The 66,000-nt window shown below is 38.1% G+C and overlaps 2 protein-coding genes and 1 long non-coding RNA gene across 5 annotated transcripts; 2 read left to right on the forward strand and 1 right to left on the reverse strand.

Annotated features, from left to right (window-relative positions):
• The first annotated feature begins 28,608 nt into the window (after nt 1-28,608).
• On the forward strand, nt 28,609-31,842 carry lbx2 (ladybird homeobox 2). The gene is made up of 2 exons (XM_067457002.1): nt 28,609-29,404; nt 30,677-31,842. Exons 1-2 carry the CDS (start codon nt 29,077-29,079, stop codon nt 31,120-31,122), a joined length of 774 nt encoding a protein of 257 aa, XP_067313103.1. The 5' UTR covers nt 28,609-29,076; the 3' UTR covers nt 31,123-31,842.
• Nucleotides 31,843-34,749: 2,907 nt separating this feature from the next.
• pcgf1 (polycomb group ring finger 1) lies at nt 34,750-41,659 on the reverse strand. Of its 3 annotated transcripts, none has more exons than XM_067457001.1 (9): nt 41,313-41,443; nt 39,660-39,765; nt 39,408-39,560; nt 39,253-39,324; nt 39,064-39,169; nt 37,648-37,690; nt 37,456-37,542; nt 35,386-35,466; nt 34,750-34,922 (listed from the first exon to the last, which is right to left on the reverse strand). In XM_067457001.1, exons 1-9 carry the CDS (start codon nt 41,346-41,348, stop codon nt 34,872-34,874), a joined length of 735 nt encoding a protein of 244 aa, XP_067313102.1. In that variant the 5' UTR covers nt 41,349-41,443; the 3' UTR covers nt 34,750-34,871. The 3 variants fall into 3 exon arrangements, with proteins under 3 accessions (XP_067313102.1, XP_067313101.1, XP_067313100.1); XM_067457000.1 differs by lacking the exon at nt 41,313-41,443 and adding an exon at nt 41,461-41,659 and having other exon boundaries at nt 34,753-34,922; nt 37,456-37,539; XM_067456999.1 differs by lacking the exon at nt 41,313-41,443 and adding an exon at nt 41,461-41,656 and having other exon boundaries at nt 34,755-34,922.
• On the forward strand, nt 41,464-47,394 carry LOC137092655 (uncharacterized). Its single transcript, XR_010908320.1, has 5 exons — nt 41,464-41,587; nt 43,441-43,635; nt 46,803-46,857; nt 46,949-47,017; nt 47,100-47,394. It is a non-coding gene; the product is annotated as an uncharacterized lncRNA (long non-coding RNA).
• The last annotated feature ends 18,606 nt before the right edge of the window (nt 47,395-66,000 follow it).

Genomic DNA, 66,000 nt, shown 5'->3' on the forward strand with positions numbered 1-66,000 from the left:
GGAGTACATCTGGGAACGCATCGCTGCGAGTGTGTGGGTGCGTGTGGAGATAAAGGGCTTCGTGGGGAAAGTCCTGTGTGTTGAGAGATGGAGGACTGGTCTCTTAGTAAGCGTGTGTAGGGGAATCATTGAGGACCGGGGGGGCAGAGGTTAAGAGTTTGGAGGTCATGAGATCACTGCATTTTACTCTCCCTTTGCCTCATCTCGCTCTAAAAGCTCTCAGCGGCTCCCTTATGAGAGTCATTTGTTACTGCAGGCCTCCCGGTTTATCTCTACTCTCCCTGTTCTTAAATGAATACACACACACACACATGCACACCAGTGTTGAGGAAGCTGCTTTAAAACTGTGTCAAGTTTCAAGCTACGTATCTAACTAGAGTCAAGCTTAAATATTTTAATATATAAAGTCCCAATGAAATCCAATTTTTTTGGCTTTTATTTAAAATGTGCTAGCCTTATTTTATCCAAAACAACAACAAAATTGGCATGTAGAAGATCTAAGCATTCAAAACTTACAGTCTCTCTCACTTCCACCAATATGGATCAATGATTTTGATGACATCTCTGCACTTCAGCTTCTCATCAGATTTTCTGTCCAATCAAATGCTCTCTGGAATCTAAAGCGCCCGCTGCCTACATTAAGCTGCGGCTGAAATTGGTCATTTGTTCACAAATTTCCTATTATCTAAATGGTGAATGGCACATATGCACTATATAGGCAGTTAGTGTCACACGAACTGCCACAGCGCAGACCAGAAAACATATTGGACCTATTTGAGTTCTGCACAGAATGCAATATTTTAAAGCAGTATGGAGGAAAAACAATTTGAGATTAGGACGAAATTTTGGCTTTACCGAGCTCTTTACACTATTGGCTATTCTTTACGCTATTTTTAAAAAGGGGAGGGGCTATTTATGTTCCACCCAGTCTTCCTGTTTCAGTGAAAATTATGTCAACACACTGAATAATGCTGTGCGTTTCAAGCATAGAATGTAAAAAAATATGGACGTAGTGTCCGTGACGTCACCCATAGGATTCCGATAAGCCGTTCTGAAGCATAAAGTAGGGGCGAGCTGGCCGTTGCCATCTTGCGAGCAAGTCATCGCACGTCACTCCCGGATAACAGAAAATGGGCAAAAAGGCGGGATATGGACGGAGCTTAGGTGACACAATGACTATAGACGGCAGATAAATGGCTATCCACCTGTCACTCAAAGTGGCCACAACCTTAATTATGCAGAACTTTAAAGGGTTACTTCACCGCTTTTTCATATTAAACTATGTTATTCCCTTAACTAAAACGAGTTGATACATACCTCTCTCGTCTCAGTGCGTGCACTTAATCTCTCTGACGGGCAGTGACGATCTGATAGCATTTAGCTTAGCCCACTAAGCCCACTAAGCCACAAAATAAAACGTGGCGCGTTTCTAATCTGATTAAAAAGGAGAACTATAATGTATGGCGGAATAGCACTTCTGAGAGTACTTCGGCTCGGCGCAGTAAAAAGTCCCGTCCGAAACATCTTTCCTCACACCTCCCCCTCACTCTCTCATTTCTGTCAATAGGGAGATGTGAGGGAAGATGTTTCGGCCGGGACTTTTTACTGCGCCGAGCCGAAGTACTCTCAGAAGTGCTATTCCGCCATACATTATAGTTCTCCTTTTTAATCCGATTAGAAACGCGCCACGTTTTATTTTGTCACCATACTTGATCGTTCAACTACTCGTGTAACTGTATTTAAATAGAGGAAACGTGGAGGTGTTTGGTACTTCTAACTTGATCTCTGTTTGGTTCCATAGTGAATGAACTGGGCTTAGTGGGCTAAGCTAAATGCTATCAGATCATCACTGCCCATCAGAGAGATTAAGTGCACGCACTGAGACGAGAGAGGTATGTATCAACTCGTTTAAGTTAAGGGAATAACATAGTTTAATATGAAAAAGCGGTGAAGTAACCCTTTAAGGCTTTATTTAACGTAAACAAATGACGTGTCATGTTGGTCAAATTTAACCGTATAGACCAAAACCACAATTTGTACCAGGCTGTAAATATGTTTTTTTTTTTTTTTCTGCTGTAAAGTTGGGAATTTTAACATGGGGCTCAATGAGATTCTGCTGCCTTCTGGAGCCTGTCCCCAGTGGCCAGTCAAGGAATTGCAGTTTACATTACTTCCGTATTGGCTTCAAGAGAGATCGCAGGAGGTTGCCGCTTGGTTTCAAGGCATTTAGTGGGGATTTAACTACAGTAAATGTTACAAACAAAACATCTTCATGTCATTCTAAACCTCTATGACTGTTTTTAATCTTCAAGCTGCTCTTTTCAAACAGCAATAGCCGTGGTCATCAAGCTCCAAGAATGAACGAACAGCATCCAGTAGTTCATTTGCCTTGTATGCTATATTTTTATATGCACTTAGCTGTAAAAGCCTTACCATTCGCTGCAGCTCTCAAATCTGAATCATATTCCGACGTTTGATTGATTTTTAACGCAAGTTTACTGCAACAGTGGAGCCTCGAACTTCCAATTTAGTTGATCCTCGTAAGTTCTTCTTCATTGAAGAGATTTGGCGTCACGACATTTGTTTCCAGGCAGACTGTTAAAGAACACAACACACTCATCTCGCGGACATCCTGTAGAATTCAACCAATCTGATGACTTGAAACTCCTGAAGTATTTCCAGATAAGTGTGTCATATGCATCAGTTGTTCAGCCGACGGCCTTTAGGCTGAGACTACATTACACCAGTCTTCAGTGTCACGTGATCCTGCAGAAATCACTCTAATGTGATGATTTGCTGCTCAAGAATCATTTCTGATTATTATCAACGTTGAAAGCTTTGAAAAATTTGGGCTGCTTAATATTTTGGTGGAAAAAACGGATTCTCTGATGGTTAGAAAGTGTAAAAGAACAGCATTTATTTTAAACAGAAATATTTTGTAACATTATACATTTCTTTACTTTAACATTTGATCAATGTAATTCATCCTTGCTGAATAAAAGTATTTTTTCCCACAAAAAAAAAAAAAAATAGTTAAAAAAAATTACATCTTAATGACCCCAAACTTATGAATGGAAGCGTATTTTATTTTTTACGATCAGAGCACATAAACGAATGAGGATCTCAGTTAGGTTTACACATAAATTTACTGTACAAATTTACATAAATACAATAATAAAAATAGAAACACCTAAATATATTGTTACATACATTGCATTATACATTATGAAAAATCCCATGCAACTGAAAAAGTTAGCTAAAGTTAATTTATTGTTCTACTCAGTAAGGACCTTTGTGACAGTTCCTTTGCTTTTTTATGATTGCTTAAGGGGGGGGGGGGGGTTAAACACTCAGTTTCAGTCAATCTCATGTCAATCTTGAGTACCTATAGAGTAGTATTGCATCCTTCATATCTCTGAAAAGTCTTTAGCTTTATTATATTTAAAAAAGAAATATAGGCTGTACAGAGTCTTTCCGGAAAAAATAGAGCGCCTGGAGGCGTATCGTGTGGGCGGAGCTAAAGAATGACGAGTGCGAACAAAGCGGTGACGTCCTCAAGCGTGGAGAACCCCATCTATCTCAGCTAATACAGATAATGATCCAGAATCAAATCTGAGGCAGAAATAAATTGAACAGGAGAAACAGCAACAGCAGGACGTCCATCTCTGTGGTATGTACTGAATTTAGTGGCCTTTGTGTGTCTTTACTCGCAGTTTATGAGGACATGATTCGGTTTATGGACTATTGTATGTGATTAAACCTTAGCAGTAGCAAGCAAAATGGTTTTGCACATCAGACTAGTGTAACGTTATACATAGAACAGCAATGGAGTAACCGTTACCGCATTTAAATGACGAAGCACTTGATCGTGTCGTTTACTGATGTTTACTCACGCGACGATAGCCGACAGCATAGACATTTGAAGCAGTTTTACTCACCGGCTGCTTCCAAAGCAGGACCGAACCTTTATCGCTGGGACCGCTCCATCAAAAACACACTTCTTTGGTATGATTTGGTGAAGTCCTGTGACAGCAGTGGAGTGGAAATCCACTTTGAGACGCAACTGAAGCGATGTTGTGAAGCTTCCCGTCATTTCTGCGTTCAAATCGGTTCAAATGCAGCGCTGCCTTCCTGGAAAGTCGCTCGACGTCACCCATAGGAATAAAGTGGAGCGCGGCGCGGACTATAACCGACATAATTGTTCACGGACGACTGGATCTGCACCTGAGCGAGTGTTTACGGGCGTGCATTTCCTCTCTCGCTCTAGTCACGCGCGCGCACCTTACCGGGAGAAGAGCCCGTACGGCCCATACAAGGACCTTCCGCTCTATCAACGTCAAGTCGACCCATACTCAAAAAAAACTCTCCGAAACTTGTGAGAAACCGGCAGGAGTATTTTTGACACAGAAATACTCCATCAAACGTGCAACATTAATTTTTGAAACTTTGTCTATGTTTAGGATGGGAATCCAAGTCTTTAACAGTGTAAAAAGCTCAGTATGCATGAAACAGCATTTCACCCCCCCTTTAAGTGCCAACTCATATGATTTTATGGTCTTTTAATAATCCTGCATGCATCCTTTAAATTTACAATCCCTCATTAGACGACAAGAAATTGCTCAAGATACGCTGAAGAAGACAACAGGTCTCTCCTGAGCGTCTTAAGGCTGTTGATTTGCAAGTAATGTTGAAGAATGTCAGATATGCATTGCGTTACCTGCTCATGCGTTTGCTCTTTTAACAGCAGTGCACGCTGGGTGAAGAGGAGGAGCGATAATTATTATCACATGTCTCCACACCTCAACACAGGCAGCTGGGCAGAGGCCAACGTCAGCGATGCTCTAATGTGAGGCCGCATGACAGCGTGAATTACATCGGACCCTCGGTATGTGTAAAAGACATCTGAAGTTCAAATGCAGACCAGCGCTGTCACTCCTACGGGTGCTGAAATGCGATTGGCAGAGGAGGATCCGGGGGGAGGGTGCAGAGGTAAACCAGATGTGTCTGCATAAGAGAGAAAAATAAAAGTAGCTCCTCCGGTTGTCATTCAGTTGTAAGATATGTCGTTTCACAGATGGGTAAAGTGCTTCTCATTTTTGAAAGGGCTGCAATGAGATAGAAGAGCGCATGATGGACAGAATGCAGCCTGCATATATTAAAGCGGTTCACCCAAAAATGACATTTATGTCATTAATAACTCACCCTAATGTTGTTCCACACCCGTAAGACCTTCGTTCATCTTCAGAATACTGTCCATGTCCAGAAAGGGAATAAAAACATCATCAGAGTGGTCCATATGTGACATCAGTGGGTTAATTAGAATCTCTCGAAGCATCGAAAATACATTTTGGTCCAAAACTAACAAAAACTACGACTTCAATCAGCAGTCAAATAAAGATTCAAACTGCCGTGAATCAGCGTATCGATTCATGATTCGGCTCGCGTGTCAAACTGCTGAAATCACGTGACATTGGTGATCCGAATCATGAATCAATAAGCTGATTCATGACCGTTTGAATCTTTATTTGAGGTTTGAAAACAAACACGGAAAAGAAGACGATGCTAAATAAAGTCATAGTTTTTGTTATTTTTGGACCAAAATGTATTTTTGATGCTTCAAGAGATTCTATTTAACTGATGTCACATATGGACTGCTTTGATGATGTTTTTATTCCCTTTCTGGACGTTGACAGTATAGTGTGCATACACTTGGATACGCTGTCGGACTAAATATAAAATATGTTAAACTGTGTCTGAAGATGACCAGAGGTCTTACGGGTGTGGAACGACCCATCATTAATGACATCAATTTCATTTTTGGGTGAACTAACCCTTTAAGATGCAAATGCAAGTGTCTGTTTGATGCACTATTGTTTATGAACCTCATGCATCAAAAATGGCTATCGGTTATGCTTGTTATCTGTCAGTCAGATTGAACTTTACTACAGACATCATAGAGCAGAAATGGCTGACCAGCGCTAAATAAAGCACCGGCTTGCCTGTTTTATTTAATTAATTTTTATTTATTTGGCCAGTGTATGCACAGTAATGGTCAAAATGATTGGCACTCTTGGTGAATATGAACAAAGAAGCTTGTAAAAATTAATTTGCATTGTTAATCCTTTTTGATCTTTAATTCAAATAATTCACAAAAATCTAACCTTTCATTGAGGTTAAAGAATTAAAAATGTGAGGTAAATTTCTTTATGAAATAAATGTTTTTTTTTTTTTTTTTTTTTTTTCAGTACATGTTGGCCACAATTATGGCACCCTTTTATTAAATACTTTTTGCATCCTCCTTTTGACAAGATACCAGCTCTGAGTCTTCTTCTGTAATGCCTGATGAGTTTGAAGATCAGAGATCATTCCTTTATACAGAATCTCTCCAGCTCCTTCAGATTCACAGCACCATGTTGGTGCTTCTTCTCTTCAGTTCACTCATCTTCTATAGGATTCAGGTCAGGAGTGGTTCGGCCATGGCAGAAGTTCCTTTTTGTGCGATTGACACATTTGTGTGCTGATTTTGTTTTGGATCATTGTCCTAATGGAAGATCCAACCATGGACCATTATAAGATTTCTAGCAGAAGCCGTCAGGTTTTGATTTTCTATCTGATGGTATTTGATAGCATGATATCTTGTATCTGAACAAAAAGTCCAGGACCTACGGCATAAAATAGTGAATACAATTTACAGATCCAACTATACATTTAACCGTTTGCACCAAACCCATATGGTGGGTTTGCTGCCAAAAAGCTCTTTTTGTAGTTTCATCTGGCCACAGAACCAGGTCCCGTTTGAAGTTCTAGTCGTGTCTGACAACTGAATATGCTGGAGTTTGTTTTGGATGAGCAAGGGGGATTTTTCTTAAAATCCTCCCAAAACAACATGCAGAGATGTAGGTGCTGTTTGATACATTTTTTAGGCTTTCTGACCCCAAGACTCAACTAATCTCTGCGATTCTCCAACTGTGATTATTGGAGAGTCTCTGTCCACTCAAACTCTCCTCCTCATCGTGCATTAGGACGATATAGACACACGTCCTCTTCCAGGCAGATTTGTAACATCTTTAGTTGATTGGAACTTCTTGATTATTGACCTGATGGTGGAAATGCGGATTTTCAATGATTTAGCTATTTTCTTACTTTCTATTTTGTGAAGTTCAACAGTCTTTTGCTGCACATCAGAACTATATTCTTTGGTTTAACTCATTGTAATGATTGATGTGATGGGAAAAGGCAGAAGAACGAGCTCAGCAAAAGGCGGATTTGAACCTGGGTCGATCGCGTCAAAACCTAGTTTTATGAGTCGTGCGCTCCACTGACTATGCCACTGAAGAAGTTAAAACACGTACGTCTTTTTTAATTTTTTTAATTTTAAGCTTGCCAACAAGGTGTGCTATTTGTACTTAAAGGGTTACTTCAGCGATTAGCATATGGCTTTGTATCAGTAGAAACCCTGGAGTATATTCAAATGATTGTGCTTTCCCCCCTCATATCCCCCTGAGACAAAAGATTTATGCATTTTATTTCTGGAAAAATTCCTCTTTTGATGCAAATTGACGATATTTGCATCATAGGAGGAATGTTGGCCAAAGGCTAAAGACTACAGCCAGCAGAGGGAGCCATTTCCGCATGTTTTGAACTCACGCATGGGGGATGGAGATCACACTCAGAGCTCAGCTCGCAGCTACAGGCCCTCATTTAAACGGAGCTATGGTGAGCAATGTAAGTCTTTTAACTTTTCAAATTAATTTCTATCAAAGTTAAGCTTGCAAAGGCATAAACTGAAACACGCCAGACTGAACTCGCGTTGTGAATGTATGCCGCGAGTGTAGTCGCGATTACCTCAGCTCTCATCACGAGCTCATCAGCTCATTTATCTGACTCCTGCAGTTAGTGCTCAGTGCTGTGATACTCGCGCGGTGACTCACTCATTATATTGAACACACACGTTCAGTTTTTAATTGTAGTGTCTTCTCCAACTCAGTCACAGTTATCAAGTTGGTGGCTTTGGTAATGGCCTTACAGGGCAGCTAAGCATTCTGGGAATTGCAGTCTTTCATCCCCATGAGACAAAAATACATGTTCTGTCTTTTCTCAGTCTAGAAGTAACCAAATTCAAAAATTATTTCACATTTCTACTACATTGATGACTACATTGATAATAGTATCTTAATTATTTTTATATATATATATATATTATATATATATATATATATATATATATATATATATATATATATATATATATATATATATATATATATATATATTATTTTAAATAATAAAATCATGAAATGTCTTTGATGTCTCAACTCCCAACAGCATTGTCATGGTTATTTTTCTGCATGCTCAAAAATACATTTAATTCATAGCTTAGATAATTGGTTCAAAAACTTCTAACCCGTTTTTCTCACTATTATAGACATCTTTGGGGCTATAGTGAGAAGAAGCAAACTATTTTTATTATATTTTTTAGTTTCTGTTGAAATTAAACAGATTTTTTTGCTGAGCAAGAAAGTTAAACTAACATTATAGCTTAGCTACCTGTTAATCTGTCAACGTCCTACTACTACTGTAGCTACCTGAATAATAGCATAACTGACTTTTGAAGGAAATTCTATCACCCCCTCGAGTACTGAGGTTTGTTACCGTCACAGTAATGCAATGATATACGTTAATATGTACAGCAGGACTGTGTGCTGGCAGAGAATTGGAAAAGCATTGATTTCTGTGTTTGTGTACTTTATGTAAGAACCCATTTAGTCTTTTACCAAACTCATGAAACTTTCCAAATTGTACCAAAGAGCAGTTCATAACCCACACACTGTCATTGGAATCGTTCTTCTGTTTTGTCAAGTAACAAGTATGTCGTTTATCTCTTGCTAAAAAGCTTGTTTTTGTTGTCAGTGAATGACAAATGATCTGACGGCGATTTTATCTCTAGCTGTCATGAAGTTAAAAGCTTATTTTTGTTGGACTTCAATTCTGCGTTCAGTTTGCCTCCAGGGTGCTTAGCTCATTCATTCACGCTTTTACCTTTAGCTGTGAGTGTGAATAAGAGACTGCTTCAGATGTCTTTAACACTGGAGTTACAACCAGATGTGTGAAAATATCAATGAAACATCTGCGACTTAATCAGAATGAGCTGATGAAAAAAACATTGTTAAAATAGCCACAGTAACAAACAGTAACAATGACGTTGTTGTTGTTTTTTTCGTATCAATTCCAGCTTGAGTCTTCATCCTTTGGCTGTGCAGCAAAGGTTGATTTGCTATTACAATGCTGAAAACAGCATCTTCTCGACATGTAGACAGCATGAACCAGATTCTTTCAGGCAGAGCAGGTTGGAGCAGGTCAAAGTTGTTCACAGGCAGCCAATGAAGTCCATAGGCTGACATTATGCAAATGTGTTACATTGTTCTCTTTCATCATCTCGTGTTCAGAGCCACCTATGGGAAGGGATCTCTGCACTCGATGTTTAAGAGAACTGGGGTTATGAACACTAACCTGAACTATACTGATAACAGTTCTGAGATGTCTGCCTTTACATGCACATGAACTTAAATTACATCCCATCCTAATCTGTAAGGTTTAATATGGAGTTGTCCCACTCTTTGCAGCTAAAACAGCTTCAACTCTTCTAGGAAGGCTTTCCACAAGGTTTAGGAGTGTGTCTGTCTAAGGGAATTGTTGACCATTCTTCTAGAAGTGCATTTGTGAGTTCAGGCACTGATGTTGAACGAGAAGGCCTGGCTCACAGTCTCCACTCTAATTCATCCCAAAGGTGTTCTATCAGGTTTAGGTCAGGACTCTGTGCAGACCAGTCAAGTTCCTCCACACTAAACTCACTTGTCCACCTTGCTTTGTGCACCGGTGTGCAGTCATGTTGGAACAGGAAGGAGCCATCCCCAAACTGTTCCCACAAAGTAAGGAGCATAAAATTGTCCAAAATGTCTTGGTATGCTGAAGCACTTTTTCCTTTCACTGGAACTAATGGGCCAAGCGAGCCTAACCCCTAAAAAACAACTCCACACTGTAATCCCCCCTCCACCTAACTTTACTCTTGCCACAATGCAGTCAGGCAAGTACTGTTCTCCTGGTAACCGCCAAACCCAGACTCGTCCATTGGAACTTGCTAGAGTCTCTAGAGTCCAGTGACGGCGTGCTTTACACCACTGCATCAGACGCTTTGCATTGCACTTGGTAAGGCTTGGATGCAGCTGCTCAGCCATGGAAACCCATTCCATGAAGGTCACTAAGCAATGCTCTTGAGCTAATCTGAAGGCCGCCAAAGTTTGGAGGTCTGGGGCTATTGACTCTGCAGAAAGTTGGCGACTTCTACACACTGTGCGCCTCAGCATGCACTGACCCTGCTCTGTGATTTTACATGGTCTACCACTTTGTGGCTGAGTTGCTGTTGTTATCACTTGCTTCCACTTTGTTATAATACCACTAACAGTTATGCAATATTTAGTAGCGAGGAGATTTCATGAATGGATTTATTGCACAGGTGGTAACCTATCATTGTACCTCGGTTGAATTCTATGAGCTCCTGAGAGTGACCCATTCTTTCACAGATGTTTGTAGAAGCGTCTGCATGCCTAGTGCTTGATTTAATACACCTGTGGCCATGGAAGGGATTGGAACACCTGAATTCAGTGATTTGGAGGGGTGTCCCAATACTTCTGGCTATATAGTCTAGTGTTATTTAGGTATCTAACATGAAGTCTAACATGACAACTTTCAGCAATTCAGAATTACTTTTATTAAAGAGCTAATTTTATTTGTTGTGCACTTTGATCTTTAAAACTTTGCAAACCTCACAAACAGCTATATTGCACACTACATGAATATGTATTTTTTGAAAAGCATAATAGGAGCCCTTTACAAATGCAGGCCAACATACTAATATTTACTACTATGTACAAATAATTGATATGAAGGATTTTGTTTTCTTAACATGTGTTTTACCTGTATTTTGAATCACCCATTGCATTGATTGGTTTGGGGTTGAATGAAATGTCTTTCTGGTTCTTCTGCCAGGACATTCTCTGTTTGTTTTATTATTGTTTTTTTCTTTTTTCTTACAGTGTTTATCATGGAAATTAATAATAATGTATTAATTTAAAATGCTTCTTTTGGGGACTTACTGCTCTAAAAAAACAAACATCTTTTCATGATGTGATTTATAAACAGTTTTGGGGAAAGTTACTTTGGGGAAGATATATTACAAGTAACTAATTGCATTATTGGCACTTTTTGAACCACTGAACAAAAAAAGGTATTTTTTTATTTGTACTTATTAGAATAGTTGAATTGGACCATCAAAGGTCAGCAGCAAAGACACTGGTTAATAAAGTGAGATTAAAAAGTATATTTTTGTCACTGCAAATACTTGAGTTTACATTTCACTGTTTTTAAAGTATTCATTTTGAGGTAATAGGTTTTTTGTGCAGGTGAGATAAGTAAATGCATTGCATGCTCAAATAGTCTAAAACTACAATAACCATCATGTTTACACACAACGCCTCTGCACTTACAATTTTTCTCAACATGGGGAAAAGAAAGGTGTGTGTCAATAAATGGGAAAACATAACTTGATTTTATTTATTTAAATAAGTATCTTGGATATTTTGTTATAAAATCAATAGGAATGGGCATTTCTTTTACCAGTTACTTAATACAAGTATTCTGATTACATAACTTGTGTTACTTGTAATGCGTTACCCTGTTTATAAAGATTGTTTGAATTGCATTGGGTTGGTTTAGAGGTTGAAAGAAACATCCGGAAACTTAACGTGTGTGTGTGTGTGTGTGTGTGTGTGTGTGTGTGTGTGTGTGTGTGTGCGTGCGTGCGTGCGTGCGTGCGCGCGCGTGCGTGCGTGTGTGTGTGTGTGTGTGTCCACAAATATAATGAAACAGACATGTGTGCATGTCAGGCAGAAGTCATGCTCATCTCTCTCTCTCTCTCTCTCTCTCTCTCTCTCTCTCTCTCTCTCTCTCTCTCTCTCTCTCTCTCTCTCTCTCTCTCTCTCTCTCTCTCTCTCTCTCTCTCTCTCTCTCTCTCTCTCTCTCTCTCTCTCTCTCTCTCTCTCTCTCTCTCTCTCTCTCTCTCTCTTTCTCCACAGGTCTAGGGACTGACAGTGAGACAGTAAGCGGAGATGAGGTGGTGAGAGTGAGCCTTGTGGGGAATTGAGTCGCATTGATCTGTCCCCTCCTCTGTCCCCGAGCCCATAAAAATCATTAACCTTTCTGCCACAGACACGCTGAAGCTACAGCCCAGTATCTAACGGAGGTTAATTAAAACTAAATGTAGGGAAGGGGGTTCGAGAGGTAGCCGATCTCAGGGGAGAGTCACCCAGACTTCTAAATGAGCTCAGCAGGCTGTGCTGCTCACGGTCCGCTTTGACACACAATGTCGTCATTGTCCCCCTGTTATGGGACACGGACTCTAATATTCCTTGGGGTCTTTTCCCAAAGATTAATATAGTCCTTGGCTGTTGCCTGGTAAATTATGACCCCCGTATCTCAGCGAAGGACTTGTTATTGAGTTATTAATAGCTTACTGGTGGGGATTCTAGTCGAGCACATAGATTGTGTTGTTTCAGAGTCATGGCAAGTTTATTTATATAGCACATTTCATACACTGTGCTTTAAATAAAGAGGATTTAAAAATCATTATAAAATAATCATAACAGATGCATAAGATTTCAAATTAACAATAAAAGTATATATATATATATATATATATATATATATATATATATATATATATATATATATATATATATATATATATATATATATATTATATATATATATAAAATAAAAAAATTAAACTGATTAGAAGCAAAGAGAACTATAACATGATTTAGTAGGGTTTTCAGTGGTTATTTTCATTTTTAGATTATAATAAAGCACATTGTGTTGAGGATTGTTGAATGTGCCTGACATCAGGGAATTTCAGTAAAAATACTGATCATCATTTTTTTACCTTTAGCCTTTTTTCAGTTAAATACATTTACAATTGAATATTTAAGTCAAATCAAACCAATTACTGTTAAGGAGTAAATTATTAAAAACTTTGAAGGAAAAGCATTCGTGCAGTTAATTCTGGTAACTGATTAGATGATCATTGTAACTCAATTGAAGAGGCACATTTATGAATTCTGTCAACGCTAGAAAAGCGTAAAACAAAGACAATTTAATCTACAGTAGCCAATTCATTCAGTGCATGACTCAAATCTCTGATTATTATAAATATTTAATGAATGTCTTATTGAAAAACTAAAATTATGCCTCAAATAATGACATTTTGAAATTCTAAGCCTTAATATAAAGCTCTGTAGAAACGCATTTCGCAATGTAGCTCTGAATTTGATTACAGTAACACTCTGTAATGACGTGCAATATAAGTTCCTCTCCTTTTTGTGCTGATAAACAGATAATGTTGCCACAGCGCAGGGGAAGAGGACACACTTCAAGTTTATTGCCGTCTATTGAACATGTTATTGCTTTTCTCCCTGTAGAGTGTCTGTCCCAGGTGAGAGTGGTGTGTGTGTGTGTGTGTGTGTGTGTGTCTTAGTCCCACCCCGAGCCGATCTGTAATTAAACCACCGTCGCTGACTCAGCCACTCAGAGAGAAGCACAAGACGCCAGCAACTGGAGATGAGAATTTAAGGTGGAAAGTTCACTTAACAGAGCATGATGTTAAGATAGCATTAGTTAAAACTACAGGTCATATTTCACACACACACACACACATGCTGATACTCCTATCTTTGAGGTTTTTATACTGAGCTAATGATATTTTCTAGTCCCTAAACCTACCTATCAAAGAAAACTTTCAGCATTTTACATTTTTAATAAAAAAATTTTTTAGTATGCTTAATTTGCATTTTTAGGTAGAAGAACATCGGCATGTCTTCAAAATGTAGAGGGCGTGGCCTGAAACATGAATACACGTTATAATATAAGGGGCCCTATCATAGCTGGTGCAATGCAACGTGTTTTTTTGCTAGTTTCAGTCCGACGCAATTATCATTTTCAATAGCGCAGTTTTTCGTCAATAGCGCAGTTTTTCTTTGGTGTTATTTAAAGTGCGCATTACTAATATGTGTCTACAGCCGGGTGCACAACACACCCTGTAATTCTTCCTCTGGATGGTGGTTTGTGGCCCCTAGGTGGAGAACTAAACAATATAGGAATACTTTTGTACCTGCAGCTATAGAATTATTAAATGAAAAAGCAGGAGATGACATGCATGGTTATTTTATATCCTGCAGGAAAAAAGGGTGTCAAAATTGTACCTTTAGGGGTACAACAGCTTTTCGCTGGGGCAGTACCATTTTTACCACAAAAAGGTTCATAGTAGTACCTTAAAGTACACATTTGTACTCAAAGATACTAATATGCACCTTTTAGGAGTAAAAAAGGGTACAAAGATGTCATTTTAAGGGTACTGCCCCAGCAACTAGCTGTTGTACCCCTAAAGGTACAATTTTGACACCGTTTATTTCTGTGTTGGTGGATGTCGATGGTGTGTGTAATAATTATAATAGTGGAATATTATAAAATAATATGAGTAATTGAACAGTTCATGCAGGTTTGAAACAATTTGAGGTTGAATAAAAGATGATAGAATTTAAATTTTTGGACTATCCTTTTAATTTACTAAAACATGAATACATTTTTTGTTTAAATCTGCTCTTTTCAAACCTGATTAGATCATTTGCAGATTATTATTGATATTGGTGAAATGATTTATCTTAGAATCTAGAACAAAAACCTGGACTGAATTCAGATCATTGTATTAAAATTATACAATTCTCATTCAAATGACTCGTTTTAAGTAAAACTTATGCATTTATATTGATTGATTTGGTGTTTAAAAAATTGATCTAAATAGCATGAGATTTATGTTTGTTGGCTTTGAATCTTATTGAAATGTTCTTAAAGAACTGGAGTAGAACCCCTAATTTTAGCCTTTAAGTAAATGTGGTGCTAAACAACCAAATTAAATCTTCCTTTTTTTTATAGGAATGCAAAGAGATACTGAGAGAGGGAGAGCGGAAGAAAAGAATAGGCAGAGAGAGGATAAAAAAAGTGAGAGGCTGAAAGATGTGAATGTTGGTCTGCCGGCCTGCTGCTGATGTCCTGCTTGTCAGAGAGCAGCACTACGGATGTATGCGGTATTGTGTTACTGATAGAACCCGCTTTGTTTGTGATGAATGACTGTGCCAGCAGTCCTGACGGCTCTGCTGTTCGATACATATAGATACAATGCCGGCTGCCTCCGTGACATGCTGATGGGCTTTTGTCCCCGTTCGTTTCCATACCGTTTAATCTCGGCCACCGTATTGTGTGTGTCGCTGAAGATCAGACCTGGCTTCTCGCTGGGTGAGCAAAGAGTTTATTAACACACAACCAACCTGATGTTTAGGTGGAGTTAAAAGACTTTTCCCTCTTGGTGTGTGTGTACTCAATGTGTATAATGACATGGGTATGACATTACAAGGAGAGGGTGAAATATGAGGACATTACCCATGTCCCCACTTTTCAAAATGCTTATAAATCATACAGGATGAGTTTTTTGAGAAAGTAAAAATGCAGAATGTTTCCTGTGATGGGTAGGTTTAGGGGCAGGGGCAGTGTAGGGGGACAGAAAATACGGCTTGTAAGGTATAAAAACATCATTTTTTTGGAGGAGAAAAACAAAAGAGCCATCAGGCCCATTTGAATACAATGACTTAAAAAGCTGAGCTGATCTGGCCTGTTTCTTCTCTTGTAGTTTCTACAGCTGCGATTCAATACGTACCCTTGTTATTTAAGACTTTGCTAAAACCAGATGCTATTTTATAGGATTCACCCTGTTAATTTTTTTCTCATTGTAACAGCTGTTGCTAATGTGTTTCAGTATGAGGTACAAAAAACAGCAGTTTTGAATAAAGGTTTGATACTACTGGCAATTATTTATATATATTTGCTGACCGTGCATTGTGCTGAAATGTAATATATTACATTTTATATATATATATATATATATATATATATATATATATATATATATATATATATATATATATATATATATATATATATATATATATATAAAATGTAATATATTACATTGTAATATATTACAATATATATATTATATATATATGAAATGTAGATATATAATCTATACACTACCAGTTGAAAGGTTGGGGGGGTGGGGACGGAATTTTTTTTTTAATGCTCACTAAGGTTGCGTTTATTTGATCAAAAATACAATAAAAACAGTAATATTGAGAAATATTATTTAATATATTTTAAAATGTAATTTATAAATCAAAGCTGAATTTTCAGCATTATTACTCCAGTCTTAAGTCACATGATCCTTCAGAACTCATTAATATGCTAATTTGCAGGTCAATGTTTTTTATTTATTTATTATTATTATTATCATTGTTGAAAGCGGTTGTGCTACTTAGTATTCTTGTCAAAACCATGTTTTATCGATTTGTTTTTCAGGACTACTTGATGAATAGAAAATTCAAAAGAATAGCATTTATTTGGAACAGAAATCTTTTGCAAATTTATGAATCACAGCTTCACAATGATTATTGCTCTTTTCTTTGTTCCTGAAACCTTAGAAACCTTGAGAGTTGTGCTCGTATTTTCACATTTGGGCTGATACAAACATGCACAACAACAAAAATAGGGGGGGAAATAACCCTTAGCAGCCATCTAGAAATGCACTAAAATACACTCACAGGAAACACTCAATTTAATGTCAAAATTGGTTGCACTTTATTTTACAGTACGTGTACTTACAGTGTACTAACCTAAGAAAGTGCTGGGTAATATAAGGTAACTACAGGAGTTACGGTTAGGTTTAGGGTCAGGGTTAATATTATTATCCAAGTATTGCGACTGCTGTAATAAGTATGGACATGGGAAACAGGGCTATAAAATAATGTGCTACCTAAAAATGTAGTTTGATTAATGTAATGGCATGTGAATTGCTTTGTTTACATTTGGACTGACTGCTCTGATTTTAAATAGATCAGCGGTTCTCCTCTGCTTATCCACCGGAGGAGCACGTAGCCTTGAGTTGAAAACCTTGTTTTCTGACACATTTACTGTAGAGGTTTAGTTCCTCCTTAAGCACTGTCATCTTCAATTATTTATCTTTCTCTCCACCAAAAAAAAATCCAGAAAGCTTAAAGGGATGAAGCGAGTGCACCAAAACACACATGCTTCAAAACGTGCAGCAATAAATACAGTAGTAAGTTAGCAGCTGCCGTCAGCAGAACGATTGGGTGAATTTGTGTTTCTCATTGTACGTTACCTCCCTTTCCATTACCTGAGAGCGGACAGTATACAGCTAAAGGCTGTGCGTGTGTGTGTGTGTGACACTAATGTGTATTATGACATGGGTATGACATTACAAGGAGAGGGTGAAATATGAGGACCTTGGCCATGTCCCCACTTTTCAAAATGCTTCTAAATCATACAGGATGAGGTTTTTTAGAAAGTAAAAATGCAGAATGTTTCCTGTGATGGGTAGGTTTAGGGGTAGTGTAAGAGGATAGAAAATACGGTTTGTACAGTATAAAAAAACATTACGCCTATGGAATGTCCCCGCATGTCACAAAAACAAACGTGTGTGTGTGTGTGTGAGTGCTCGTGCGTGTGTGTGTGTGTGTGGCGACCCCGGGCCCCTGGGATACACACACACAGGGACTGCTGCTTGTGAATGAGTTTGAGTGTGAGCCTGTTTCTGATATTTATGGGCGACGGGGACACTGTAAGTTATAGCAGGACTGAGGGCCTAGACCTTTCCCAGTTTTTTCACTCTACATTTTTTCCGAATACACATCTCTGTCTCAGCTTCCCTGGTTTGTTATTCTTTTTTGGGGGAGTGGGGAAGGGGATTTTGACCTTGGCTAAATTAAATAAGTAACAATATAAAATGTGTTAAATAAATGTTTATTATTGTCATGTGATGAGAATTGTGTTGGATGGACGGATGGATGGATGGATGGATGGATGGATGGATGGATGGATGGATGGATGGATGGATGGATGGATGGATGGATGGATGGATGGATGGATGGATGGATGGATGGATGGATGGATAGACAGTCAGACAGAGAGACAGATAGATGTGGGTGGATGGATGGATGGATGGATGGATGGATGGATGGATGGATGGATGGATGGATGGATGGATGGATGGATGGATGGATGGATGGATGGATGGATGGATGGATGGATGGATGGACAGTCAGACAGAGAGACAGATAGATGTGGGTGGATAGCTGGATGGATGGATAGAAAGACAGACAGATAGATGTAGATGGATGGATGGATGGATGGACAGTCAGACATAGATGGATGGATAGATAGATAGATAGATAGATAGATAGATAGATAGATAGATAGATAGATAGATAGATAGATAGATAGATAGATAGATAGATAGATAGATAGATAGATGGATGGATGGATGGATGGATGGATGGATGGATGGATGGATGGATGGATGGATGGATGGATGGATGGATGGACAGTCAGACATGGATGGATGGATGGATGGATGGATGGATGGATGGATGGATGGATGGATGGATGGATGGATGGACAGGTTTTTTTTCTAATCTGAGATCTGCTTTTCTGACGCACTTTTTCTTTCTTTCTTTACTCTTTATTTTTCAGCAATCCCTCCTGTGTTCCGTGAGGAATGTTCCACGGGGGACAAGCTCTTTTTCCTCCGTAAGATGACTTACTTCCAGGGAGTGAAAAGTTTCTGTTTCGTCCAAAACCAGAGGGGTAATGAAGGTTTGGTTGGGTCTGTTTCTCTGGGATGTTTTGAAAAATTATCTTTTTGTCCTCTCTGACAGCGCCGTTTATCTGCCATTTCCAATTGGACTCTATTTATGGGCTCCATCTGGGACATCCGCAGCCCTAGTCTTCCCGATTCCTGGTGCGTAATCAGGTCTGGACTGGTTGTGTGCTGTTTTCTTATTTAGCGAGTCTACCTTCATCTCTGTTTAAGAGAGGCAAGACCCTTTTAATATCTTAAAAACAAGGATCTTAAGAATAAGCCGCAGGTTTTAAGTTTGAGGATTGTCCACATTTTTTGAGGAAATGGCTCTGATTGACCATAAACAAATAGCAGTCACATTTATGTTTGTCAAATCTTTAATATTATCTGCCTACTGGTTTGTGACAAAGACAGAGAAACATAAGATATCCATTTCAAAAGAGAGCTATTATTATGCCCTTACATCAGGGTCTCTGGGAACAGTACGGTCATATTCAACAGAACACGAGGGTTAAATGAACCCCAGCTTATTCATCTGGATGCATTAATAGGTGTGCATTACTTTTAAGGCAAAATTGGCAATGCATGCTGACAAAGAATAATGTACCCACTGTCCTTTGACAACTGTTCCTCTCTCCCTTTCTCCACGTGAGCGTGTGTGTAGGTGTCATTTAAGTGTGTGAGCCTTGGGAAAGTTCAGCTCTATATACTGGATATATACTTATCCTAAATATTGTTTGACCTTCCCAGCGCGAGGCCATTACTCTCCACGGAGTCGCGCGCAGATGGATTTTTCATTGCATTAATCCTCCAGATCAGGTGGGTTTTGTCAAAGTGTTAAACTTTAATACTTTGGGTCATTTATCTTTACAGAAAAACCGAGGCTCTGTCAGCGACCAGACGAGCTATTTCCTCATTGCGCTCTCGGAGCTGGAGAGGGCAGGAGCCGATCACAGCTTAATCAAAGCCTTATGCGCTCCGGCTACGAGAAACTACACCTCTCCGGAGAGGTGCTTCACCGCACACATTACATCAGTGTTTATTTGTGAACGCAGACACTCTCCTCGTAAAACGCAACACGGATGCACATTCACTGCTCTCCCACCTCCACACACACTTCAGGAAACACAGATCTTCAGTGCATGTTTCTGCTCTCCTTTACATGTAGCTCATGTCATTTATTATTTTAGGTAACTTTTTGTATTATATTATCTAAGTTTTGGATAAAGGTTAATGACAAATAAGGATGGCCTAGGACTAGGTGATACATTCAAAAAATATTGGTTTCATAGATTTACAAATTTACCAAACATTTTTTTTTTTTTTTTACAAAGGGTTAATTCATATTTTCTATACACTTTGAGTACACATGATTGTGCACACCTTTATTATTTATTTATTTTTAAATGTTGAAAAAAATAAACAATTTATTCTCATTATTATTATTATTATTATTATTATTATTATTATTATTATTATTATTATTATTATTATTATTATTTAATATCTCCCAAAACACTTTTGGATTTCTTGTCACATGACAACAAATGGCTTTGTTTTGGTGGACAAACATGTTTTTATATTAATAATATTTTAAAACATTGCAGCTTAATTGCTTATTTATTTAAGAAATAATAATAATAAATGTAAAATAATAACTAACAATTAAAACCAAACATTAAATGAGATTTCCCTGGCTTTCATACACTTTTGCTAAACATTTTCTTTCTTTCTTTCTTTCTTTCTTTCTTTCTTTCTTTCTTTCTTTCTTTCTTTCTTTCTTTCTTTCTTTCTTTCTTTCTCATATATATATATATTTATATATACACACACACAATGTTTGGTTTCATATACTGTGTGTGTGTGTGTGTGTGTGTGTGTGTGTGTGTGTGTGTGTGTGTGTGTGTGTGTGTGTGTGTGTGTGTGTGTGTGTGTGTGTGTGTGTGTGTGTGTGTATTTATAGGATATATATATTGAATAATTATGTACTTCCAGGCAAAAAAAGAGACAGTATCTTGAAACGTAATATTTATCTGCAAATAGATAATGGTTATTACTGTCATGATTGTCATTGTCAAAAATAAACAGTTCCATAAATCTGAATGAAATGTTCTCGTGAATATACAGTAGGTGTTACCATATGAAGCAGTTTTTGGGTTAACTTTCACTCCATAACTTCCATTAGAGAATATAGAACTTATTTTTGTTGATGCATGTGCAGCTTCAGGATGACACAATTCATTGTCAACACGCTGTGCTGCATGCTGTGGATGTTGTGCATCTGACAAATCCAACTTTAAACCTTGACCTTTGGTCCTCGTGGGATTTCTGATGAGATGGTTCAGTCCACCGCCCCTCCATCTTCTCCATTAGGCGCCCAAGTGGTCGCGGCCAGAATTGCGGTGATTGATTCAGCTGTAGTTCCCACGGAACAATGTGCTCTTGTGATAGCATTTATCTTCATAAGCGCTGATATGCACCCGGAGTGCACTCCAAATTAAATCCCTCGTTTTAAAGCGCATGGTGCTTCTCAGGGAACTACATAAATCGTGTCTGATGTTTCTCCTCCGGTTACATGCGCCATAATCAGCTGATGATCAGTTATTTCCATTCCACAGAGCATTCAGCACGACACAGTGTCATGAACACAGCTCTTCATCTCAATTGCAAATTCATTTGTATATTTATCAATTAAGTAATTTAGAAGTACATTAAAATGCGTGGAAAGGAAACCTTTATATAAGATTTCTGAAATAAAAGTCATTTTCATAATTCTTTATAAAAAGTCGAATTGGTGGATTATTACATTTATTAAATATTACAATACAGTATACTAAACAAAATAAAATATTACATTTAGATTATTGTTTTCTCTCTTTTCACCAAATCAAACAAGGATTATTAAGGTAATTGTGTTTATTACAACATTACGATTTCACATTTTGTTAAAGAGGGAGTTTTGTTCAATCTATTTTTTTAATTATTAATAAATAATTATAAAGTTGTTCACACCGACGTGTATTCAAGTACACAGAATATTTTTATAATATAATACAAAGAAATTGTTATAATATAATTTTGCAGGAAGTGGTATAAAACAAATTTAATTATGAAACCAACTTTAATACAAATATTAAATTTCTTTAAAACTTTGCATACTTGGGAAGTTAATTTATTTTGTGAAGATGTTTCCTTTTTTATTCAGATCCTAATTTGTCATTGACCCACATTCAAACATGTATTAATTTACATAACCTGTCTACTATTTACTAATACTCGAATCATATATATATATATATATATATATATATATATATATATATATATATATATATATATATATATATATATATATATATATATATATATATATATATATATAGGCCTAATATATTTTTTGCTTTTTGTATGCATAGAGGCCTTATTAAAAAGGACAACGCATTTTTACCAAATCAACGCCTTTTTTATATGTGTGTGTGATTGTGTCATCATCAGTGTCTGAACGTCAGCTCGCTTCTTTTTCATTATTTGCTCCGTCGTTTTGCTTCAGTTCACATGACGCCACGCTCAAAGGCCAGAATCCATCACATCCACGAGACAGGTGCGTGCGTGCGTGCGTGCGTGCGTGCGTGCGTGCGTGCAGGTAAACCCTATGAGGACAATATGTCCCCCACAAAAAAATGTCAATATCCGAAATATTTGTCCATGTGGGGACATATAGGTCCCATGAGGAAAACCGCTTACTATTAGACTAAATTATGTTTTTTGTTTGTTGTTTTTGTAATGTAAAAATGCAGAAAGTTTTCTGTGGTGAGTAGGTTTATGGGTAGGGGATATAATATTTGTGCAGTATAAAAATCATTACGTCTGGAAAGTCATAAAACACGAAAACAACATCTTTATGATTTGTCTTTAACAATGTTTTCCCTTTTAAAAGTGGGAGTATTTACTGTCTATATTTGAATAATCTATTATCATCTAGATATTATCCATATAGTAGCCTATTATTATTATTAGGCCTATATTACAGTCTTTTTTTAGATTTGCATTTGAATAACTGAATGCACGTCATTATTTCTCTTTTATTTTGGTAATAAAATTAGCAAAATGCTTGTAAATAAATGTCACTAATTACTAAACCACAAACTTTCTCTCTACAACTTGACTAATAATAACGAACAACGAATGCATTATATAATCGTGTTGTAGAACAGCTTGCAATTACACCCTGTTAATGGTATTGTGATTAAAGAAATTGATGTGGGCCTCCAGAACGTACAATCTTCACACGTTTTATCCATTCCATGAATAAAAACAGATCTGAAATCGAAATTTTACGAGCTAAAAAAAAACGTCTCTCCACACACGGGCGGCTCTGGCAGCAGTGGCGCAGTGGCAGTGCCATGGACTGGAACACAGAGCAGCTCTGTTTTGGCTTCCGCTCATTGGACGCTCAGACGCAGATGTGCGTAATTGCGCGTGTCCATCAGTGAAGTGTGTTGGGGTGTCAACCGTTCATTCAAATGAGGGGGGGGGGGGGTTCAGTGGAGAGGGAATGAGAATATCCCTATGTTGAAATTAATGTGACAAACTGAAGAGTAAGAGCGGGTTCTCTGTCTCGATGTATTCGATACAATTCTTTTGGCTGTCTACTGATTGTAGCATTCATAATTTCAGGTGTTTGTTTTGTCCAAATGTATGTGTGCTAACACAGACCTTCGTGCGTTTGTTTTAACGAAGCTACTGATTTATTGCACCTTTGTTGTGTGAAGAGCAGTGACCTACATCGAATTCCCACGCCTTGCTGATCTATCCAAATAACTGCGTTTATCAGTTCGGCCGTATCCATTTCCTCCTGTTCACACCTTTGCTGCTCTTTTTCGGAACTCGTGGCGAAAAGCCTCATAATCCTCTCCAGGAGTCGTGCCCCTCACGGCCCTTTTTATGATTTCGACCCGACTCCAGTGGAGCGCTGGCGGGGTGCAACACTGCTCTGCTGGGGTCAGAGCCTTTGATCGGCGCGTCCGTTTGTCCGGTGTTTGGGACTGTTGGGGGTGGGGGGGGGGGGGGTGAGCGCGCATAAGGGGGCCGGGGCATTTGTCATCCACAGAAAGAGAAAACATCAACAGGTACTAAATACTGCTGAACATGACACCATCAAAAGCAACATGGGATGTAAAACAGCAGGCGACTCTGACGCTTTGATTATATTGTTTTAGAGAGAGGTGTCTCAATAATAATGAGGGCTGTGTAGACACCTTCGCCGCGCCGCCAGTTATTAACCTGTGACCATCAAATGTGCATGCGCCTCACCATAATGGATTTTCGATTTTACTGCTCCTTAATTGACTCGAGCTTGTCAAATCGCAAGAAACACTCATCGATATGGCATTATTAAACGCAATTAACACTCATGACTACATCGATTAGCTCATTACATCCACCAATAGCCATGCGCTTCTGCAACAAATTTAACATCGGTTTAAATTAAATAATTCAAGATGAATGATAAATTAAATAATCCAACAGAAATATATTCCTTGAGTTACTGATTTCCAATGAAGGATGCGTTTAATTTATGCAGCACGGTTGTCATATTTCCCGAATTGTTTAATTAAATTAAACTGTTTTATATTTATAATATTACTTTGGAAAACACATATTATTAAGAATTAATTTGAGTGTATTAATGCTACATAAATTCCGCTCGAAGGCCTAATAATGCAGGCGTTTTTGAGAGCAAACGTCGACATGATTGGTCTACAGCTCAATGACTGAACGTGTCGATCTCACTGAGTGGATTTATAGCTTTATAGACACGAGGCCATTCGACTCATTCTTGCTTCTTAATTTAAAACCACCTGAACATAATTTCAGGATTTAGGCTATTTCACATCATTCCGAATTTTAGTGAATAAATCCCATTTAATAGCTTAATAAAAGTATCCCTTCGTGTTTATGTACGTGGTCAAACTGTGCCAAGAGGATATTTTGGAAATAAACAGCACAGAACTAGAGTAACACCTCACTACACAGCACACCCGATAGGTTCCTCACAGTCAAATGGCACCGCTCGGCTCCACGTTAATGCGTATGTCCCCGTATCATGTTGATATAGTAGTTAGTACAGCTGTTTGGGTGAGAGAGAGAGAGAGAGAGAGAGAGAGAGAGAGAGAGAGAGAGAGAGAGAGAGAGAGAGAGAGAGAGAGAGAGAGAGAGAGAGAGGGGGGGGGGGATGTTAGCAGAAACGAGTCGGTCTTAAAGTGCATTTTTTTAAAGAGTCTGATATTGAGAGAGGCTATTGTACGAGAGATGCGCATAATTAACATCTCAGTAAACAGTTCAGCATTTTTTATTTTTTTTATTTTGCCTTTAAAATTAAATCTAAATGTTTAGGATTCAGACACTTCAGTGTCTCGTTTTAGATCCGAGGCAGCTTGAAAAAGTGGAGAACAACAAAAAAGAAACTATTCTACACGTTTAAAAAATATTATTTTAATATTAGATGTTATATCTTTAATATTGTATACAATAAGCAATCTTTTACATATCCCAGTTATATATATATATATATATATATATATATATATATATATATATATATATATATATATATATATATATATATATATATTTGCACGGATTAAGAAAAAGTCGCCAAATAATCTAAAAAAAAAAAAAAAAAAAAAAGTTTTATACTATTATGGAATGATGTTTGTATTCGGAAACGCTTTATTTAACAGTGCCCTTGTTACATATGTTACACGTATTTACCATATTGATAACAGTAAATTATGCGTAATTACATATGCCAAACCCTAATCCTACCCAACCCTAAAGTATAGCCTAAGTAGGCTGTTGTTAATTATTATCAATCAGTATTTAAATGTATAGTTACACTGTAACAATGACACCTTAAAATGAAGTTTAACCTATAATTTAATTATGTTAATTATTATTTATTCTGTCGTTGCATAATATTAATTGTATTGGAAAAAATGTGCACGGTAGCATTATCCCCATTAAATGTTTCCAGCAGCCAGAGCGCGGGAGGGAAGTGACGCAGGGACGGGCCGGGCCGGGCAAAAATAAACCCCTGCTCCCCTAAAGCCTTGATGATTGATGATGTCAGGTGTTCTGTTTCTAATTAACGTTTAAATTAGGCCAAAGAAAACCTTTCGAATTAGCGCTGCTCCGCGTGAGACCGTCCGGATCCTCTCCGAGCCGTTTGGAGAAGAGAGATGGCGGGATTATCTTTAGAACTAATAATGCTCGCGCATTTGAGAGAAATGTAACACCATGTTCAGCTTCGGTTTCTCTACCCGCCCTCTGTGGGGTAATGCGAATGTGCTATTGTTGGCGCTGAAGGGCATCAGTCTCCCTATCAGAAATCCTATCCATCCACATTACATTAATACCCATGTATCATTTAATAGGTTTAGCAGCTTTCCTCTGACCTGACATTCTGAGGTGACCAATTCGTTAAGGGCATCTGAACACGACTGGACTAATAAAAATAATTATTAGCTATTATTATTAATGCAATCGCGTGCACATTTTGACTTTGCTTATTATAAAAGTGACAGTAATGTCATATGGTTGGTTTCTTAAATAGCCTACCTTCTTTATAGATTTTTCTCTTCCATTAAATTCCACAAAAACATAAAATGTTAGGCTACTTAAATTGAATTGATAAAATAAATGAAACAAAACAATGTATTGTGCTGAAACTGTGAGGGTACACAATATTCATTATCATGTTTTGTGTAGTCTGGTAAAGATGCATTTGTTCAGTGCATTGTTGCTCATTTGCCATAAACTGTTGTACTGAGTTTGGCTCCGGGTCGCCCACGTCGACCGGTCTGGACCCGCACTAATAGAATGTCGTGCTGTTTTACTGCTCGTGAGTAGTTTGGCTCGTTCCAGTCCCTGTACGGATGTCACCATATGGCGCTCTTGGCACGGACAATGCGATATTCCTGCGAACTGGCCATACATCGCCAATGACTCGTGTAAGAGAGGCATCTATCACCCTAATCGATTATTGAAACCCTGTTAAATATTAGCAGATGTCAACATCGCCACTTGTTTTATTGCCCAATGTTTTACATTTATGGGGAGACCACCAAAATATCCACCAGTAGGCCTCAGCAACGTCTAGGAGGAAAATACCTAGTATTATAATGATATGCGCTGTAAAAAATGATGATCAATACGTTGACATGACATGTTTTTACATTGCTTTAACGCATCAAAATAAGTTAAGCCATTTTTATAGGATTCAGCCCATTATTTAAAGTCAGTTTAATGCGATTTAAGTAGATTGTACTTAAAAAATTTACTTTTCTTACAGTTAGTGTGTGTGTGTGTGTGTGTGTGTGTGTGTGTGTGTGTGTGTGTGTATATATATATATATATATATATATATATATATATATATATATATATATATATATATATATATATATATATATATATATATATATGACAACACTATCACGCGGTTAATTTTAATCAAACAATAAAATACCAAAAGCAACTTTGAGGAATTCAGTGTATGATATTTAAAAAATATTTGTGAGGAGATTATAAAATAAAAATCGTAGGCTTTAAATAAAACTTTCACGTGTGTATAAGATAATATGATATATGTGTATAATGAAATATCTTATAAAAAGCAAGCTGAAACAAGGTTAAAAAATATCACGCGTAATAAATACAAAAGCACAAAGAAAACACGAAGCGCGGTGGAAGAATATGTGGGGAAATATATATATATATTTTATTTTGTTGATTCGTTTTTTCAGTTCAAGTAGGCTGTCATTACATCAGTCGTTGCTCGTTTTTATTTAGTGGTGTCTTAAATCTTAAAGCAAGAACGCGATTTCTTCTTACCTGTATGTTGATGGCAGGCGAGCTCCGTGTCTCCAGTGTCCCGCGAGCATCATCTGAAATCTGTCTGACGCTGAGCGTGTCAGAGCAGCTCTGCTGCATCGAGTGCTGCTTTCTCCCCTTTACACGTGCATTTTCACAAATTCATAGAATGTGACTGCCGTGCTGAGTGAAATATTATTGAGATATTTTTTGTATATAGGAAATCCTATTGAAAAAAAAATAATAATAATTCACCCGTTACAACCACTTACGCGTTATGCCTTTGCTATATTTCTGCTACAATTAAAATATATACAGTCTGCATGTAGCCTAATTAAAAGGCTTAAAAAAAACTGCTTTAAAAAAATGTCGGTGCTTTGGCAATATCATCGCTGTTAAAATTGGCATAACATAATACACTGTATACATACAGGTTTAATATAGTCTAAATGTTGTCCACATCTCATGCGGTTTGTTTCACGATCATTTTTATTGGACTGAAACGATCACATGCCTTGCATTCTGATCTCGTGTGTTCTGATGACAGCTACACACGAGGTGTGAGGAAATTACGCTGTCATAATAGCCTCCAAAACTGCAATAATCACATCCTACAATATTTCAGTAATTAGCAAGTTGTTGCCACAACTCTTGAGTATCTTAAACAGGCCTTTTCATTTTTAATGTGCATTATGCCTTGTTGAATGTTTATTTTCTGTTTTATTTGTTTTGCACTATACGGTTATTATTATTATTATTATTATTATTATTATTATTATTATTATTATTATTATTATTATTATTATTATTAAACTGAGTATAAATGTGAATGCACAGAATGCTAGTGTTGGCGTTAATGAGCACACACACTCTCCCTTTTCAGGGAGGTATACGCGTGGAGCACGTGGTTTGTCCTAAGTGGGAGTGGGGTGCATCAACAGATGCATAAACATCCCGAGCCATCTCCCCTCTCTTTAAACTTCAGAGGGAAACTCCTCCTATTCTTGGTCCAATTCATTATTATGGTCTGGCCCTTTAAGACGGAGCAGCGGGTCAGAAAGTAGTGTAGTGTTTCTCTAATTGAACTTCACAAAAGCAATCAACAAGAACTCGTTAGCGGTTGCTTGCTGTTTTGAGCCTCCTTCAGACACGGCTACACACGGTGAAGATCTTCATGGAGCAGCTCGGAGAACACTGGAGCCGCACATGAGGACTAAAGTTCGGGTGCCCGTGACTCCTGAAGCATGGTGCTTTTGGAGAGCCACTTCAGAGTGAGGAAGAACAACGATTCTGATTAAAGAGAGGAATAGACAAGGCTTTTGTATGCATAAACAAGTTTGAGCGAACTAGCTGACTTCTATTCGAACTAGTTTCCTGGGACTGAGATGACCTCCAGCTCTAAAGACATGAAGGCAGGCTCCGTTTTGCAGTCCAGCGGCGAGGAGAGGCGGCGGGGTCCATTGGACCAACTCCCACCTCCGGCCAACTCCAACAAGCCTCTCACCCCTTTCAGCATTGAGGATATCTTAAATAAACCGTGCGTCAAGAAGTCCGTCGGTAGTCTGTGCCCTCCGCGGGTGCTGGAGAAAGTGGCCGGCTCGAGTGCGTCTCGGAACGGAATCAGCGCTCCGTCCTCGCCGTTATGCGCTCTGGAGGAGTTGGCGAGCAAAACATTTAAGGGTCTGGAAGTCAGCGTAATACAAGCAGCAGAAGGTAAAAAAAATGTTTAGTCTTTTTTTCTTTTCTTTTTAGAGACAGAGAGAGAGAGAGAATTGTACGGTTGCCTTAGGATAGTGTTTGCGAATTTATACACGCGTTTCAAATACGCAAATGGAGGCACTTCTGGAAGTGTTATTGTAGCACGAAGCTATTATATGCGTATTTTACATTTGAAATGAATACATATGAAATACTTTATATATATATATATATATATATATATATATATATATATATATATATATATATATATATATATATACTTTTTAATCGAAATTTAAAAAAAAATAAGTTCAGTGATTACCAACTCGTTTCCTCCCCTCATATTGTTGTTTACACATTTTCAGATATTACATTTATCTTTAAATGTCAAAAGTGTAATTTAAAATGTTATTCGATAGTCAAGTAAAAAAAAAAAAAAAACTCCTTATCAAGAAAAATTTTCATCAGAGTTGCTGTATGATTCTTTGTGGATTAAATAGGTTTATCTGATCAGTGTACTGGTTTCATGGTTCTTTGATACAAATGGCAGTAAATTATGGTTTTATGCAGAGCTAGGCTCTTTAGATCTAAAAAAAACCCCCCTGCATTTAGAAGAATGTTAAATAGATGGGAGTCATTCATGTTCAGTCGAAATGACATCCGTGTAGACATTGCAGGACGGGTCACACTAATGGTTAAGGTCATCTGTGATCAGATTGAGGCCAGTTCTGTGGCGTGATAGGCTGCTTGATTAACACATCAAATATTTCGAATTTACTTGGCAATCAATAGTTCAGATGTTTTGGAAAGTTCTCCTCTTTTTCAAGAACAGCTGTTCTGCAGCTGGAATGAACAACTGCGGCCTATCACATAACACAACAGTGTGTACACTCTTAAAAATAAAGGTTCTAATTCGAACCAAACAGGATTTTGCAGCTTAATTCCACACACAAGTTTTACAAGAAAGAAAAAATCAAGGACAGTCTCTTCTTTTGCTTTAAATATCCTAGAAACCAAAACACTAAACCTCTAATGTAGCATTGAATACTGTTTTTAATCTCCAAAGAACCAAACAGCAAGTCAAGAACAGTATACAGCCAAAAATAGGCCCATTGAAGTAAATCAAATGGAAAATGAAACTTCATGTGAATTTACATGCATTACTGAAAAAGCATTACAGCTTTATAATGTTTGTGTATGATTTACGTTTCTGTGACCCAGCAGTGGTCACACACTTAACTGATTTATTCCTGGAAATCACCTCTGCTTTCTTTCCTTTTAAAGGTCGTGAACATATCAACTCCTTCGGCCAAAGACAGGCCTCCAAAAAACGACGGAAGTCCCGCACAGCCTTCACAAACCACCAGATCTACGAGCTGGAAAAGCGCTTTTTGTACCAGAAATACCTGTCACCGGCCGACAGAGACCAGATCGCACAGCAGCTGGGCCTGACCAACGCACAGGTCATCACCTGGTTCCAGAACCGACGGGCCAAGCTCAAGAGAGACCTGGAGGAGATGAAGGCGGACGTGGAGTCTCTCAAGAAAATCCCGCCGCAGGCATTGCAGAAACTGGTGTCCATGGAGGACATCGAAGACCCTCACGGCGGCTCGGGGCCCATTTCTCCCAGTCTCTCCCCGAGAGCCTTCCCACAGTCCCCGTCCTCGTCCAGAGGCCAAACCACGGACGAGTTCTCGGAGGAGGACGAGGAGATCGAGGTGGACGATTAAAAGCAGGCCCTTGTTTTCAGAGAAGGGCATTTTTCACAACTTTTGCACGGACTCTACGGAAGAACTTAAAATGCAAGCAAAGGTTTCTGTCTCCCTTATTTTTAATTTATTGAAAGGACCGTAACGTTCTGACGTGCAGAAGACGCGGCTGAAGGAATACACTTTCATAAGATCTGAGAATTGCTTAGAGATAAATGGTACAGTAACAAAACTGCAACATGTGTATGTACATTTTAAGCTTTATTTCTCAGCTCGATTTTCGAAGGAAACGTGTGCAATTGTTTACACCGTTCAACACACATTTATGACCGCTGTAGAACCTCTATGCCAAAAGTGATTTTCAATTAAATTCTCAGCTGAATAGAATTATATATTTATAAATAATTTCAGAACATAAAAAAGTCATCAAAAAGCGAATTTATTCAATCTTGATTCTACATTGTAATTGTCAAGACTCATTTCCCAAAGTTTTACATTATATATCCCAGTCCTTGGCACAATTCCTACAGGCATTATTTAACACAAAAAAAAAATACAAAAAAAAAATGAATGTCCAAAACAATGCAAGGGCAAGGTTGTGTATATATATCAAGTTATGATGCATCTAACTCATTAAATTTATTGTAACATTCTATTTAATCCTCATTTATGTAAATAAAGGGTATATGTAATTTCACTGTTTCCTTACCTTGAGTCAGAATCTAATCATGCATTGTATGCTGAGCTGAATTATAAAATAATAATTCTCCCATACATTTGTGGCTATAGAAAATATACTTCTTTTTTTTTCCATGCATTTCACTCATCACAAATAAGTCCCTTTTTCTGTAATTAAAATCCAAGTGGTTGCACCATCTAAACATTTAAGATATAAATGACATTTAAGAGTAATATGTTAGTGGCATATATATATATATATATATATATATATATATATATATATATATATATATATATATATATATATATATATATATATATATATATATATATTACAGTGTTATGACGCAAACGTGGCGTGCATAAAATAGGCCTGCTTTATTTTATGGCACACTCTCTTGAGTCAAACAGCTGAGAGAGGCAGAGCACTTTTACACATCGGTGCATTGTGTGTGTTAAGAGTGTTTGTGTGTGTTAAGTGCCTGGAGCTTAATTAGGACAATTGAGCAAGGTTCCCCCCTCTCACATTGTCACGAGGACAACATAAAGCTTGCTTTCCTCCTCGCGCCATATGGTTTATGAATCTTCTCTAACACAAACTAGTCAACGTGATTGATTAGGTTAACCCGCCTTTGAGCGCGCTTTAACACTTTCAGTCGGTCGAGCCCAAATAATACCCCACATCTGTGCCCGTGTGTTAAAAACGCCCATGAATAGCGGATGATTTGCATGCGGTTCCTAATGAATAAATCTCAATGGGAAGCCGGTGGAAATGGGGTGGATTGTTGCATCCGAATTTCTTTCGGTCCATTTGTGTCAGTTTGTGAGCAGATCAAGGCAGCGGTTTTGGGGCAGCGAGAAGATGGAAGTACAATTGGCCTAATCGCTTGGAATAGTTGGGGTTGAAAAGTCAAGCAGATTTTTATGAGCGCATTGTGGAGAGACTCGCCAGAGAGCCGGAGTTCTCAGAGCTGTCGAGGCGCGGCAGAACTGCGCCGATTGAGCTCTGTCTGCACAATAGCCACTCGAAATGCTTTGGGTTCCTACTGACAATCGCCATGACTGGAATTCGAAGGTATATGAATATAAATGCCTCTGGAGTATTGCGATTGAAAGCCACGATTTCTCAGTGTGAAAAATATTCGGGAAGGCAAGCGCTTAAAGCAGCAGTGTGAAAGCTCCCTCGGATTGTTCTCTAAAGTGAAACATGCTGCTCTATTTTAAAAAGGGGCTACTTTCTGCACATATACTAGGCCTACAGAGTGAAACCCTTCATTCGTTTAAAAGGCGGTGGAAGTGCCTATAGGCCTAATTGTTGCTGCAACGCATTTTGCGTATATATAGCACGAATTGTATTTATCGTACAATTTATACGCAAAAAATAGTTTTTACGTGTGTATGATAGGCTACTTATGGAAACGCATGTTTTGTAGGCTAATATATAGCCTACAGTAGGCTATGTTCTATTTTCACTTAAAGTCTGAATCATGGCAAAAGACAATATGAAAAATAAATAACAGAAATAAACCAATAGAATAACTTACAGAGTAGCCTATAGGCTATTTGCTTACAAAATAGGAGTATTGGCCTATTGGATGTTATTTAACATATTTAGGCTATTATTATTAGGCTATAACTATTATTTATTATTAGCCTACTATTATTATACTATATAGATTCTGTAAAAATAGAATCTATAGTCTATAAGATTAGTTATTACAGAAAACAAACTGAATAACATTTTTATGCTTTTAGCGAATCGCGAATTACATTAGAGGCCGGTGACGTCGCCTATGCTATCCTACGTAGTCCATTAATATAACTGATTTTGTTTTTTAATAGTTTTATCTGTGTACATATGTGCAGCCTAAATAGCCTATAATGAAAAAAGTAAATAGGCCTATGCCTAATTGCGAAAAAAAAGAACACGATAGGCTAGCCTACATTTTCGTTTTATTTATTGAATATTCACGAAAGAATTGTGTGTTTTAAAGCCTAACATGACTCTAGATGATTTAATACTTTACATTCATCTCCAAAAATAATAAATCACACATCAACTCAGTGAAAGATTAAAATTGCCTGATCAGTAAAATTCAGTAAACTCAGTCAAATTGCCTGATCTGATTGTAACGTTTCCTACTAAAATATGTTACCACTAAACAAAAGCACAGAGAAACATTAGGCTACTGTTCATATTTGACCCTCTAAATGATAAAGTTTGTATTTTTAATTAGTTTAACTGTAAACTTGTGTTATTTCTATTGGTAAAATGCAGGGATATTTTGTCTTAAGAAAAAATGAATGGAAGAAAACATAAAATGTATTTTAAAAAAAGCCTCCATATATATATATATATATATATATATATATATATATATATATATATATATATATATATATATATATATATAAGCATATTGACATTGTAGACAAGACTAGCGGACACATAGACGAGATGAAATTGGTAAACAAAAATCTAATTTTGATGTGTGTGTGTGTGTGTGTGTGTGTGTGTGTGTGTGTGTGTGTGTGTGTGTGTGTGTGTGTGTATATATATATATATATATATATATATACACTATTTCCGTGTTTCACGACTCGTTTCTTATCACAACTGCTAGATCAGCATTAGGCTACTTTTCCTGTCTGAGGTTTTCATTGCATCTTAAGAGCACTCCATAATATAATGCACTCTTGAGCTGAAATTGGCTTGAGATGATCCTAATAGAGTCATTGTGAGGTGACTGAAGGGGACTGGTGTTAGTGGAGCTCTCCTGAAGACCAACACTGCACCCTAGCGGTTGACTTCGAGAAGCACTGGCGATACAAATACAAACAGTCTTCCTTTCGACTTCAACAAGGCCAGACAGCACAACTGACTGTGACAAATGATTGCACTGAATTTAATCCAAATAAAATAAAAGGACACTCAAACATACGATACAAAATGCACTCAATATTTTTTACCACTTAAAATTTATTTTCAAAAATACAAAACAAAAAATAAGTATATATGTACAGAAAGCTATTAAAATAGAATATGTGGAATACAAAATATTTACACCAATTGATATATTCACACAGTCCTATCTCGTCCGTTTGTCTTTTATAGCATAATGAAGTACCAGCGGTTGTGCCTAAGACGAGAGAAAAAAGAGGAAAGCATTAGAACATGAATTCAAGGTTTGAAATGAAAAGAGCTAAGTATCATCTTGTTGACAGGGCAACAACTTTGAGACTAAACAGAGACTTCGGGCAGAGCGTCATCCGTCGCAGTTTATAGCATACGAGGCATGGAACAGCTAAATTCTCACAACACTTTGACGCCCCACAAACCGCAGCAAGACACCGTATGAAGCAATATGGAGTATAGCACTTCTATTGCATTTTTCAGACCACAAGGCGACATCAGGCATATGGCTTTTCCTAGTGCTAATAAATCTCTGCCCGTGCTGCGATTCCTCTCCAAAAGATGTAAACACAGTAAATCGCTATAGAGCTATAGAGAAATGAAGATCCCTTCTAAAGGGAAGGCAAACGCGCTGATAGTGCGAAAGAATGCGGTATGAAATTAGCTGGAGACGCTTGAGTCTACGATACCTTTCCAAACCAGTGAGACAGCCAGAGACGCTTCATGGTCATGTGATCTGGGAGAGATTCGTTATTGAATAACATCTGGACCTGTAGCGAAACAAAGAGCACACGATGAAGAGAGAAGAATACGGGAAAGAAAAAAAAAAAAAGAGGTTTAGTTCAAAATCTCTCGCTCTCTAACTAGCTGTTCATCCAGTTTTATCATTGATTTTTTTTATTATGGGAATACATTCTCCTAACTGTACAAATCATACGTGCCATTTATATAATGAATCAAATGTGGTTTGTTTGTCTAACAGAGTGTCTGGAAGCATGGAAGCTGCATCTCACGTTCACTAACAACCAATCAGCTGTAAGCTCAAGGCTAGACTTCATCAACAGAACATGGGTGAATTCTTTGTTTTCTATTCATTGTCAACACACTGTAAAAAAATTGTTTTGGTTTTTGTTGGTTTAACTTCAAAAAAGTAAGTAACCTGGTTGCCTTAAAATTGAGTTTATTGAAATTAAAAAATTTGAGTTGATACAATGAAGGAAATTTGTTTAATAAATAGAAACTCAAAATATTATTGTATCTGAACCACACAAAAAAATTGATAAATCATGAAAATAGCACTATTTGATTTCACTGCATCATCAGAAATAAAACACACACAATTACCCAATATGCTTACAAAATCTTTTAATAATATTTTAATAAAGGTTGTCGAATCTCAAAAAATGTTCGTTGTATTAACTCAAAATTTTAATTTCAATGAACTCAATGAAATTTTAAGGCAACCAGGTAACTTTTTTTCTAAATAATTTTTTACAATGCAGAAAAACACATTTATATGCATAATTTTAGACTGAAACTATTTTATACCATTGTACGCCAGATCCAACAAAAACAAAGAGTTGGCTTTGAAATTACAGTCTTTGTTTTCTTTAAAACTAATAAACTATGAATTCATAGCATATTAATTCATAATTTAGAAAAAATATATTACAGTTAAGGGTGTCTCTTATGCTCACTAAGGATAAAATACGTGGATCAAATATACCATAAAAACGTAATTATTGTGAAATATTACTACAATTTAAAATGGCTGTTTACTTTTGTAATTTTTTTTAATATAAATTATTCCTGTGATCAAAGCTGAATTCTCTGCATCATTACTCCAGTCTTCGGTGTCACATGATCCTTCAGAAATCATTCTAATATGCTGATTTGATAATCAAGAAATTTTTTCCTGATTATCAATGTTGAAAACAGTTGTGCTGCTTCATTTGTTATGGAAACCATGGTACGTTTCTTTCAGCAGTCTTTGATGAATACAAAATTCAAAAGAACAGCATCTGTTTGAATGACTTTTATAACATTTTAAATGTTTAACTGTCAATTTAAAATCAATAAAAAAAATTAGTCATAAATTCTTTAAAAGTTTAATTAATACATAATAAATAAAATAGCATTCATGATTTAGAAAAATATGACAACTTATGGTGATGCAAAATATTCCACAAAATATGGCCTAAATATAAAAGCAACAGCTCTTTAAAGGGATAGTTCCTCCAAAATGGAAAATTCTGTCATTACTTTTACTCACCCTCAGAAGATATATTGAAGAATGTTGGTAATTAAACAGTTGACGGGACACATTGGCTAAATCTGAAATCGCCCTATACCCTCAAACAGGGCATTATTTGAGAAGACAGTCATTTGTAGTGGTGTCCCAAACCATAGAGGACGATATTAAGTGCACTCATTTAATCCCACATTGCACCGCTATAATAAGCGTACAACTGATGTACACACAACGGCTGTGCGAATTCACTCACTCCTTCAATTGAACTGTATTAGTGGACTAACGTTGGGAATAGTGAAGGAGGGTTTAGGGAGGCAATTTCAGATTCAGCCATTGACTTCCATAGTAAGACAAAAAAATACTATATAGAAGTCAGTGGCTTCCGTCAACTATTTAATTACCAACATTATTCAAAATATCTTCTGAGGGTGAGTAAAAGTAATGACAGAATTTTCATTTTTTGGGTGACCTATACCTTTAAAGCACGAGAAGAGAAAGAGAGTCAGACCTGATGCTTCTCCACGTTAAGTCGATGACATAACACTTTCCTCAGATGCCGTACTTCAGCCCTGACTGAACAACGTACAAATTTCTGCTGCAGGAACACAAATATATAAATAAAAAATATAATACATTTGTCATCACTTCTAATAGAAACTAACTTTTCTTGAGACTATTCCTTCCGTGGCTGTCGTCTTACCTGTAAAGTTAATTTATGTTTGTCCTTCCCAGAAAATGACGAGCTGTAATAAAGCAAAACGAAATTATTATAGGAGGCATTTTGAACTCAGAACAACCTTTCAAACGTTTTTAAAATAAGTCTCTTATGCTTGCTAAGGCTGAAATTATTTGATCAAATATACAGTAAAAACAGTAATATTATTACAATTTAAAATTGCTGTTAGCTATTTTAATATATTTTAAAGTGTAATTTATTCCTGTGATCAAAGCTGATTCATCAGCATCATTACTTCAGTCTTCAGTGTCACATGATCCTTCAGAAATCATTCTAATATGATGATTTTCTGGTCAGGAAACATTTCTTCTTATTATCAATGTTTAAAACAGTTATATTGCTTCGCATTTTTATGAAAACAGTGGTACATTTCTTTCAGGATTCTTTGATGAACAGACACTTCAAAAGAACAGCGTCTGTTGGATTGACTCGTGTATACTTGTGTCATGAAAAATAAAAAAGATTAATTTATTTTAAAAATCCTATCGGCCTAAAAACTTTTAAACAGTACTGTTACTATTACAATTAAAAAAATAAAATAAAAAATAAAAATAAAAAATTATATATTTATATATATATATATATATATATATATATATATATATATATATATATATATATATATATATATACTTTAAAATAAAATTAATTTCTATGATTAGATAATTTCTGAATTTTCATCATAATACTCCAGCCTTCAGTGTCACATGATCCTTCTGTAATTATTCTAATATGCGGAGTTGATACTCAGTTATTATCAATGTTGGAAACTGCTGTGCTGCTTTTTTTAAGATTCTAAAAAGATTTTAAGATAAAGATTTTAAAAAAAGTAAGATTATAAAAAAGAAGAAAAGTAGAAATCTTTTCTAACAATTTAAATGTTTACCATCACTTTTGATCAATTTAACACACCCTTTCTGAATAAAATTATTTAAAAAAATAAAAATAAATAAAAAACAGAACCCACACTTTTGAACGATAGTGTGTATTGTTACAAAAGATTCCGTTTTTTTAACCCTAATTTTTAAATAATTTTGAAAAAGGTACCATAGGTTATTAAAAAAAAGAGCAGTTAACTGTTTCCAACATTTATAATACACCAGCATATTAGAATGATTTCTGAAAGATCCTGTGACATTGAAGACTGGATGAATGATGCAGTCTTCATCCAGTTATATTATAATATATATATATTACAATATAAAAACATTATTTTAAATTGTAATAATATTTCACCTTTTTTTGTGTATTTTTGATCAAATAAATGCAGGCTTGATGAGCATAAGAGACTTCTTTCAAAAACAAAGAAAATAGTAATGTTTCCAAACTTTTGACGGGTACATATACATATAAAATCAATAAGCTTCACTGGTGTCTTACCTTTGCCTTTCCAGACATAGAGAGACCTGCTCATCATATCTGTAAAAGTGAGCTTTGGAGTGGTCAAAGCTTGTGTAAGGTAATCCTGTGTTATCTGGAACTGAATCTACAGAAAAACACAAACACACTTAATAAAAGTCTTATTAAAAATGAATTTACAGCCGTATCTACCTACATGCCATCACGTACCTTCTCCAGATGGCTGTATGATGCGTTCAAGACCCCGTGACTGATAGAATTCTTTAATTCGCTTGTCTTCACCTGAGAAGATCAGATGGACGTTGAACCTCGACTGACCGGGAAACTGACACTCAAGTTTAAATGATCCAGATCACTGTACTCACTCTCTTGTAGACCGGGGACTAGTTTGTAGACAATGTCTTGCATGACTCTGTCCAGCTTTAGATTCAGCAGGGGCTGCGTTTCGTGGATTTTGATGTTGCACATCGGACAATATTTGCTGGTCTGGAGATACTTCACAATGCAACTCTTGCAGACTGAGGAGAGAGTAAGTATTGAGTTTCCTCTGCATAAGTGTGAAGTAAATCCGTGTTCATTTGAGAAGTGTGCTATTAGGAGAGATAAAGTACACTTACACGTATGGAGACATTCTGTTATGGTGGTAGCGTCGATAAAGTATCCAGCGCAGAGGTAGCACACGATGTGTTCATTTAGGTCCTTTATCTTTATTTTAACTTCTTCCTGTGGTACCAAACAGGGGAAAACGGGTAGTTTGAGATCAGTAACATTCTGAATTTACGGGGGAAAAAAGAAAACAAATATCACCAGGTGGTTTTAGGACAGTCCTTGATTATCTACAGTGTCTAGCATGTTAAAACATGTAAATAAGACATGTTATCCATGCCGTTCCCATCAGTGCAAGGCCAGTTTGTTTATGATCGGTTTCCAAAAGTTAGGTAACTAGAAAAAAGTATCTTTCTAGTTATACTTTCTATAGTTGGCATTAAATCAAGTTTCAGCAGTGTCCTGGATTCTCAACAAGCAATAGCCATCATTTCACCATCTCGGTTAACTAGACCCGATGTCCTCTGGCTATGAGTAACCCACTTCCAGCCATAAATAACCTTGAATTTGGTTACATGTGGTTTTTGCCAACATAACTTGCGAGATGTGTGATATTCCATCATGTAAGCAAAGTCAACAGTGATTACAAGGTGTTTGGTTTTATTTCTTTGACATGTTCATGTTCTTGATGACTAGTCTATTTATGGGCTATGGTTAGACAACTACATTTTCACTGACAGCCCAAAATGTGCCTTGTTTTAGCCTAAACGACTGCTTGCTGGGTTGTGACTGAAATTACTTGAATCTGATTTGTCATCTGTTTTAATGACCTATTTTTAAATAGTATTTAAAATGAAAGCAAACTGGAGATGCCAAAAAAGTGATTAAAATTGTGAAAATGTAAAAAAAAAAAAAAAAACATATATATATATATATATATATATATATATATATATATATATATATATATATATATATATATATATATATATATATATATATATATATATATATATATATATATATAGGTGTGTGTATTTTTACGTAACGTGCCTCTTCTGACATGGAAACTGTGTTGATTCTACAGAAGAAAAAATTGTTGTGTACAACTATTTACACGCGCGCTCCTTCGTGTGGTGCGCAGACGCGCGCTTTACTTTTCGGGGAGTCAGGTGTCATTTGTAAACAAGCAAGCCTGCGACTGGCTAAATAAACCACAGTAACGTTATATGGACTAAGCGAGTACTACTAGCTTAATATCGATCATTGCCAGAACTGCAAGACGCTGAATTAAACGAGGACCTGACGTCGAGGAGAGAAGAAAACGATATGTGAACCATATGCACCTTAAGGGGTCACATTACGTCCCATGGACTCTAAAGTAAAACACATTTTCGGGAATTCATGTACAACGCGGACATGCCCTGCCGAGAACGCACGCGCTGGCAGATCATAACGATGCACTTGTTCACTTGTCTGGGCCAACGCGCATCAATAATCATGTGGGACATCACAGCTCAGCACGCGACGTGAACCACCACCGTTATGTTCGTTCAGGAGCGCACAAAACAACCCATTTTATTCGTGCGTAGAATTTCGGAGACGGGGAAAAAACTACAAAGCAGGGATTTCGACTGGGACGAACTTGACAAGAAAAGCCTCGCCACGGAGAACAAAAAAAAACAACCGCTAGACACAGTGGATCGATTCTTCACAACACTCACGCCTGCGCAGACACGCAGCACGGTCTCGCGCTCCATCTCTCGGCTTTCGCGCCACACAGAACGCCCCTCTCACGCGTGTTTATGGCAAGCGCGGGAAGCACGCGGCGAAAGACGGACCGCTTAAGCGATTTTAGCCCCTTTCACTCACCTCGTTCCTTAAAGGGTCGAGCTTGTAGACGTTCTGCAGCTGATTTCTTAGCCGCATAGCTATCGCCATCGGACCTTGTTCCGCCATCTTTGGGAATTCTGCATACTTCCGGGTAACGGGAGAGTGGGTGAGTTCGGTCGCTGAGAGGCGGGGGGACCTGCTGGTTTTTCCACACACGCTCATTGCCATCCCACATTGATATTATCATCGAGTGTGTGAAAACATAATTTTAAAGCAGCCCGCCAGAGAGTCTTTTATATAACATCATATGCGTTTAACTCTTTAACTCAGTTTCTCAATGGAGAATACATGACAGGGTCATCACTTACGAAAATTAACCATGGTTTTACTATAGTAGAAGTGTAGTAAAGGTTTTTTTTTTTTTTTTTACTAAGGGTGATACCTACAAACTCAATAGACTAGAATACAATTATTCCAAACAGTATTAAGATTCTGTCAAACCCATATTGATCAGTCACACTGTAAAACATTTCATGATTTATCAAAAAAAAAAAAAATATATATATATATAGTCAAATTAACTTCAAATTAAAGTCAGTTCAAATCTTAATCAAATCAATTTAATCCGTCAAATCAACAATACATTTCAAGGCACCTGGGTTACTTTTATTTTCTAAGTTTAAACAATGTTTTTTTTTACAGTGCACTTGTTGACATTTCAATATTTATGGTGCTTATTATGCTAAAATAGGCTTAGAAATATAGAATAGACTAATAATAACTCAAAACTACTTATAACATCATTCATGTGACATAATTTGCTAGTATTTTTCTCTCAAGGCTGCATTAAACCTATCATAGGCTACTCTCAGAAACATATAGTATTTAAACATTATTTTCTTTTTTATTACCTTTACTTTTTGAATGAGAATAATAATGTTATTCGAATGCCATAAACAATTTTAGTTGTCTAATTTCCATGTTATGTGAAGAATTCATAAAATTATTCAACCTGTACAAACGTTTAGCTTTATCAGCAGCACTTTTGGCATGATGTTGAGGAAATAATTTTGAATTGTCCCACAGTTTGCTAAAAAAAAATACTGATTTCCTAATTGTTGAAACAACAAAACAATTTTTGATCTCAAAACATGCTTTGTGACAGTTAAATCTTCACCTTTTGAACAGGCCTCACAGTGACAGCATCATTTTAATTTGTGAACAATTAAACCATTGTACATTAGCTTTACTTTAGTTTTTTGTTTTGTTTTTTTCTTACAAACTGGCAGTTCGAAATGCCACAGATGTTGTCTACAAGACTTCATTTGTACAGTATTCAACCAAGACGTTCCTTCAACATTGTCCTCAAAAAGTGTAATGTTGCAACGTGACCGCTAGATGTCCCTAAATTTACTTAAATGTAGTTATCAGGGATTCCTTTAATGCTTCAGAAACAAGTAAACAGCCCACACTTGTTCTGCAGTCCAAAGTGTGGTTTCTGCTCTCTTTCATGACGTTCTGGAATTTAACAAATGCAAATGTATCATTATTGGTTCCAATTTAAGTTCATCTAAAAAATGTGCAGCAGCATCATCACATATGACTTGAATATATTCTGATTGATAATATAATGTCTGATAATCACAGCTTTGTAGTTTAAATTGGATATGTAAGTACAGGACAACATTTGCTTGAGAAACTCATTTTGCTGATAGTAAAAGTACAGTACTATAGAAATGGCTTAGAACAAAGTGTCTTTATGTGCATTGGTTTTCTTCATTTTAATACTGTCTCATAGGTGGTCTATTTTGTCTTACCTGTCAAAACCCATTACAATTAATCCTGTTTTCACCTGTTTGGACTCGATGTGTACTTTACACAAAAGAAACAACATCTCATCTCGACTGTCATTGTGAACCTGAATGAAGCAGTGTTTAACACAGCAGTAATTGTAGAAATCCATATGAATTTTTAACACTGCATGTCTGAACTGTGAAGCTGTGTTTTGTTTTAACATAGACATCTGATGGGGTCAGCGCACATCTGAGTGACAGCACCTGACTCCACATACAAATCACGCCTTTGGGGCAGACAGAACACAACCACAAGCTATGACGATAGCTGAACGCATCAAAGAGAAAACAAAGAAAGGCCGAACCCTTTGGCGCACAGTGGCATTTATTTCTTCTCCTTATCTCAGACGGTTTATGGACAGTAAGACTTTCTCTTGTTGCCTTTTGTCTAGACATATCAAATCCTTCCAGCTTCAAAATAAAATAATAATCTGATTGTTTCACCTGCCAGCCAAAGGCTATCAAAGTGAAGAAGATAAGATAAACTAATGTCCAATAACTGGAGTAATTTCCATTGGACAGAGTTCAGTTCATAGGGAGATACGAGAGGGATGTTACAGAAGGTTTATTGAAAACATGTCACTAAAATCACAGGGTGATACAATATGTTTCTTGTTGAGATTCATTCATGTGAGGGAGAAGAACAAGAACATGTTTTACTAAAGCATTTGCCCGCCCTTACCCTGAATTGAAGCCATATCTTGATAAGTGGAAACAATTCATCTCATTGATTCACTAAAAAGCTGCTTTATTTTCTTAGATGTTAAACTCATGCGACATACACTATTTGCCAAAAGTTTTGGGACGCCTGCCTTTGCATGCACATGAACTTTAATGACGTTAAACCATTCTTAATCTGCAGGGTTTAATATGGAGTTGTCCCACCCTTTGCAGATATAACAGCTTCTACTCTTCTAGGAAGGCTTTCCACAAGGTTTAGGAGTGTGTCTGTCTAAGGGAATTGTTGACCATTCTTCTAGAAGTGCATTTGTGAGGTCAGGCACTGATGTTTAACGAGAAGGCCTGGCTCACAGTCTCCGCTCTAATTCATCCCAAAGGTGTTCTGTCGGGTTGAGGTCAGGACTCTGTGCAGGCCAGTCAAGTTCCTCCACACCAAACTTGCTCATCCATGTCTTTATGGACCTTGCTTTGTGCATTGATGCACAGATATGTTGACACGGGAAGTGAAATCCCCAAACTGCTACCACAAAGTTGGGAGCATGAAATTGTCCAAAATGTCTTGGTATACTGAAGTATTAAATGGATGGTTCACCCAAAAATGAAAATTAGCCCATGATTTACTCACCCTCAAGTAATCCTAAGAGTATATGACCTTCTTCTTTCAGATGAATACTATCAAAGTTATATTTAAAAAGTCCTGGCTAATCCAAGCTTTACAATGGCCGGGATTGTTGCTCTGTTTTTGAAGTCCATAAAAATGCAGCTGTCCATCAAATAACGTGCTCCACATGGCTGTGGAAGGTTAATAAAGGCCTTCTTAAACCAATTGTTGCGTTTGTCTAAAAAAAATATCCATATTTAAAACTTTTTTAATTAAAGTTCCGGCCGATCGCCTTCCGTGGAAAAGTGTTGAAAGCGCCTTTTCACTGGAACTAAGGGGCCAAGCCCAACCCCTGAAAAAAACTCCACACCATACATCCACCCCCCACCCCACCCCACACACACACACACACAACCCAACTTTACACTCGGCACAAAGCAGTCAGGCAAGTATGTTCTCCTGGTAACCGCCAAACCCTGACTCGTCCATTGGGTTGGTCACTCCAGACAACAGAGTCCAGTGGCGGTGTGCTTTACACCACTGCATCTGACACTTTGCATTGCACTTGGTGATGTAAGGCTTGGATGCAGCTGCTCGGCCTGGAAACCCATTCCATGAAGCTCTCCACACAGTGTTCTTGAGCTAATCTGAAGGCCACACAAAGTTTGGAGGTCTGTATCTATTGACTCAGCAGAAAGTTGGCGACTTCTGCGCAGTGCACCTCAGCATGCGCTGATCCCGCTCTGTGATTTTATGTGGCCAACCACTTTGTGGCTGAGTTGCTGTTTTTCCCAATACTTCCAGTCTGTTATAATACCACTAACAGTTGACCGTTAAATATGTTGTAGTGAGAAATGTTTATGAATGGACTTATTGTGGCAACCTATCATGGTACCATGCTTGAATTCACTGAGCTCCTGAGAGTGTCCCATTCTTTCACAAATGTTTGCAGAAGCGTCTGCATGCCTAGTGCTTGATTTTATACACCTGTGGCCATGGAAGTGATTGGAACACCTGAATTCAGTCATTTGGAGGGGTGTCTTAATGCTTCTGGCAATATAGTGTAACCAATGGAGCTTTATCAAAACAACTCGGTTCTGTATTTAAGTTATTTTCAATTGATTAGAATTGGGACAAATGGTCTAAACTCAAAATTACAAATTTAATATTCCAAAGGGATTCCGCAAAATTTATCTGAGATGATTTCCTCCTGAATTAAGGGATTTATTATGTCTCCTGTTGGGGAAGAAAAGAAAAGGAAAAGACTCTAATGCTGATTTCAGTGCCCCTGGCCTATACCTGTTCACCCAAAGCTCCAAAAACAACCAAACAAACATCCATAGCGGGGAGGAGGCTCACCTGCCAAGTCATACCAAAGTGAGGCTCTTTTTTTGGGGCGCACAGACTTTTGCCTCCCTCTGTCCCAAAGCAATCAGAGCATGTAGGGACGGACACCGAGCTTTTTGTTTTCGCCTGCTCCAGCAATTAGCTGCCAAGTGGCAAGCTAATGAAGATAACCCCCTCCAAGAGCCCTGATCGGCTGCCAGGGCGCTGACGACAGCTCAAACACAAAGACTGTTACGGGAAGAACATGGGGCAGTTCGGGATCATTTTATTCTCATTTCCTTTTATAAAACAGATTGTTAAAGTTCTGAACAGTCAAGCCTTGTTTAACAGTTTTAGCATAATCCAACATGCATATACATGTCTCTTCACATCATTTGAAATCAGCATTGATGCATCAGTTGCTTACAGTATATTAAGAATGATTATTTTGATTAATATTGTTGTTAATATTATGTAATGTAAATATTGGCTGCTATAATGGTTCCTTAAAATGAGAATATTACTTTTTTGCACGTAGTTGTTTAAACTTTTTATTTTTTTGTCATATGTAACAAAATGTTGACCATTGCTTCAATTTTCTAATTTAGAAATATGAGTATTAACAACCTCTTTGAATCTGTAGTCGGGGGCACTGAACTCCATCAGCTCTATAACCTGATTAATTGGCTTCCAGGCTTTTGAATAATGAATGAGGAACTGAGTAATATATCTGTGACCTGGATAACTGCACACTGAAAAAACGATATGACGACTCTATTTACCATCCCTTTGATCATTTATTTTAAATATTTACATACCTTCTGATAGTTACAGTATGTTCACTCAAAACAAGACAATCGATAAATATATGTATTTTACATATTTCAAGCACATTTAACAGAATATTTTTTTTCCACCAGGGGGCGCTAGTGTGGAGGGTGGAGGCCTTCTGGGCAGCTGATAGTGCATCATTAGGTAATTGCAGTTAACTTAGACAAACTGCCCATGTCTGTATGTCTATTCTCTAATAATGACTGGCAATATTCCCATAATTTGGGTGTGCCAGCATACCTTGTACAGTCTGAAGCTGTTCAACCCAGTGGGATCAGAGAGTGTGGCGAACTAGCTCTGAAAGGTATGTTTACATTCAAATTTATATTTTAAGCAGACACTTAACAATACCATAAAAAAAAAAAATGATGTTCTGTTCGTTCCAGGTATTTTTGTTGGCTGGTACACATACAAGAGATGAGTACTAACATCAAATGATACAGTCCATGGAGCACTGCACAGAACCAGTACAGGCGCAGTGTAGAGACAAAGACAAACAATAGAGACCAAACTCATAACTGGTAAGCAGGTAAGCTCTTCACACTTTGCATATGTGTAATAACTGGTGTGTTTAATGGTAAATGTTTAGGAAAAAGCACCATAGGTATCATTAGAATGTCATGAAATATGGTCACTTTTAAAGGGTTAATAATAACAATTAAACCCCTCTCTCTCTATATATATATATACATCAATCAGGCATAACATAATGACCAGTGAAGTGAATAACACTGATTATATCTTCATCATGGCACGTTAGTGGGTGGGATATATTCAGGAGCAATTGAACATTTTGTCCTCAAAGTTGATGTGTTATAAGCAGGAAAAATGTAGCCTGGATGCCAGCCGAACTTAGCCCCGCCCAGAATTTTTTTAGGTCGGGCAGTTCGGTCTGGCATTGCTCCATAGAGGAGTAATTATCCCCGAACAGAAACTGTTCTGACCAATGAAATCATCAGGGCGGGCTTTAGATGATGATGGACAGATGATCAACAGTAACTTAATCATGCACGTCATCAAAGGGGATTGGATTATATTTGTTCAAATCCTAAACGCAGAGCTTGTTTGTATCTGCATTCACCATCATAATTTCTCTCAGAAACGATGATCATGTTGGGTAAGTGCTCTGTGTATCATTAAATTGTGTTATTTTTTTACAACACCGGCAAAGATCGTGTATTCCAGCCTGATACCAGAGCGCATGCAGACTGGGTTGCCAAGTTTTTACAACAAAACCCGCCAACTACTAGGCTTAAACAATAGCTTCTCAAGGGGTTCTCCGGGGAAAAATGGCGTTTGGGGGATAAAATGTGTGTTATTTTGGTACGGTTGCCTGCTAAAATTCGCACTCATGGGTCTATATATCACATAATAGTCGCTTCAACCCGCGAACATAGAAAACAACCCGCGGGGGGAAAAGCGGACTTGGCAACACAATGGGCAACACAGTGCAGTTGAACTCTGTTGATATTTGACAATGCGTCGCTTCGTTGCTCTGATTGGTTGTTGGTCTGTCCAATTGATGTTTTTCCTGGTTCGGTTGAAACACGCCTCATAATCACAGCCCAATGGAGCAGTTTCAGACTCATATTCTGACTAGAATTGAGTATGACCACGTCAGGCTAGGACAAATTGGTAAGCATAAGGATTTGAACGAGTTTGATAAAGCCCAAATTATGATGGCTAGATGACCGGCTCAGAGCACCTCCAAAACTGCTAATGATTGGGAATATTTTAGTGAATAATTGTATGTATGCAGATGATCTTGTGGTTGGATCGTGTGATGGATCGTTTTGTTCTTATAAGTTCCGTGTATGAGTCTGAAAATGATATTATATATAATGCTCGTAAGAGGGTTATGGTGAAGGATGATAAAACTTTAAACTTTCCAGTCTTCAAATAAGAAAGTAAAATATCTTGGACATTTTATTACTGAGCACATGACAGATAATGAGGCTACTGAAAGGCAGATACGCATGATATACAGGTCCTTCTCAAAAAATTAGCATATTGTGATAAAGTTCATTATTTTCCATAATGTAATGATAAAAATTAAACTTTCATATATTTTAGATTCATTGCACTCCAACTGAAATATGTCAGGTCTTTTATTGTTTTAATACTGATGATTTTGGCATACAGCTCATGAAAACCCCACATTTTCCAATTTCTCAAAAAAATTAGCATATTTCATCTGACCAATAAAAAAAAAAAAGTGTTTTTAATACAAAAAAAAGTCAACCTTCAAATAATTATGTTCAGTTATGCACTCAATACTTGGTGGGGAATCCTTTTGCAGAAATGACTGCTTCAGTGCGGCGTGGCATGGAGGCGATCAGCCTGTGGCACTGCTGAGGTGTTATGGAGGCCCAGGATGCTTCGATAGCGGCCGTAAGCTCATCCAGAGTGGACTTGACACTGGACTTCAGGCATTTTGGCATTTCCTTCTCCCCAGTATTCCTCCAGACTCTGGCACCTTGATTTCCGAATGACATGCAAAATTTGCTTTCATCTGAAAAAAGTACTTTGGACTAGGGGTGTCCATGGTTAACCGATTGACCGATTAACCGTTAAAAATTGCGTAACCGAGTGAAACATTTTGCTCGGTTAAGTGGCGTCAATGACGTGCCTTGAATTTAGTTCTAATATATGTTTGCACCCCTAGAGACCGCCAGAGCGCTCCCAGACATTTGTAATATCCACAAGAAGAAGTCATGACCAGCTTTCTAAGCGGGCAATGAAGCGGGCAAAGAAAGCGTGGGAGCACTTTAAAAATGAGAGTGACGGGGCAAAATGCAAGTATTGCAATGCAGTGCTTACCGCATTTTTCAGGCTATAAGTTGCTCCGGAGTATGAGTCGCATCAGTCAAAATATGCGTCATGAAGAGGAAAATAACATACGTCGCACTGGACTAAAAGTCGCATTAGGGCAGAAGCAGAGCGCGAGCCGCGCGCGCTGTTCATAACGGATCAGAAGAAAGAAAGTTTGAAGTGAGAAACTTGTGAATGACTAGAGAAAAGCAGACGTTACTTTAACTGTAATGAAGAAAACAAAAAAGCTAATCGCGACGCGGACTGAGAGCAAGATGGCCAGAGCTGAAGGAATGAGTCCACAGATGCTTGAACTCTCTGCCGGGAGAGGCTCAGTCAAACTAGAGTCAACAGCGAGTCAAACGCTGTGTCTGTGTGAGTCGTTCTCGGCTGCATATTTTACTAACGTTACATGCTCTAATCGTGCAGGCGCCCTCGCGGCCACTCGCATTGCTCGTGAACTGGAGCGCATCTCATCCTAATTTAACGAAACTCAGCGTACGCCTCGCAGACATGAAATAGATCTTAAGAAACTTGAAATGTCTTTTAACAATTTAAAACGAAAAGAAATAGGCTACTCTCTGATTGTGTAATCCATGATGTGCATTTCTCTCTATAGGCGCGTTCACTACGGAGATGGTGGTCGTCAAATTAATAAGCTAAAAATAACCCTGACGCACACTATGGTTAACCGAGTATTAACCGCTAAGGGCCTCGGTTAACGGTTAATGAAAAACTTGAAAACGTGCAGCCCTACTTTGGACCACTGAGCAACAGTCCAGTGCTGCTTCTCTGTAGCCCAGAAGTGGCTTGACCTGGGGAATGCGGCACCTGTAGCCCATTTCCTGCACACGCCTGTGCACGGTGGCTCTGGATGTTTCTACTCCAGACTCAGTCCACTGCTTCCGCAGGTCCCCCAAGGTCTGGAATCGGTCCTTCTCCACAATCTTCCTCAGGGTCCGGTCACCTCTTCTGGTTGTGCAGCGTTTTTTTGCCACACTTTTTCCTTCCCACAGACTTCCCACTGAGGTGCCTTGATACAGCACTCTGGGAACAGCCTATTCGTTCAGATATTTCTTTCTGTGTCTTACCCTCTCGCTTGAGGGTGTCAATGATGGCCTTCTGGACAGCAGTCAGGTCGGCAGTCTTACCCATGATTGCGGTTTTGAGTAATGAACCAGGCTGGGAGTTTTTAAAAGCCTCAGGAATCTTTTGCAGGTGTTTAGAGTTAATAAGTTGATTCAGATGATTAGGTTAATAGCTCGTTTAGAGAACCTTTTCATGATATGCTAATTTTTTGAGATAGGAATTTTGGGTTTTCATGAGCTGTATGCCAAAATCATCAGTATTAAAACAATAAAAGACCTGAAATATTTCAGTTGGAGTGCAATGAATCTAAAATATATGAAAGTGTAATTTTTATCATTACATTATGGAAAATAATTAACTTTACCACACTATATGCTATTTTCTTTTTAGAAGGACCTGTATATGCAGGCTAACATACTTTTACATAAGTTCTTATTCAGATTAAGGGAAGATGTCATTGTTTAAAGCATAATGTACACCACTTAATACTGCTCATTTGTGATTGAACAGCAAGTTTACAGAGGCTTTAAGTGGACTCTATAAATTGATCTGCTGGAAAAATTAGATTATTGTGGGCTTATCAAATATAAGGGTCAGTACTACAGACACTGATATTGTTGTATTTTTTGCAATGCATTAGTTAAAAAAAATTCTAATTTCTTTCCTCTCTTTTGTGTGTTTTTGTTTCATTTGTTGTCTCTTTGTTTTTAACATTTGGACATTGAGTCTGAAATATATATATTAGGGCCGGGACTTTAACACGTTAATTAAGATTAATTAATTACGGGACTTTAACGCATTAAGATTAATTACGCAAAAAAAATTTTTTAACCACACTTATTTTTGCACCGCGGAACATTTTTCAATGAATGAGTTTCGACGGACCGATTATACTGGAACATCAACTAGCGTAGCGTTCACGAGTCACGACAACAACAAACCAGTGTGAACATGAACAAAGAAGCTGATGAGACCGCTTTGCTTGGCCCCGTGGATGGGAAATTTTGTTTTAAAAAACAAAAGGATGGAAGCGTTGACAAGAGCATGATTGTGTGCAAGCTATACAACAAGAAATTTGCATATCACCTCAGCACATCGAGCCTCAAATATCACAAATATGCTTTTGCTAAACTTAATGGCAAACATTGCACTGGTCTGCTGGACTGAAATAAATAAACAATATTTTGTTGATTAAGCTTATGTATTCAGTCATTATTCAATGGTATACTAAAAATCCATGTGAAAAATTACTTCTCATTGTTCTCAGGTCAAATATTTATATGCAATTAAAATGCGATTAATTTCGATTAATTAATTACAAAGCCTCTAATTAATTAGATTATTTTTTTTAATCAAGTCCCGGCCCTAATATATATCCTAAAAACGGCCTGATGATTTCCTTGTTCTATGAAGTCCCTCCTTCAGAAACACCTAACGAGTTCTGATTGGGCCAGCGCTTCCCGTGTTGTGATTGGACAGCAGCTTAGCGCACTTTGCCTGGAAAGGTCCCGCCTCTTACCATAACGGGGAGATGCAAGCACTGAATACGCGCTCTTCTCCACGTGGGAGAGCAACAAGACCACGCCCCCTTTTTTTGCGTTTTCTTGTGGGTGAAGGGGTTAGTCAACAAACGGTTCTAGTGATGTCATTCCTGAAGGAAGTGCAGGGGTGTAGTCCAAACCGGCCGTTAGCTGTAGGCTTTGAAAGGGAACTTCTGTTAAATAAAATATCTCGCTTGGCATTGAACTTTGAGCTTTATAATTTTACAGGTATTATTTATGCTCCAACAGCAACATTACACACTAACTAAAGTTTGAAAGATGGAATCGCGAAGAACGGGACCTTTAATGACAATTTTCATTTTTGGGTGAACTAACCCTTTAACTATTGCCTATAAGAATAGATCTTTATATGAACGTTTGAAATTAATGACCACAAGTTTGGTGGTCAAAAGCTACTGGATAATGGACAGGATTGCAATGTAATTTGCAAAGACTCACATATGAAGAGAATTCTTTAAATGGACTTCTCAGTGCCCCATGTTACCCCACAGGACTCCATTACAGTGGATATGTGTGTATTTTGTTTACATAGTAATGTTTCAAAGCAGAGTGGATTGGTGCTGGGTACACATGATGGCCCTCTCTGATTTCACTCTCTGGAGAATGTACTCAGGTGGTCCTATCAGGTGTGAAACTGACTGCTGTAAAGACAGGGGATTTGTCAAGACAAGCTGGAGCAATGCCCAGAGTGAGGGGGTTGAAGGCTTTTTAGGTTTTCTTTTAAAATGTCACAATGCTGTCATCCACTAAGTGTGGTTGATTGCAAGCAGACCTATAGGGCTGGGCAATATCTAGGCTATGAAAATAAATATAGTGAAATATACTGTGCTATATTTTGTGCAAAAATTGGTTAAATTCACATTACATTCTGACATTGTAACATTACAATTTAAAAACAAAAATTATGATTTTATTTTTAAATTCACTAAATTAAAAATTCAAATATATACAAACAAAAGCACATGGAGACTAATTTTATCAGCCTACATTTGATTACCCCATTACAATAGTCTCTTTAGAGTGACAGCTATAATAAAAATACACTTAGGCCTTCTTATAGGTTTAAAATTCTACATATGGCACATTTATTGTCCAACAACAAATATTTAAGAAATATGTATATTTTAGTCTGAATTATTGTACTTATATTGCGCTCAAAGTGTTTCTAACATTTACAGATGGAGAAAATACCTGTGAAATGTAAGTCATGCACTGAGAAAAGCACTCGAGTATCTGTCAGCACATGTATCTGTCAGAGCATCTGATGGGGCAAGCCGCTTTAAACTATACTTGATATATCTTACCAGGTATTTTGAAGCCCTTAATAGAAGGCATGTCTGATGTTTAGGACATATTGGATGATGCACTTTCCCTGCAGCAGCTCACTGCATCCTCCACTATTTTTCAGATGTGATCATATCAAACTACTTTATATCAGTCAATATTATATTTCCTCATCCATATCATGTATTGAAAATATAGCGATATATCTATCAAACTTAATATAACGCCCAGCTCTAAACAGACCAGGCTAATTTTCGAATGCTTATTCTCAGCTTTCCACAAAGAAAGAGAGTTCACAGCAAGCATTAGGATCCATTTTGGACCCATCTCTGACTGGTTCGGTCTTTGAACGATACCTTCAAGAGCAGAAACCAAAATGACCTCTGTGTGCAGAGATACTGCCAAGATTGTTTTTGCCCATTTAATTAAAACTATACCCGTAATTCTGAATGATTAAAAACTCTGGTTCTTAATAAATCATTCAGTTAAATCAGAGACAGGTCTAGGGCCGTTGTCGGCAAAAGACTGAGCTTTTTGGTCTCAGATGAACTGGCATGGCATTCACGCCTGTTTGTTCAGAGGAGCAGCAGCCGTGCTAGCCTGGCACGGCTTCACATTCCTTCAGACCTGGCTCATTCTGGACCGGGTCCAATATAAAGTACATTTGAGCAGAGAAGTACCTTTCGCAGGTGTTAAGACTGTTAACACTGATACAGCAGCCAGGTCAGATGGGTTTTCCTGAACGGAATCAACTAAATGTAAACGTCTAAGAGATGCCATGCTGGAACATTCTCAGGGGTCATTTGGCTTGACCTGCATTGTTTTGGGTGGCACAGACTCCAAAACAACAGTGTGAAAGACTCTAAAAGATGTTTGTAACAAAGTTCAAGGTTCAGGGATGGAGGCAGGATGAACGTAACTTTAATAACAATATAAACATGAACAACAAGACAAAGGTAAAGTGGAAGCCACTCACAGACGACTGGCGCCTCAACGAAAATAAAACAACAACAACATAATGTCCTAGGCCCGGTTCTCTCTCCTTTGCACTGTCATCACTCCTCCTTTTATCCTTTTGGAGCTCCTCTGTAGGACTCGAAAGCGGTGTGGCACACAGGTGATGCTCATTAACATTCCCACGGCTCTCGGCCCTGCCCTGCTAGCCGCATACCGCCACCACCCTTTGCAGACTTGCGCTTTTTGGGGGGTTGCTGACATTGGAAGCTGAAGGGGTGAAGACAGACAAGGTTAGAGAAAGGAGAGGATGTAAAGATGGACAGACCAAAACACACTGCCGCTTGGTCCTCAACCAGCTGAGAGGCCCTCACTCATGGTGCCATGTGATTGTATTGGACACCCCAATACAAGCGGAAGGCTTCTGATTCTTCTGTCCCCTGGTGGACTCCTCTGGCATCTGGAGTCTGCCACATAAACAAAAACAAAACAACAACATAAATTCCCAGGCCTGGTCCTCTCTTGTCTTGCACTTTTGTCACTCTTTCTTTATCCTTCTTGAGCTACTCCGTGGGACCACAGGTGACGCCCAATAACACTCACGCTACCGGCTTCACTTTGCTGCCATGGCTCTCGACCCCACCCTGCTCATTACAGTGTTATTGGAAAATAGTTCATCTTTTATTGGATCAAACCAAACCAATTTCCACAGACAACAATGATTTGTGTTTGCACTTACAACCAAGGAAACCAATTTAGAGTGTTCAGAAGCAGATCGAAATATTTTGAGTTGCAAAGTTGTCTAAACCTTCATTGTGTTTGGGTCTGCATTTCTAGGTGGATGAATATCTGGCTATGTTTTACCACTGTCAATCCTGTGATTGGACTTTGCTCCATATGAATATCCCTTTTTGAATAGTTGTCATGTCCCTTCCCTGCCCTGCTCTAGCTGGTGTCCTTGGGTTAATAAGAAATGCAATTCTTCCGGGCTAAGATTGGACTTTGCAATTAAACAATTTTATTCTTCCAAATAAAAAATGACAGCGTTGTTTTATGTGATGGGTTAAGACATTTTCAGTGTTTTGATAACAGCATGTTTTGGAGCCTTTGATAAATCGGGTTTAGGCTCACACAAAGATTGTAACGTGACACTCCAGTTTCTGCTGCAATTACTGAATGGCTAGATGTTCCACCATTGTTATCTGCCATGGCTGTTTAAGATCATGCAAGATGGCAAGAGGCCATGTGCAAATCTAGCCCCACTAGGCCATACCTAAGCAGTCAGAAGGGCTCACCTAACAGGCCACGATGATGCGAGAGACACCAGCACCCGATAACCGCTAATCAGAAACCTTGACCGCCCGTGAGACGTAGCAAGCTGGCAGAAGCAGATAGTGGCAGATAGTCTTTGAAGATTCAGTTATGTTCATTCTGAGTTATTTTTTTGGCTCTTGAGGAAAGCTTTGATAGAGTTACAAAAAGGAATGGAAACCCTTATACCCGCGTTACATTAAGAAGAGGATTGTTTTGGAGACTGTATTCTTCTGTCTGGTCTTCTTTCAACCAACATGCAGGCTTTCTTTCATCTTTGGTTTACATCTTTTTGTTGGTAGCATGCAATGTCACTGTGCTGTTCTCGAATAAGGGGAAGAGGGGGACAGACTACGATAATTCATTCAATTTTGTATTGCATTTGAGTGTTTCTGTTCCAAACAGGATGTTGGCCCTCATCATTTAGATCAAAGAAGATTTGAAAGTCTTTTTGGTTTGCATATAGTACGTCAAAGCAAGGTGAAAGGAACTTTCGCAAAGTGTATGTTTAGGTCAGGGTTGTGCACAAATCAGATTTGTGAGTTTAAATTGAATTTGAACTGAGGTAGCAAACATTTGAAGTTAAGGAAATAGGATTCATTTGAATTAAAATTCATAGACATATTAGTCAATGATAATTCTTCTTAAAGCCTTGTTTAAATGTTTTTGTTTGTTGTTTAAGTTTAAAAACCCTTGAAATGTGAAGGTTTATTGTTCTTACGCATGTACAGAAGAGGATTAGAGCCAAGCAATAATAATAAAAAAATGAAACAATCTCAAAATTAAAGTCATTATAATGCAAGTTTAAACTCGTTAGATTTTGAGAAAAAAAAGTCTAAATACAATTTAGAGAAAACACAAGCATTCGATCAGGGTCATGTTCATTGCATACTGATAGAGGACATGACATACTTTGATCATATACCGGTAGTCAAGCTTTATTTTAGGCTTGCTTTTAATTACAATGAAATACCATAAGCTATTTTGACAATAATGAGAAAGTAAATCCAAACTGCTTTACAAGCAGCACAATGACTACTTTAAAATATATACAAGTTTCATTTATATATACATACATACACATAGTGTGTGGTGAGCGCACTGGCGCCGTTGTACTGTGGCTGCCGTTGCATCATCCAAGTGGATGCTGCACACTGGTGGTGGTTGAGGAGAGACCCCTGACATGAGTGTGAAGCGCTTTGGGTGTACAATAGTACATTTGAAAGCGCTATATAAATGCCTCATTCATTCATTCATAGGGTACCGAGAGTATTCAGGACCCCAGATTTTTCAATCTGTTATTTTCAGTCTGTTATTTTTCAATCTGTCTCACCAAGGGCCTCATATTTTGTAGCCCGGGCCTCTTATTTTGCTGCTATTTGCTAAAATCAATAAAATTCATTTTTTCCTCATTAATGTACACACAACACCCCATATTAACAGAAAAACACAGAATTGTTGACTTTTTGCAGATTTATTAAAAAAGAAAAACTGAAATATCACATGGTCCTAAGTCTTCAGACCCTTTGCTGTGGGTCTTCTACACCTTCATTTGAGTCCAGCCGTGTTTGATTATACTGATTGGACTTGATTAGGAAAGCCACACACCTGTCTATATAAGTCCTTACAGCTCACAGTGCATGTCAGAGCAAATGAGAATCATGAGGTCAAAGGAAGAGCTCAGAGACAGATTTGTGGCAAGGCACAGATCTGGCCATGGTTTCAAAAACAATCTGCTGCACTTAAGGTTCCTAAGAGCCCAGTGGCCTTCATAATCCTTAAATGGAAGATGTTTGGGACAACCGGAACCCTTCCTAGAGCTGGCCGTAAGGCCAAACTGAGCTATCGGGGGAGAAGAGCCTTGGTGAGAGAGGTAAAGAAGAACCCGAAGATCAATGTGGCTGAGCTCCAGAGATGCAGTCAGGAGATGGGAGAAAGTTGTAGAAAGTCAACCATCACTGCAGCCTTCCCCCATTCGGGGCTTTATGGCAGAGTGGCCCGACGGAAGGCTTTCCTCACGACACATGAAAGCCTGCATGGAGTACACCTGAAGGATTCCAAGATGGTGAGAAATAAGATTCTCTGGTCTGATGAGACCAAGATAGCGCTTAGAATTAAGGCCAAAAAGTTCTATGTGTGGAGAAAACCAGGCACTGCTCATCACCTGTCCAATACAGTCCCAACAGTAAAGCATGGTGGTGGCAGCATCATGATGTGGGGGTGTTTTTCAGCTGCAGGGACAGGAAGACTGGTTGCAATCAAGGGAAAGATGAATGCAGCCAAGTACAAGGATATCCTGGACGAAAGCCTTCTCAAGAGTGCTCAAGACCTAAGACTGGGCCGAAGGTTCACCTTCCAACAAGACAATGACCCTAAGCACACAGCTAAAATAACGAAGGATTGGCTTCACAACAACTCTGTGACTGTTCTTGAATGGCCCAGCCAGAGCCCTGACTGAAACCCAATTGAGCATCTCTGGAGAGACCTGAAAATGACTGTCCACCAACGTTTACTATCCAAACTGACAGAACCGGAGAGGATCTGCAAGAAGGAATGGGAGAGAATCCCCAAATCCAGGTGTTAAAAATGTGATGCATCTTTCCCAAAAAGACTCACGGCTGTATTAGATTAAAAGGGTGCTTCTATTAAATACTTAGCAATGGGTCTGAATACTTAGGACCATGTGATATTTCAGTTTTTCTTTTTTAATAAATCTGCAAAAATGTCAACAATTCTGCGTTGTTTTTTTTTGTTTGTTTTTTTTGTCAGTATGGGGTGCTGTGTGTATATTAATGAGAAAAAAAAACTTGCTAAAAATGATTGTAGCAAATGGCTGCAATATAACAAAGACAAAGTCTGTACCCACTGTTTACTTAAAAAAGATGCGTCAAGTGATTGCACAAAACTATATTAAGCATTTTTTACAAATAACAATTAAGTTCTATGAACAAAATAAATTCAAGTAAAGCTGACAAAATTTCTTTGAGTAAATACAAGCCATTTGAATTTGTCAATGTTACATAATATTTACAGTGCCTACAGTGCAAAAATATTCGGCCCCCTTGAACTTTGCGACCTTTTGCCACATTTCAGGCTTCAAACATAAAGATATAAAACTGTTTTTTTTTGTGAAGAATCAACAACAAGTGGGACACAATCATGAAGTGGAATGAAATGTATTGGATATTTCAAACTTTTTTAACAAATCAAAAACTAAAAAAAAGGGGGGCATGCAAAATTATTCGGTCCCTTTACTTTCAGTGCAGCAAACTCTCTCCAGAAGTTCAGTGAGGATCTCTGAATGATCCAATGTTGACCTAAATGACTAATGATGATAAATAGAATCCACCTGTGTGTAATCAAGTCTCTGTATAAATGCACCTGCACTGTGATAGTCTCAGAGGTCTGTTTAAAGCGCAGAGAGCATCATGAAGAACAAGGAACACACCAGGCGGATCCGAGATACTGTTGTGGATAAGTTTAAAGCCAGATTTGGATACAAAAAGATTTCCCATGCTTTAAACATCCCAAGGAGCACTGTGCAAGCGATAATATTGAAATGGATGACCACTGCAAATCTACCAAGACCTAGCTGCCCCACTAAACTTTCAGCTCATACAAGGAGAAGACTGATCAGAGATGTAGCCAAGAGGCCCATGATCACTCTGGATGAACTGCAGAGATCTACAGCTGAGGTGGGAGACTCTGTCCATAGGACAACAATCAGTCGTAAACTGCACAAATCTGGCCTTTCTGGAAGAGTGGCAAGAAGAAAAAAGTGCTGTTTAAAGTTTGCCACAAGCCACCTGGGAGACATACCAAATGTGGAAGAAGGTGCTCTGGTCAGATGAAACCAGAATGGAACTTTTTGGCAAACAATGCAAAATGTTATGTTTGGCGTAAAAGCAACACAGCTCATCACCCTGAACACACCATCCCGACTGTCAAACATGGTGGTGGCAGCATCATAGTTTGGGCCTGCTTTTCTTCAGCAGAGATAGGGAAGATGGTTAAAATTGATGGGAAGATGGATCAAGCCAAATACAGGACCATTCTAGAAGAAAACCTGACGGAGTCTGCAAAAGACCTGAGACTGGGACGGAGATTTGTCTTCTAACAAGACTATGATCCAAAACATAAAGCAAAATCTACAATGGAATGGTTCAAAAATAAACATTTCCAGGTGTTAGAATGGCCAAGTCAAAGTCCAGATCTGAATCCAATCGAGAGTCTGTGGAAAGAACTGAAAACTGCTGTTCACAAACGCTCTCCATCCAACCTCACTGAGCTCGAGCTGTTCTGCAAGGAGGAATGGGCAAAAATTTCAGTCTCTCGATGTGCAAAACTGATAGAGACATACCCCAAGCGACTTACAGCTGTAATCACAGCAAAAGGTGGCGCTACAAAGTATTAACTTAAGGGGGCCGAGTAATTTTGCACGCCCAATTTTTCAGTTTTTGATTTGTTAAAAAAGTTTGAAATATCAAATACATTTCTTTCCACTTCATGATTATGTCCCACTTTACAGTTTCATATCTGTATGTTTGAAGCCTGAAATGTGGCAAAAGGTTGCAAAGTTCAAGGGGGCCGAATACTTTCGCAAGGCACTGTATATGTGCAGTTTACTTAATAATGTCATGTTAAATTTATAAAATTGTATTATGTAAGGTGAACACATTTATCAATTTAATTTACCTTTTAAATGACAACAAGCATATTTTTAGAAATAAAATGCAAAAAAAACACAAACTCAAATTTATTGGAGAGCAGGAATTCCGTCCAATGAATTTGTATATAAGTGCCCACAGCCTAGACAGAGGCACCACTCTTCTGAATAATGGTAACCACAAAATTACTGAAACTCCTCAATGTCCCACATAACTGAACATTAAACACTATCATAAACTGACAACATACTTCCCTTTTCTGAAAAACACATAAAATAACACTTTAATCCCTAAATTTACTCTTCTAACGCAGTCCCTTGCAAAGCAAGTTGGGAACTATAGATCCACTGCAGTTACTTAGGTCAGCACAAATATTTCATGTAGTTTTAACACAAATTAAGTAAACTTCAGTTTTAAATATATTAGGTTGATTGAAAACAATTCAAATTAAGTTGAGACAAAATTAAATATGTTTAAGTAAGTGGAAAGAATTTAAACGTTATATCTATGAAGGGCCAGAATATTTTTTTTTTTCAGTGATACAGTTGGGCACCCACCCATTTTCGTTTAGGGGGATTTCCCCATTTTTGGTCCATGTATATCCCTGCCTTTTCTTCTTTTTTGTTTTAAAACATTGCAAAGTAAAACACAGACACCATGACAATATAAACAACACCATTTTATCAATTGATTTGGTTCACAATATTTAAATTTAACTCCACAAACGCGCAAATCTTACCATTACATCCTGGGCGGGACTAACAGAAACTGACGAATCAAAGGGTGCATCTCCATCAGCTCTCTAGTTCAGTAATCAGGGCGCTGATCAGGGAGTCGGCCACATTCATACACAATGTACTGCTTCACGACCTGGGAAACTTGGGAGCTGATTGAGACGCACCCACAATTTTTATTTTGACAAACGTGTGGAATGCACCTGTAGAGGAAAAACTATGATTGACTTTTGAAAACTGCATTTAATCCTTATTTTGACTAAATAAATAAAGTTATAGTGTGATAAGACTTGGAAATTATTTAATATATCTTTAAAGAAAATTACCAACTATGTTTTAGGTGGGCCAAATGCAGGCCTATGCCCACACATAGCTTTTTTTAAACAAGAAGATAATAGCATAAACCCATTCTGTATTGAATCATAAATTATGTGCTCTCTCCTCAAGTGTAGCAGAGAGAAGATGCAGGTGAGAGTACTTGAGACAGGGAGGACGCAGATCAACTTTAGGAATTATGTCTGCTCCGTTAAATTGAATTTAAAAATGAAGACATAAATAATATAGTCATGTCCATAGATATCTTTACCTCAGTGGGATATGTGGCAGACAAAGCACTCAAAAATCACACACTGAGGCGCACACACACAAACACAGATAAGGTTGTCTCACTGCCTGAAAATTAAGAAATCATTAGAACCATTCATCATTGTGTTGGTGGGGAAAAAACCTCACTCCTTTAAATAATTACTTCGAATCAAAGGCTAAGTGCTGAGAGATCAAAGTCAGGCATTCTTGAGTAATCCTCAAGTGTTGCAAATCTTCGGTAATCTACCTTGCCAGGTCCCCACTGTTTGACATGTCTTTACTGTAGAAAAGGGAAGGGTGCCATTAATTACTGCTTTGCTGTGCAGTTGTTTACTTTTGTTAAACCTGAGTGCTGCTTGATTTGTGGATCACCCTGTTTATGGATCACCCCCGTTTTCTTTATGTTTGTACGGACGTTCGCACGATCAGTCTGCTTAGCTTGATGTCTGTGTTTGCTTTAGCATGTTTGTCTGCTTGTTTCAGGAGTTAGTAGTGTGTTTGCATGTGTGTGTTTCTACACTGGGGGAGTGAGGATGAGATTAGCTGTGGACTCTGAGAGATCGAAGAGTTTGCTTTTGTGTGTCGAAACGTATTCTTATAAAAAGTGAATTAAATTGTGCAACAGTGTGTCCCTCCCTCACCCTAAACACTGCCGATCCCCCGCCACTAAACACCCACCATCTTCACCACCTCAGCTCTGACTTTCAAAATTCAGAGCGGGGTCAAGGAAGTTCATCTATTCATTCTCAATAATGAACCAAAGAGAGGCTTGTGCACAGGTGGTTTGAGCCTTTGTCTGATAAAAACTCTTTGGTGACCAAAGAGTCACTCCTTCACGACATGCACCGGTGTCCTGGCAAACCCGTGAGCCAACTGAAGATTTGTGAGTGGGTGGAAGATCTTTAATTTTCCTGCAGGTCTTGATCAGGGGGTGGATCAAAGTTAAAGCGAGATTAAAGGACATTGGCTTGAGAGCGGCGCACCGAACGGCACACAAAACTCTTTCCCTGCATCGCTCTAATCCAGGCAGCAATCAGCGGAGCGCTGGACCACATGGGAAACGGGGGAGCCCCACCGAGATGGGAACAAGAGTTTAAAGGTCACATTAGAAATCCAGTAGATTTCTTAGTCATGTGATGAACGACACAGCTAGATATACACAGACGGCCGGTGAATGATCTACGAGCCCCTTGAGCTATCGACGAATGTAACTTGGCCAGTCAGTTGAACAGGATAGAACTGATGAAGCACTTTGAACAGTCTATCCTGGTCATTGACCCCTATTTTAATCTCAGTGTCTACCTCCCATATAGCCACATGTGCAGGATTTGGCCAGAGAAGAACCCTCATCCCCGCCTGAGGAGTCGGGAAAGGGGATTCTGACGGCAGCGATGAGGTCATCTCTAGCGGAACCTCATTTTCCTTTAAATTACCCTGGCTGATGACCTCGTCTTTTCTTGCAACAATTAACTCTGATTTGCTCATCAACCGAGCAGAAAAATGACCGCAGGGCAAAAAAAACAAAGACCACATAGTTAGCCAGGGCCGCTATCTCCCATCAGGGCCAGGGCGCTTCTTTGGACGTCACCGTGTGCTTTGATTGCAAAGTAGATGCGCTGTTGGCTTCCTTCTATCAGACGGTGGGTGACTTTGAATCAGGCGTGAGTCAGTGGCGGCTGAACCTGACACATATTACAAAAACACTTTTTATTGTAATATCTATATTTTCTTAAGTGTTTACGCAACTTTGACGTCTGTTGACAGGTTCTTGTACCGTGAATAGGGCGTTGGAAATAAGTAAGCCAACAATTTCAGATGTCATCTGAAAGAAAGATTCTTTAAAATAAGAAAACAATAAAAGGCTGAATGACTCAAATTTCTTAATAAGAGTGTAATGCATAGTATTTCCCATACTAAGGCTAGCTCATTTGCATGTTGATTCAGGTCATTTGATGTAAGAACTTGGTAAATGGATAGTATTTTTTCGGATTATTGCCTCATGGTCTTCACGGATGAGTGATTAAGTGTGCTTTATGGCGTCAATGGGAGAGACGGGATTTTGATAACAGCGGGGGGACCGCAGTCTCTGAGCTGTGTTTGACAGGACATTGATTTCCCATTTGGCTGGTGTGTTTGGTTCAATCAGTTACAGGTATGTGTGAAGAGCTCAGCCAGGTCAAGATATACCCGGCAGTTCAAACGCTCGCAGAGGAACACAAGATTGCAGGGTGGATTTTATCGAGGTAAACCCATTAAGTTAAAAGATGACGAAGTAAATGGAGAGCAAAAGAAATGTGCGATCGATAATGTTCCAAGTTTTGTTAGACCTCTGACTCCTGGATTCTGTATTCATAAAAGTGCTGAAACTTTCTTGAATTGGTTTGAAAGAGAAAGGGGAGTTCCGAACGTCGAGATTGCTTCCATTTTTGCTTCTTGTCAGCTTTGGGTTACGGTATTGTCTTTAGAGAGAAGGGGAAAGACCCTCCTGGACACATCATTGTCTGAGCAGCAATTTCATTTTGAATTACTCCAGTGGGGGCAGCCAAACTGTCTGGGATAAAACTGCTGTGCTTGCCAATAGATTTGGACGTTCTTCAGCTTTGATAACACCTGATCTATGTATCAATATTTTACCTCTACTGTAATGTTAATCGCCTCTAAGATGTGAAATGATCTTATAGCGGGTTACTCGAAATCACTCAGCCCACCAGGATGATACTAAACGTCTGTGATCTAATAGCCTATGTCGTTGTTTTATAATCCTGTATTATTGATGCAGTTTTTAACTCTAATTGACCTTGAATTTCCTTTAAATAAAATGAGTGGAACTGGGTGTTCCAGATTTTAAATAAGATTGTTCAAGGTGTAGTTAGTGCAAATAGAAAAACAAAACAGGAACATGTTTTTCTTTAGAGTTGATGATGTTTTCTCAAGACGCTCATGGTAAGGACTGTGAACAGAAAATAAAATGTTAGTAATTATCTTGACCAACAGAGGGCAGTGTGGAGCAAGTGCCAGCCAGTCAAATTGGTTCTCTTTCCATCCACCTAAAAGTGCTTAAAGGATAGAGTGAAGAATCAAGAGTGAAAATAGATTTCCGCCTATGAAACTAGTACAATGATTAATTGGATTGTGGAACTGTTGAATGCAGAGAGGGGCTAGAATTTGATAGGATAAAAGTGATGTGTGCATTTACAAAAAATGTCCCTAAAGCACACACAAAAAAATAGTAAAACGGTGATAGAATTAAGATTGGAGGCTTGCAGCTGCTGTGTATTTATATGTATTGGTTTATTGACTATACTTTGAGGACAAAACTACATCTAACAAAACCCTTCTTTGGTGAGACCCATCCTACCATAATTAACTATAAAAGGTAATTATATTTCATAAATTAAATGCATTATTTATTCCTTCAGTGCAAGCAGTTTATTCAATGGGTAGTTATGGTTTGAGTTAGAAATTATGGTTTTGTGGTGTGTGTGTGTTCATTTTTGTACAGTATTATAAAAACATTATGTCTATGGTGAGTCCCCACAAAGATGAACCAGTGTGTACAGCGTGGCATTGGGAGCAGGTAGTGTTTAATTCACTGCTCGCTAAAGGTCAGTATCTTAAAGCGCATTCACTGCCCATATCAAACAATGATGTTATCACTGGAAATGTGATTCTTTCCGAAGATAGAACCCATCCAAGGATACCAGATATCTTTCTTTTACTCACGTGCTTAATATTTTGTCTCTCTCCAATGCTTGTGTTTTTGTTTTTTTGGGTCATAGTGTGTGCGCTGTGTATGTACCCTCCACATGGGTGACATAACTGAGGACTGATTTTGGAGATATGTCCATAAATCTGTTAGATTACCCCCATGCACACAGATTTAGATATTCCTTGCGTGCACATCTCTGTCAGACCTCACAAATCGACACATTTATGCAGAATGCACACACGCAGCAGCTGCATATCCCAAGTTGTCCTGTTCGCTCTCTTCTCACCTTTCCGCTGTGAACGTTTTTTAAGGTTAACGTGTATTGCTCATATTGCTGCAATACTTACCCCCAGACGTTCGCACACGAGTGCAATCCTGACCTTCTATTGTTAGAGGTGAGTGTTTGTGTTTTTTTGGGGTGGGGGTGGGGGGTAAAGGCTCCAGAGAATGCATAGGGAATAGAAGAATTTCAGAATTCATGCTACAGGTGCAGTAGGACTCGGCTAGGGGTGGGTTTAGTTCATGTGAGCTTAAATTGAGTCTGACACACATTTTGGCATTTTTGCAGCACAGATGTGCAG

This window comes from Pseudorasbora parva, chromosome 11, assembly GCF_024679245.1.
Source record: "Pseudorasbora parva isolate DD20220531a chromosome 11, ASM2467924v1, whole genome shotgun sequence".
Taxonomy (NCBI): Eukaryota; Metazoa; Chordata; class Actinopteri; order Cypriniformes; family Gobionidae; genus Pseudorasbora; species Pseudorasbora parva.

Bases quoted from the DNA above. Each gene is read 5' to 3' on its own strand.
- lbx2 (XM_067457002.1), top strand. From the start codon at position 29,077: ATGACCTCCAGCTCTAAAGACATGAAGGCAGGCTCCGTTTTGCAGTCC. The intron at 29,405-30,676 runs GTAAAAAAAATG...TTCCTTTTAAAG, and splicing joins CGTAATACAAGCAGCAGAAG to GTCGTGAACATATCAACTCC.
- pcgf1 (XM_067456999.1), bottom strand. From the start codon at position 41,649: ATGGCAATGAGCGTGTGTGGAAAAACCAGCAGGTCCCCCCGCCTCTCA. The intron at 39,766-41,460 runs GTGAGTGAAAGG...TTGGTACCACAG, and splicing joins TCGACCCTTTAAGGAACGAG to GAAGAAGTTAAAATAAAGAT. The intron at 39,170-39,252 runs GTACGTGATGGC...GTTTTTCTGTAG, and splicing joins CATACAGCCATCTGGAGAAG to ATTCAGTTCCAGATAACACA.